This window comes from Pterocles gutturalis, unplaced genomic scaffold, assembly GCF_000699245.1.
Source record: "Pterocles gutturalis isolate BGI_N339 unplaced genomic scaffold, ASM69924v1 scaffold9685, whole genome shotgun sequence".
In the NCBI taxonomy this organism is placed as follows: Eukaryota; Metazoa; Chordata; class Aves; order Pterocliformes; family Pteroclidae; genus Pterocles; species Pterocles gutturalis.
Window position 1 is genome coordinate 52,569 of NW_010140933.1, and position 65,283 is coordinate 117,851.

The window sequence follows — 65,283 nt, forward strand, 5'->3', positions numbered from 1 at the left end:
AGCACAAACCACTGGGGACGCACGTGAAAACGCAACCCTGGGACAGAGGAGGGACATCCACACAAGGAGCTGTGAGGAGGGGTGGGCACCATGTCCCCTGCTGCTGCCCCAGCTGGGGGTCCTGCGAGGTGCCACCACCCCGGCACGCTGCGCCAGGATGAATGTGGGTGGGTGATGCAGATTTTGCCCTGTCCTCATGGCCGCCGCTGGGATGCCTAGATCTGTTTCACTGTGTTCAGGTGAGACGTCATTTTGTGAAGAACTCGTGCTTCTTTTTGTTGGGACTCCAGAGTTAAAGATATTGCTGTCTCTGCCTCTCTTCTTGGGTGATCCTCCCTGCAAATGAGTTATTTTGGACACTCCAGCCATTCTACCTTGTTCATTTGTCCTAAAACTGAGGCTCACAGGCTGGACTGGAAAGATTGACTTCAGCAGCAGAAGAGTTGGGGTCTCCAGGCAGGTGTCTCTGCGTGCGCTGAGATGTCAGAGACTCCTGACCATTCTTGTTGCAAATTGTAGCTAACCCCAGCCGACCCTCCCGCCAGGGAGGCCAAGTGAAGAAAGCTTTTGTCTTCAGACAGATTAGTCTCATCCAGCTTTGCAGCTTTGCTAACAAATGAAACCTCTGCTTTAAGAGTGAGGTGTCTGGCAGTGGGAGCACACCGTTTGAGCTGGGGAAAAGGACTGAGTCCAGCAGCACACAGTAAAACTCAAAAACATACACTAAGTAGAGAAATTATGCTCTTCAGATTCACTTACACATATGGTAAATCAACCTGGGTGTTTGGAGTATAAAAATGAGTCAAAATACAGATTGATTCTCAAATCAGGTGTTTGGGTTTTTTTTTTGGTTTTTTTTTTGTTTTTTAATCTTTATCTTTTAAAACCGTGAACAGGAATGTACAGCTCCACAAAAATGGCGGCCAAACATACCAACCCAAAACACTTCCTGGGATGCTGCCTGACACTTTTTCTAAGGTTGTTTCCTTCCAAGCAATTGTGGTACACATTCCACACTCCTTGAAACACAAGGCACTATGATTATTTTTTTCCTGTTTTTATTTCTACTTTTAGCAGTGAAAAAATAAACACAGTTGAAAATAAACACCTTTTCCCCCTTCTTCAATGTGTTTAAGTGGATATTCTCTCCAGCTATTTAGATGAATAAACTTTCAAGTTAGACCATTCATTTCCATGTTCTAAAAAAGTTTGTATGTATACCATTACATGTGTACATATATATATTATTCAGAAGCCCCAAATCCACCTCAAGTGTTTATCAGTGATTTTATTGACAGCATAACCAATTTTGTTGAAATCAAATAGTTGTCTTATTTCAGTGAATGGTTCAAGACTTTCAGCTGCTAAAAGAAGGTTTCACAAGACTCACCCTATGCATTGAGAATCTTAGACTTCATGTCCACATTAGGAGCTGTTTCATGCATATCTACAGACCAGTTTTAACGTAAACATAATTTTGTGTGATACGGAACAGATCTAGTGATCAATAAAGGAAAGCATGAAATCAGACATAACTCTACAATAAAAGTTCGTCTATTTAAATGAAGCCTGATTGACTCTACTTGGTAAGTGCTCATCAGAAATCCTGAAATAGTGGATTTGTGACCATTAAGACTAGTTCTGGGAACTAATCATTCCACTTTTATTTCTGGACATGTTAATGTCCTTGTCAACTAAATACCGAGGACTGAAAAACTATTTAACCAATAAATCAGGCACATGATTTGCAAAGGTAATTCTTCCCTTGCAGTAATTCCAACTGTCCCAGCTGGATATTCACAGGGAACAAACCATGTTTCCATCACCTTTGTTCCTTTTTAAGTGCTTTTAGTACCAGGATTTGCTCCAGGTTGTGATGGCAGCCAGTGAGGGAGAAGTGCAGGGCACTGCCTGGTCTTCTCTCAGCTAATTAAGGAAGACGGGCAAAGAGCTGCCACCCAGATCCTCCCCACAAGGATGGGAAGCTGCCTGTGAGCTATACTACCTTCCTAGAGCACAGGCATTTGAACAGTGATGTCTTCTCTTTATTCTCTGAAGCCACCTAGAGACAGCTTGAAATGAAAGTAAATGCAAAATTACTCTAGTACTTACTGGAGAAATCAAAATAAAAATCACAACTTTGCTGACAATCTATATGGGGTTACAGAGAAGCCTTGCTTTCAAGGACTGTGATCTTCAGGTTTTTTTTACAAGTGACCCTTTTGTCTCAATCCTGGGAGAGTTTTTCATTTTTAGCTTGGGAGGCCTGCCTTACTGTGAAAACCAGTGTCGACTCTTTGCCTGGGGAAGGGGCTGAGCCTGCAGGATGCTCCCTCCCAGCCCAGAGTGCTGCCTGCAAGGCTGAAGGAAAGACTGGTTAGCCCTGCTTGCCAGAAAGCGATGCAGGGCTTGGTGTGACACCCACACCTTCGGCAATTGGGGTGTCTCTGCCATCTGTTTAGTAGCAATGTCCATTAGTCAGCTGAAACTGAGGTGGAGGTTAAAGGAGAGTGGTACATGCTGTCCTGAGCCCTCTGAAAGCCCATCCTGAGATACTACAAGTCACTGACAATTTAAAACAGGCTACCAGTTTATATACATCACAGCCTGCAAACAAATGTGACCAAGCCATGCAGAGTAATTTTAGCATTACCAGTCCGTCTGAATACTAGTGGAACTAGCTGGAAAGGTTTTTGGTAATTAGCCCTTACTTATGCCCCTGTCCCCTTTGCAGAGAAGGCAGAACACATCTCTTGCCTTAGCTTTGCTTAATGTTTTAAGTGATTTTAGATACCTTGGCTTTGGAAAAAAGAAGGTTTCTTAGGAAGAAAGATAGACTAGATAAGCATGCACGCAGACAAAACCTGCTCAGAATAACCCTCCCCTGCCAGGGTATCACCTCCTCCTCTGAGGTCAGAAATTTTAAAGACTTCATCCCCTGAGCTGCTTTGGAGAAAACCCTACCATTGTTAGCTGAGACAAAAATGCAGACAAGCTGAATTTGCCTTCACTGCTTCTCTATACAACATACAGAGAAGCAGCGTAGAAAAGTATATTTAAAAGATCGCTTTGTTAAATGAAACTGATACCGTGAAAGATCAGTCTGGCAGCCGATCCATGCTTAGATCTGAATGCATACCTTTGCTGCAGAACAAGTATGGAGAGTTTTGCTTGTTCATACACATGATTTTGGACTGCAAGACCCAGCTCTGATTTGTAGAGCTAGAGGACCTGACACCACCATCAGAACTGGAGCTGAGTGATCACCACCAGTTACTCTGGCAAAGACAGATCAGTGATGACAACTTTAAGAAGACTTTGGAAGCAGCTTCACCTCTGCAGTAATCAAGAAGAAAATGCAATGAAGGGTAAAAATGAGGTTAGTTAGAATCAAACCGCTTTAATGCTCTTCTGACATTACCCTGATGGGCAGAGAGATTTCTGCTCAGATCGCTCCAGCTCAGGCAGTGGGGACTAATGGGTCAGGTCAAACCATGAGCCACAGCCTCAGGAACTACAAACCAGCACCACTGCTGGCACTCTGTATAACCTGAGAGCAACTGAGAATCAGTCCCGCTGGTTTTTAGTTTGTATGATTTCATTTTGATTTAATGAGAGGACCCTTCATTGAAGCCAGCGCTGACACCTGCCTTGTCGTACAGTCGCTGGCAGAGCAGCTGCAGACACCCTGGGGCTCAGAGCTTGGGAAAGGAGCACAGCTAGCACTGCAGAGGTGGAAACCTGGGCTTAATTCAGTCAGCTCAACTGCTGAGCCACCATAAATACCTTCATTGGGGAGCCTCATTCCCTTCACATTTCCTGTGCTTTCAGTGGAACAGCTGCCACTTGTACAACATCAGCCTCTGAGTCCATTCTTCCTCTGCAAATATGTTAGCTTTATTTACCTTTCCATGTAAAACCCAAAGTTGGCATTGATGTGCACAGAAATATCCAGCATTTTATGGGCGATCAGATACATAAAGGAACTAATTTGAACATGCTTCTCAGAGAAGGGTTAGAAGAGTTTGGGTTGGCAGGGACCTTTAAACATCATCTAGCCCAACCTCCCTGCAATGAGCAGGAACATCTTCAAGTGGATCAGGAAAGAAACATGAAACACAGGTTTTACCTATGTCCTATTATTGTGATGTAAATCTAAATACTTGTAATTTAGATTTGTAACATCTGATTTTTTAAAAAGTAGTTCACATAATACAAGCATTTCAAGTCAAGATAGTTTAAAAAAAGTCACAGAAGAAATTTTACTTTTTCTTTTTTTTTGAGAAGTCTCTTCCAAAATTCAAAGCTTTAAAGCATCCCAGAATTTGGAAATCACTAACTTAAAAAACAAACTAATGCTGATGACCACAGTTTCACTGACATGAGAGAGATCTGAGGAAGACATAAAAGTAAGGTAAATTTCTCACATTATATGACCTGGCCCAACTCAAAATTCACCTCTCCTCACCCATGGAAAAAGCTGTGCCATAGCCAGGAGAAGCTCCCTACCCTCTTCTCCAGAAGTAATTCACAGTGTACATCCTGATGTGGAGGGTGGATGGTAGTACTTCTACTAGCTGCTGTTTCCTCCACCAAGAACAATCAAAAATCTCAGCTATTTCTAGGACATTCAAGTTCAGCAGATGGCCCCAATCTCAGTATCAATTGGCAGATTTCTGAAAAAAAGTAATCAAGTATTCATACAGTGGGATAGTCATTTATTCTTTCCTGGAAGAGATCAGAGAAAATCTGAAGCAAATGAGTTTAACTCAGGTCAGAGAGCCGAAGTGAAACCTCTACCATGTTTCTATCTTGTTTAGGCTGAGGTATGCAATACTTGCCTCGGCTCTGTATAGCAGTAAGCTGTATGTTACGAAAGAAACGTCACCTTAATGAATTGTCAAGCAAGGGAAACTCTAAGCCTGCGTTCCTTAAAAAAAGGTCTTTGATGTATTACTGGCATGCCTTATACAATGGCCTCACTGAGTCTTCTTTCATTTCCCTGATGCGTCTCAATAACCTTCAGCTACTAGTGTTTATTTCAGAGAAAGCACGGAACTATATTTTTATTTTAAAATATTATTCATTGTATACTTTTCTATTCTTGTATTATTATTTGTATTTTTAGTTTCCAAATATTTACACAACTGAGAGCTCCCATTCTATATTCCTTCAAAGCAAGACATACATTAAAACAATAATATTTGCCATATAACTCTCAATTTTATGAACTTTGGCATTATTTATATTACATAATTTAACGCAATGCATGTTAGTGGTCTTAGCCTTTGGACATATTTTAGTATTAAGAGGCAGAAAGTCAATTCTGAAGCTGTAGCTCAGAACACTTCAGATGACTTCTGGTCTTTGGTACTCTGAAAGAAGTCAAGGGCTTCTGGGCTGGAATCTCACAGTACCTCCCTGTGCTGGGCAGGAGAACTCGAAGAGAGCAGCTGCCTCAGAGACTGGAAACACTGATACCGGCAGATATGAAGGAATGGCAAGAAAATGCCTTGCAGCACAGGCTGCATAAATCCTTCTTCAAGGGAAAGATTTCCCGTTAGGTCTACCCAAAGCAGACAACAGGAAGCATATAAAATTCTGAAATTTAGGCCTGAAATTTACTCAGGAGACATACCCAGTGTCCCAAACATTAGGCTGCAAACTATGCTCTTGATTTTGAGGGCAAGGTAAAAATGAACACGAATAAGGATGCTGACCCATTGCAAATTCCGTGATTTCAGTAAAACCAGAGCAGGCATAGGGCAGCACAGATGGGCCTTGCAATGCAAGCGCGAGGAATAAGGACAAGAGTACATCAATGCCCAGTCACTACAGGGATGTGGTAGAGACCATGGTCACTCTTAAGGAAAAAAGGATATAAATTGCATGTAGGTCTCCTCCTGATGGTGTTAGAGAATATATTACTAAAAGCTGCAGTAAAAATACAGGATTTCTGTGCCACTTACATATAGTTATATACTATGATTTATTTACATTCTTTAGTCATCAATAAACCTCTCTATATTATAGCTAGAAAATATTACAGTTCCTCATAGAAAAAAAAATGTTGTCTTGCTGCATTTTTACTTTTTTTATTTATCTGGAAAAAATTTCACAAGAATAGCCTTGTGGGGTACCAGGGAATGACTCCTTGTTTACAGGACTGTTGACCAAAGAGGAGACTGATAAATCTCTTCAAGAAAGTAAGGGTCAGTGCAGCTTGTTAGTGTCATGTGGTTGCCCTGTCTTTGCAGCAGACAGAGAAAATGGTGCTGTGATAATAAAGAATCAAAACACAACTACCTTTGTTCCAATGGACAGGATAAGCATTATGAATTTGGGAATTTCTGCCCCTTTTCCTTTTCTCAAATACTACCAACACGGCCATTAATAAATTCAGGTATTTTAACTTTTTGGCAGTTTCAACAGATAAACAACAGTATTAGGTTTTATTATTAAGATGAAAGCACTTTTACTCCCTGCAGCATACACTGTGGATGACTGTTTCTTCCTCTACTGCAGCTTTCTGCACTTCTGGGCTACAGCAGTGCCTTTCCACTGCCACTAATATATTCTGTGACTGTATTTCTTGCAAGAGACTACCAATTCCTATGGCCCAATCCTCTAATTGCCATGTAATAAAAATGGCACACGCCCCTCCTTTATTGATAAGTTTACTGCAGTTGTAGCTATTTCATTTATATGCCGTGTTTGAACTTTGCTATTTAAAATACAAAAATCCTGTTTGATATGATTATTTGGAAGTGCCAAGTCTAAAATCTGAAAACTGAGTGTCGCAGTTGTTTTCATGTGAGTAGACATCAAAACAAAGGGACATTGTCTGGCTATGAACTCACAGTAATAATGCATCAAAAAAAGAAAAAAAGTTTGCATCAGCTTATATTTTCAGCAAGATAAAGAACTATATTATTCTATGAATAATTTTTAATATAATTTAGATAGAATCTTGTTCTCTTTGAGGAAATCTAAGAGTCCAGCATCTAGACCACAAAAAGGGACAGAGACAGTCTTTAAGACTATGTGTCAGACAACACAGATAATGGGATCATTGACCTGTTGGGCTACTGAAATAAAATTAAAAAAAAAATTGCGAAAGCTGAAAAATCTATACTAAATATTTGCTTTTTCCCAATCTGCTTGAAGATGAGCATTTTAAATTCATGCCAAGATAATAAATCACTTCATAAGCTCATGGTTTTCCTATGTGTAAAACAGTTTACAGGGAAATTCCATTTTATTGAATGGTAATTGATATTAATGCCATTTTCAAAACCAGTTTTTATTTCAGGTCTGCTCCTTCAAGCTTTAATTTTATTTGCTGAAGCTAGGACTCTAAAAGAGTTCTTTGGTTTTCATTTTCATAATTTCACATAAGAGTAATAAATGGTCAAGTAACGTCCAAAATTAGACTAATGAAATCTGGGGATGAACTGGGAGGAAGAATCTGGATTTTCTCCCTTTTTACATGGGAAGTAGACATGAATTATCTGATTGAACATTTTGATTCAGGAGCATATCTAGCCCATGCCTGGTCATAAGCACATACCATTGTCTCATTGGTTTTTTTCCTAAATTTAAACCTCAAGCTCTCGGATTTTGATGAATAACATTGGAATTAGCCACATGGTGGGAAATGCATTGCTGTTAGAGCCTGGTCAGTGATACTCAGCCCTTGTAAAAGATAGGCTCGACAAACCAATCACTCGGCCAATGAACCTTGCAATATATTCCAGTGAGGTTGTTCACACACTGATATGAGTATGATTTTCAGAAGCAAAATGAAAGTAGGTCCATAAATCAGTGTAGAATTTCTTACATTCTCTGGTAGGCTACTAAATTTGGGACAGTACATTTCACACTGAGTAGAAGAGCTTTGGGATGTGATCCTCTATTAATATAAACTGCCATTACTGCATTGACTACACCAGTTGAGAGCGTGGCTGGGTGGCTAGACATCAAAGCCATTCTGAAGAGCTATTTTTCCATTGATGTGTTGGTTGATCTAAACGAGAACCTGCAAGAATTAGAACATTTCAGCTTTGGGTCATGAGTGTACTGAAGAGCTTTTCAGTGGTTAACGCTATGAAATGCGCCCATACTCACCCACATTTCCTATTTCAAATACTGGGATCATTCTCCTGGGTTTTTTTTTTAGGGTTATTTTGGATTGTTTTAAAGAAATTCTATAGAGTAGAAAAAAAAAAAAAGATAAGGATATACACCTCTCTCATAATTCTGCTCCACAGTATTATGATGAAGAGACACATGCTTTCTCTGTTCAGTTCAGAGAAAGGTCAATTTATTTAATTAGCTGTTCTCCCATTTTACTTCAGTGTAACGCTGCATGTGTGAATTTTCACACCAGACTACACTTGGAACTTCATAGGTCAGATATAATTTTTAATTATGTTACAGGTAAACGACTTAGTTCAGAGCCTCCTTTAGGGGGATTACAGACTGTTTCCAAGGCTGGGAACAGATGCAATTTTAGGAATGAACTGTACTTGCACTAACTTGCATCTCTTCTGATTCATTGAGTTCAATGGAACTGCAGGGGTCAGAAGTAAAGCAAAATTTGGACTACCATTTCATCTGTTTCTGTACAACTTTCTTTTATGTCCTCTACATAATTAATTGCCAGACGTCAGAGAAAAAGCTGTCTCATTCACTGTAAAATAGGGGGGTTCATGGAAGAAAATAGTTGTATTAGAGAAACACACAAATGACATTAAGGCTACCTAGTTTGATGTTTTCAAGCCTTTTTCTTTTCCTCTTCAAGCAAGGAGAGTTTCAACAGGATCTGAAGCAATACTCTTTAACAAATAATACACTAGTCTGTCAGATGGTTAATATTAACGTCTCTCTATTCAAACATGCTGAAAACTGAATAGAACAGTTAACATTTAACAGTCACACATCCTTTGCTGAGTACAAGATTGCATCTCTAACATGAACTGAAGATATCCTCACCATTTCAGATCTTCAGCTGTCATTCAATCAAACATTTAATTCTCTTAAATACATCACTTTTCCCCTCTTTCTGGGTCTTTTTGGAGGTGCTCAGTGAACACATTCTCTCCATAAAGGCATTGCTTATGATATGGTACTTTCTCTAACAGAAATCTTGCTGTGTGTTTCCAATATGTTGCCAAAGGTGAATTTGCAGTTTGGTAGATTTGAGGGCGAGAAGGCCTTACATCTGGTTTCAAAATTAAATATTTTGAAACATCTATTTTTGCAGGATTCTGCACTTTATTGGAAAGAGACCATCCCTTGATGAAATTAATGATGAACAATTAATTAATTGTGATTGCACTTCAAAAATTATTCAGAGTTTTATATAATAGCTAGATTTTGTATTACAGATATGTTCACAGGGCTTATGGGCAGAATCAAGCTCACTTTGCTCATGTCCTGAGCTGGTGGGATGTAAACAGTGTTGACAGAAAAATCACACAACTGGAGGGATGCAAAGCTGAGCCTCACCTAATTTACCTCATCTTTCAGAGGGTTTATTTGGTGTGGACTTGGGGCCATACTAACCACAGCTCAGCTCATGCACAGTGAGATTGTGCCTAGCCACAATGTATTGCAGAAACATGTCAAGGTGAGATCACTCCTCACCATGATCCCACCTTACTGCTACAACAAAAGCTCTGTGTCTTTAAAGAAGGGAGTCTGAACAAGGCATGCTCTGTCCTGGGGCATAAAGCATAGTTTGCCCACAAATATATTTATATTGAAAACACACAGCAAATATTACAGCCATAGAAAGTTCTGTAAACAAAACAATTTCATAAACTTTATCTCAAAAAAAAAACCCAAAACACAAAAGAAACCCAAAATAAGACTGAATGAAGACTGCGAAGAGTAATTTTTTTTACTGCCTTAACAAAAAAATTGACATACACCTTCAGCATTTCTTTTCCAAATTTACTTGACAGAGGTTAAAATATTGCTTTATTCCGACTCAACAAACAACAGCACTATGTGATTGATTGTGCTATTTTGGGAAGTCTTGACACCTGTGAACTGGAAAGTCTGGGGCACATTAATAAATTTAACAATTAATCTGCTGCAAAGGAATGTTTTAATACATTCTGTATATACTGTATTTTTTTAAAATCAATTTTCTGACATTAAACAGGGAAGGCTATTTAGCAATTATTTATTATAGTTAATTTTCGTTTTCCTCACGAATAAGCAGATACTTTAATACCAATAAAACCAGATGTGTGTGTCACTGAACTCAATTCATTGCATATAGTGTTACAAAAGAGGGACACAAAGGAAAGCAAATGCAAAAAATGTTTATAATGTGATTGGAATACAACAACAACCAGGAAATGACAGTTCTTCTCTAAGGCCTAGATTCCCCGCAGGGAGTGATCTGCTTTTATATATCCCCATTAGAATAAAATCTGTGCATGCTTGTGTGTCTGCCCATACTGAACCATTTGCAGGATTGAAGCTTTAAAGTTCACAAGCCTAAGCCATGATTAATTAAAGTGGCTGGAGAACTGAAAGCAGGAACAGATCAGGGCAGCGTGGACACCTCTTGGCTGGATTTTGATCATACTGGATCTCCCTGACTCTTCTTTGAACAACCCATAATGAAATACAAGTTTAAAAAATTACATACACACTCAGAAGTACTCCTTGAGAGCTTACAAATACCTTCAAAGTATAACAGTTTAGAAATCTTGAGGGGTCAGTAACAAACAATGGAGTTTATGTTCCCACTCAGAAAAACCCCAAAGCAAAACCCAAACCCAAACCTCTCATAATATACACTTTCGCACTTTCTCTTGTTCTACCTCACTCTCCACCAAGGCAGGCCTGATAGGCAAAGCTCAGAAGATGGAGCAGCCACAGGCTCCTGACCGCTGTGTCTCTACAGACCCCAATCCCACTCCACCCTTGGCCAAACCCAAAGCTCCTAACTGTTTCCATTAACTTTCTTGGGCTGACTTATACATTAAAGTAAGGTGGAGAATTAAGCATCTGGCTCAATTTAGGGATTTATTGTCACTTCGCAGTAGGTATTGAACCTCAGAAGTAGACGTCTCTGTGCCTGTTTCCATGGTATGAACCTGGAACCAAGAGGAGAGGTGGAGAGGGGACTGGGTCTGTGATGGGGTCACAGGACTTGCTCCCCAGGGTCTGAATCCCTGGCCAGCAGCTCACTGTAGGGCTGCCCTGAAACCAGAAATGAGTCTAAGAATGATCTTGGCCTTTACTGAAAAAAAGATGCATAGAATAAAGCCTTTGGACAGCCGAATGGGACTGCGGTACAATGCTCTGTAACTGAAACTGTATGTGTAATCCTGCCTAGAAAGCACCCGATGTACATTTCATCCCTCCTGGAACTTTTCCCTTAAAAAAATATTTTGTTAAAAAACACTATGATATGAGGGCGATTGACTATTTGGTTTCTTCTAAGTAGATGCTCTTAAATTAATGCATATAAATAATTTGTATTTAATTTCCTCCCTTCCTGTTTAGCAAAGCATTGAATGCAGAGATCTCATCTCCCCTCTCGCAAACCCCACACAAAGTCACTTGGTCAATACCGAGTCTCTTTGCGTTTCGCTTTTTAAGACAAATTGTGCCTCTCGCTCTGACTTGGCCGTGGGGCTCATGGGCAGAAAGGCTGTGTTTTCACCCGTGCTGCTCTCTGCTTCTACGCTCGCCAGCTCATAGTCCTCCGACCGCCTTGCGTCCGTCAGAATCCGAATCTGCTCCTGCACAGTTTCTAGCAATATTTTCACTTCGTGTTGTTCTGCTATAAGACAATTACTGACTGGGGAACTCACATTGACAAGTTCAGCTGAATAGGAGTTTTTGCACCATTTGATGCCTGTTACTTCAGAAACATTTTGCATTTGCATGCAGGCTTCGTCCAAGCCCACAGACGGGATGATGGGAACGGAGTTGGCCCTTGAAGATGAATAGCCGACCAAGTCCTTCTGATCCACGTTATTAAAATAAGGGGTTGTCTCTCTTGAAGGCAGTTGCATATTTATTGAAGTGTTCTGAGGAGTCTTTAAACCACTGGATGAATACCTGGAAAGAGTAAAAAGAAGTTTTTGTTGTACATCAAGCGATCGAATGCAACTGGCAGCAGGAACACTGTATGAGATTCAGTGAACTGTGCTGAAAAGACATATGTCATTTTTCCCTCACACTAGGAGCACTTGGTAATAGTGTGGCCCTGGGGAAAACAACAGACTCTGGAAAGCTGTTTTTGATTCTCAGATCTACTGGTGGCAAACCACTGCTTTTCACTCAGTCTCATTTTGCCCACCAGTATATCAGGATAACGACAATTCCTTTTTAAAAGATGTCAGAAGTATTATTAATTTTCTTAGAAATTAAATTTGAAATTCCATTCCTATGTTCCTAGCTGGTGAAATGGATTGATGTTTTCTTCAACATCAGAACTCTCAATGTCAAATGGCTATTTTAGGAAAGCACTTTAAAAAGGTGCAGGAAAAAAGTACTTTAAACAAAACATGGTTGTGTAGTCTATTTTACACATAAATGATTGTCTGTGTTCCCCTTCAAACAAGCGGAGTATCTAAGTGCAATGTACCTCTGGAAAACATGTATTTATTTCAATAGCCCATACTCCGAATGTTGGCCTGATTTGTTTTCTTAGATCTCATCTGCAATTAGAGCTAATATATTGGGCTTGAGCAAATGTCTGTGTTTTCCCGATATTGTAACCCTGTGTTTAAAAAAAAAAAAATTCTTTATCCTCCATTAATACATATCATAGCATGATTTCATTTATTGTGAGGCCACTTTGGTGAATTTTTATCAACATTTCCATTTTTTTTTCCAAAGACAAATTAAATATTTTGATCTGAAAGTGTTTTTGTTGAAAAACAGAAATGGAAAGTATACTAACTAGAAACTAAAGGAAACAATGACCAAAAAAAAAAAAGATGTTTCCCATCTGAGTAGTAGCATTAATAGAGAAATTTCGTGCTCTAAGAGTTTCTACTAGTCATGATTGCCAAGGACCACAGACATCATCACAGTACCGAAACATATTTTACTTATAATCAGCTTTGTGACCATATCACTGTTTAAAAAGGCACGCTAATGGTGAAATGTAATATGTTTTATCCATGGATGAGGAAAGCAACATTTAGACCTGCTGTGGAAGCAGGTACTTTGAGCTCTGAGTTGAAGGATATTTTTCTGAAATCTGCTTAAGCCTGCTGGACTTCACTAGGGATATCCTTCTACTCATATGTGCCTTGCTGCTTTTTGGCATTAGCAGAAAGAGAACTAAGGAAAAGAAAGTGAACTGCATGAAACAGCCATAGCCCAATATTAGGGCACAATCTAATTAAGTGGAAAGGATTCCTTTGGCCCTATCCTCCTGGCAAGCTGTCAGACAGGAGAGAGAGGAGGGGATATCTTCAGGCTCATTTCCAGCAGAGCATCTCTGACTTGTAATTAACTCGTCTACGGTGGCACTGTGTTTGTGCAACTGCTTGACACATTAACCTGTACATGCGTGCATGCGGTTCTGTGCAGCCCTGGTACAGAAACTCTCCAGGCATCCCCAAAAGACCAGAAAATGCAGCTGGGAGCTCTGTGATAAGGAGGAGGTGTTGTGGTCTTTGCTGTTATCTGATGGAAAGAGATGCTTTGGGAAGTGGGACTCAGGGCATAATATAGCAAACTTTTTTTTTTTTTTTTTGATATGTGCTAGGATTTCTTATACATGTTATACAGCTGCAGTTATGTTTTACATCTGAGACAGCTGAAATCAGCTTTTGGTTAATTACATTTTCACTATGCTTAGACACATTTGTAGCCATTACTGGAGGGCCTTTTTAGAACAGTTTTCAAGAATCACTTATGAATGAAATACTGATCTGGGATACTATTCCTGAGGGAGGACAATTAAAAAAAAATAAATGAAAACAAAACAGTGCAGACCTTTGGGTTGTGCCCATTCTTGTTTCCTTTGCTTATTATACAATTGTTCAAACGACTATAGCTGGAGAGATCGCATCAGTTGCATTATTCCCTTTTTTGGTAATTCAGGCCCTAAATATATTCTGGGCTGCACCCTGAAAACAAAGGGAGTGAATGTTTTTAATGAATTTCACATGCAATGAATGTATTATATGGATGATATATAAGCAAAAACAAGAAAAGAGTGAATTAAAATGGGTTTGGTGAGAAAACAGTAACATTTGCCAATTCCATAATAGAGATTCAATTATTCTTGGTATTTCAAAAACTAATTGTCAGCAACACTAACATGTAGCACAATGCCTTCCATATTTCCATAATATTTTTTGAAGTACAGATAGACACACCAATTTTATGCCAGAATTACATGTTTCTGCCGTGTGCTCACAGGGCTTTCAAAGGAGGACTGAGGTTGAATTAAAGCACATACACTGTGTGCGATACGCAAGGTATTATACTAGTAGGGATATTGCATCTAAACCATGTGAGACTCAGCTTTTGGATAACTACAAACTTATCCATGCTTCTACTTGTGACACCACACTGCTGCTGTTTTCACTAGACTGAGATTTAGACATATAACTGCAGAATCTTAATCACATTTTCTATAATTAAATTTCCCAGAACTAAGAAAGATATCTGGTTTTTATCTGAAAAATTAGTTTGTCTGAATAAATTAATTCATGTAGATGTATTTCACAGTGCAGCTCTCTCTCCACCCTCTTCCTAAAACCAAGCAAAAAAAGAAACTTAAACATTTATAAATATGCAACAGCAATTATATTATGGTCATACAGCATTTAAGAGTCTGAATTAAAGAATGAAACTGAAAGAAGCTTAATAATTTTACTGCCCCCTTAAAATTGATATTAAAGAGGGACAGAAGAGATTGGAACTTAAAATACAATATGTTTTTTTGTCTAGCATGGTATCAACAGTTTTGCTATAAGCTGTATTGCTATAGGTGTTCAGTATATGAGCCTGACGACAAGGTCCATTAAGATGAATGTGAGTCATTCCGGTGGCATTACCTGGCTTCTGTTCAGCCTTGTATATACCTATATATACACACCCATTTTCTACCTGCAGATAGGACTTATTAGGTTTTGTCTATGTAAGCACATTTCTATCTGTATATGTACACATTCACAGGCTATAAGGCACGACTTACTAACACTTCCCACCGTGTAACGCAAACCGCTGTCACTGAAAGCAGGCGATCAGACTACGGTCCACTTAACTGCATGTAAACTCGTGACACCCTCCGGGACTCAAACCAGTCTCCAGGATGTGACTGGCATGGAGATGGTTTGTTTTCTTTAAGCCTCTAATTTCAACCATGTTTTTCTACTCCTTCAAATAGCATACTGATTAAATAACTGATATTAGCTGTATTTGACTCAAACTCTGCAAGTATTAGATCTTGTTGTGTATAATGAGATCTGGTGTTTCTCAAAGGCAGCAAAAGCTTTCTTCTCAATGTGGGATGGGAAGAGGAGCACTTTTAAAGGACTAGGCAAAAAACTAATCAGATAAATTAGCCTATTTAATATCTAATATAAACATATAAAATTTGACTAAGCTTCAGGCAGAGTTGCTGATGGATGAATTTCAGAAAGCCCACAGAATTAGGGAGATAAACCACTTTGATTTGTGCATCCCTATAGACAAAGATGGAGGTAAAAAGGGAGAAGAAAGGAAGGAATGTAACTTCTGTAGGGGACAAGGGAACTTTTCATTTGGGCTGGAAATTTAATGAGAGTGAAACTAGCAGATATTTAGATGGTAAAAAGCCATCTGATTTTGGGGAAACTTCTTCCTAAGTTAGAAGAATTCCACATAAAGTAGAATTAGTGAACTATTTTTTTTTCTGTTGAGAGTTTAGATTAATACTTATATTTTGTTCATTGCTGCAACACAAACTAACTTGCAAAAAGTTTTGTTACACTCTTAAAAGACTTCATTTTCATAAAAAACATCATCAGTAAAACATTGTAATTTAACAAGATCACAGAATTGCTTTTGTTTTCATGCCTAACATTCACATTTTTAAAATTAATTCATGAGTACCAGTTGAAGACTTTTGGTACCATGTCTGTGATATACACAGACTGCTGTGACTCCCAGTCACAACACCACCTCTTGATGCACTCAGAGGACTCCTTCAGAGAAAGGTCCCACCACTAGAGTTGATATTAGGAAGGTCTAATTCTACAGACATACCTAGTGGACAAAATACAGATGACATGCTTTACTGGATTGAGGCCAGAAGGGGTCACAGGCTGGTCCAAACATCAACCTTTTGCAGAAATGCAAACATAAAATATAGGCCAATACAAGATGATACTTGTAGTATCACACACCAGTTTCCTAGAGAAGAGTAAATACAGCTACCCACAAGACAGCTTTGCTATCTTCTGCCTCACTTCTCAACCTCGGAAGATGCTGCAGCACCCTCCGGAGCCCGTATGGCAGGATGCTGCCACTGAAGAGGGAAAGCTGTGAGCCTGTGCCCATTACAGGAGGGGTTGCATTTGGAGTCACAATCTTCTTAAGGAATTATAAACACGTTATGATACAAATGAGCAATAATATATTTACTGCAAGAAGCAATAAACAAAATTTTCCTTAGAAGCAGCAAATAGTAACAATGAAAGAAGTACGACACGAATCTGTACTTGTGTGTGCACACATGCAAAGACACACACATGTAATGACACTTGTCTCAGTCGGCACTTGTGGATTTCATTTCCCAGGAGGTCAGTGTGGATAGTGATAATAACTCCGTTCTTCCCTGAGGAAAATTAAACACACAGTTGACCTCAGTTCTGCACTTCATAAAGCCAGTTCCAATACCAAGATGTACAGCTGCCTTTTCACAGTGTAGCTGTTCACTTTGCTGCACTTAATTGTGACTTGCACTGTCCAAATGAAACTGGTGGTGTTTTATTCTGTTCCAGACATTGCTCCCAGTTTTACACATAATCTGTTTATAGTGATTCTGGAGAGTCTTTGGAAATGTATAGGGATATGTAAATATTATGCAAAATATCTCAGCAATTGCAAAAGACTTCAAAGGCAGCTGTAGCTGCTGAGGAGCACTTCTGAAATTCAGACTTTATGTACAGCTGGAGCTCACATTCAATATTCTAATAAGACGAATTAAAAAAGGAAAAATATTGGATTCTTTGTGCATTTTCGAAGACAAACACATGTGAAGTGATCAGTCTTCACTGCAAACACACTTCACAATGTACATAGGTTTATTTAAAAAACATGAAAGTTGGACTGCTGAATTATTTTCTCTTATTTGTCCAGTGATGATGGAAGAAAAAAAAAATGCTATGCAAAAGTTACTAGAACTGCACCTCATAGCACTGCTAGAAAAAACATTAGTTATAAAGAGTAACGTTGCCAATCACTTACAGTTTGTTCTGATCTCTCCTTCTACAGCCTTTGAAAGGCTTAAAAAGAGCAGCCAGCCAAATAAAAACATATTACCTTCAAAGAGCTGGTATGCTGAAAACATTCTTCAGCTTTCAGTACTATCAACCCTGGATCCACAGTACACTATAACAGTTGGAAGGACTGTAATGGCAAAGCATATTAACCATGCAACAGCAGCTGCTCACAAATTGTCTCACTTCAGTTATGTTGTTACTTACCCATGACAAGGTACTGTGTCCTGGTCTGTGATCCTTGACTCTTCTAGCTGTTGATATGCGGGTCCTGTAATTCCATTGAACCTACCCCGAGGTAAGGGAGGAGTCCTCCGAAAGGCATTTCTATGTAGCATCCCACTTTTTTGTCCTGGGCTGCAGCATGAAGAGAGATTTCTAGAAACAACACCAAGAGTACAGTAAAAATTATCACAGCAGAAGTGTAAGCTTCAGCAAAGTAAAGATTCAGGATTAATAATGCATGGATTATTGTTTCTATAAACTTTGCTGTGGCAATCTATGACGTCAGTAGAAATTCCCTATGGAAATATATATAATCCACAGTTAGCTGCTGTTTATGCCATATGTAATACATCACCTCTCTGCTAGGAATGAAAATAATTGCCTGGAATATTAAATGTTTTCTTGTACTTGACGAAGGATGCTTCTTTTTTTCCATTATGCATACCAGAATCCTCCTATATGCAGTTGACTCCTCTGACAGTATAAATAAACTGCACAGCTCCATCATACCTATAGCTGAGCTCAAAATCAGATCTTAGATTTAGAGCCCATTGCATCATCTATCAGCCTAGGGGGTCCTGCTTTCTGATACCACAATATTAAATGCAAGTGAAGAATATAAGTGAAGTTTATGAACCACAGCTGGAAGAAATAATCTATGACACAAGTTTTCTACACATTGAACAAGATTTCTTTTCTATATAGTTTTATTCTTTGTTTACAGACATTGATTGTTTTCATCTTTATACATAGATAAATAATGTGTTGTTTCTTTTTGTGATATAATACACACTTGAATATGATAAAACCAAGTAATCGTTTTCTACTTATTCCAGAAAAGTGCTTTTGTAAACAACATTTTTGTACTGTTTCGGAAGAATAATTTTTTTCTATTTTTTGCAGGAATTAAAAGGTATCTAGAATCCACATAGTTTTGGTATATTAACCATAAATTCAGCTGTTGCTAATGCAGAAATAAGGAAACACAGAATTAAGGCAAGACACAACCTATTCCTACCGTAAACAGGTCACAGTACTGCACGGGATGACTGGCTATTCATTTTCCAGCTATTCCTATTTCTCTTGGCATCTCCTGGGTCTCAGAAATGCATATGTATTACCTAATATTCTGTCACAACCTTAATGATGTTTTAATGTAAGTTTTGTAGATGCATTTTAAGAATCATTAGTTTTGGTTATGTGAATAATTTCAACTTCTGATACATTTCATCTATTCAAAAGACTTTTGGTAAGTTTTATTCTCTTTTCCTATTATAATGTGACTTAAAAGCCATCTACATTTTACACCTAGTGGGAACTTTATTCATAGTTAAGGCCACATATACTCCAGAGGCAATTCTTGCTTGGACCAAATATGTTGGACAAACTGTCTTGGAGCATATATTTCCATCAAAACCAATTTTTTCTCCCCAAAGTCAAAACATAAGAAGGAAATTCAACAGTCTCTATCCTACTGCTCAGATTAGCAGTCTTTCATCATGGTCTCTGCTCCATTCTCTTCCACAATTTTACTTTTGTGGTGCTTTTTAATTGAAAAGATCAATAAACCATAGCCATAGCACTCCCTCAAGGATTTTTGATGGTTTCTTCAGTCGATTTTTCCTTAGCTATTAAGGAGGCTGCAAAATAACTATTTTAAAACTGAAGTACTGGCTTTTCAGTTCTGAAGGCTGAGTTCAAGTTGTGAGTTACAGTTCATATTCTGAAAAAAAAACCACTACCACATCACAAAAAAATTGAATATTTCTGCTCAGTAGAGTCCGAGATTATTACAGCAGGGGATCTTAAAGATGCAGCTGAATGAATAATTTGTGATGGACAATGAATTTTAGGTTTTTTTTGTTGATTGCAGTATATTCATCAACGTACTACAGAAGTCAATGAACTGATTAATTTAACAGACTTTAGACTGATTGCAAATATTTGAAACTAGAAAGACAATGTTTAATTGTGGTTGGTTTGATGCTCTTGTGCATCTTCCTTGCTGGATGAGAGCACATGGTCTCCCATCTAATACCATGCACATGCAAATTCACAAAAGCTCTGCATTTGTAATGGACATAACTGCAACACATACGGTATATATTGAGATACTGGGCATAAACTGCAGCAAAGATGTGTATAAATGCCCTATCTGTACTTCCTTCAATTCCCACTGAAACTCTCATTGGTACATCTAAAACCAGGCACTACACACTTCTAAAGGTGATGGGCTGGTTAGACTGCAGGGATCTGGCATATGCCAACATCTTCCTGCAACCACAGCAGCTCCAGCACCAACTGAGCTTAAGCAACTGATCTGTTGCTAACGTGGGGTTCTTATGCTTTCAACATTTCTGACCAAAGAAACAGAGGGGAAAATGAACAAAAATTGTTTGTGGTCATGGACAAGACAAATTCACTACGAAGGACCAGGATATGTTTACAGACAGTGTGGCTGCAAGCTGCAGGATAACGCTCATTTCTTGAAGCATCAAAGACAAGGTAGTAACAATTTTCATTAAAAGTTTTATGAAAAAGTAACTCTGGCATAATAAAGTTTTTCTTTTTTCACAAAACTGCTAGGAACATCAGCACACTCTTCCTCCAGAAAATAGAGTCCCTCTCAGGCTTTTGCTATTGCTCACGTAAAGTGTTCCTCTCTCTGAGGCAAACAATGACTTTTGGATTTCCTCAAGGAATTTATCTTCCTTTAGCCACCATTATGGTTTCTTCCTCCCTGTACTCAAGTCTAACTGGGTAAAAGAAACCAGCCCATCTAACTGAGCTGTTCAATAAAACAGACCAATAAGGAAAGCTGTAGCAGATACGTCTTTAAGATCCATTAAGCAATTACTATATTACAATAACAAAAATCAGAATCTGCTTGAACTGTTTCACAAGTAATGCACAAACTAGGTGGAAATACAGTTATGAAGAATTAGTGGTTTGAAAGAAAAAGTTCAACCATCCCTAAAGTTAATTAAGAACTTGGAATTAATTGATGCAAATTGTTTTGTGTGAAGATTTTCTTTATGTTGAGCAACTAAGTGAAAACAAAATCCGGCCCGGTAAGTGGAATACTCTCTTCTCAAGGCACATAAGCAGCTCCCAAGTGCAGTTAACTGTGTTCATGAAGACGAGAAGACTTGCAGTGAATTTACAGTAACCCTGGGAATCCCTCCGTATTACTTTTTAGTTAATTACTAAACAAATTTGATTATACATCACATTATGAACACATCCAGAAGTAACTCTGTCAGCAGCAACATGAAAGGCATTAACAAGAGGATGACAATTAAAGTGTTAAAACTTTAGACAGGTTTCCAACCTTTCTATTCTTGTTTAACAAGCATAACGGAGCTAAAGAAATAGTGCTTACAAACATGGTTGTATTTTACTTATCTATATAATCCATTATCTATGTTATCTATTTTACATATTCTTTCCCCTTTTTCACAATTGTAATTCGCAAAAGAAAGATGCAAAGTTGAGGGAGGAAGGATTACTCTAAAAATTATTGTAAATACTCTGTCTCTATATCTGCAAAAAATACAGAGAGGCATATTATATTACATACTATATTACCTACTAATCACAAGATGCAAACATTAGTGTTGAAGACATGGGTTTTTCCCCTGCAAGACAGAAACAATAAATACATACCACAACGACAGAGCTAGCTGCCAGATAGACAGTGTCTTCTGGTGTTCTCTAGGAGCCACATTTTTAGGCTAAGTTAGACAATCTACCGCTAACATTTGTACAGATCAACTATTTAGTTTTTTGACCAATCTTCAGGTTTAATAAAAAGGATCTGTTACACCTGACAACATAAGCATCTCACAATAAATACCATGCAATAATAATAACACTGTATCGCGAAGGACTGTTTACAAGAACGAGACCACACACAATGACCACGTCTCTTTTGGAGCCTGTGTTATAGATGGCTCCCCAAAGGGATAAAGTTAACATAATGTTTGGGACTTCAACAAAGCTGTATGTGATTAAAATAATACTAAGATTGTAAGGAGATTATTATGCCAAAAAAGCTGTGGCATAAGAGAACTGAACTTAATAGTTTTGTCCCTTTTTTCCTCTGTATCCCAAGCATCTAAACACCACTCCTTCCCGTACCTTTGCAAAGTAATCACGTACTGTCTCAGTGCATGATTACTGTCTAGGAAAACATCTCATCTCGAATGGCACAATGACCTGTGTTTGCTAGTTTGTTTTCATTAATTGTTACAGCTGGTCAGGTTCTCAGCCCAGGTGATGGACCGGGACTGCAACCTGCTGTTTACAAACCATCTTCTCCTTTCATATGTGTAGGAGAAACTTTCCAGCAGCCAGCCTATACCTACAAATCTACTCATGATTTCTGAAATAGGATCACTGTTGCTTTCATTATATAGTCATGTATTCAGGGATAGCATGTGCTGAGGCTGATCAGGGACTTTGCAACTCTACATAAATCCTTCAACACTACCTATACCACCTGATCACCATGCCAGTTCCACCAGGTAGATACATACAATAGGAAAAGGGAACAGAGCATTCAGAGGCACCTCAGTGACATCGAGTTTAATCACCTGCCATAACTTCATCGTATACTCCCTTTAGTGCATTGATCAGCTTCCATCCTAAAACTACAACTATATCCAGACTACTACTCCAGAAAGTTGGTCTATATTAAAAACTTTGAGGCTTCTTTTCAGTTTATATTTACTTATGATGAATATACATCTGTTTGTCATATGTGGCACCACACTCCTTCATTTTAAATAGGTCTTCATGTTATGCTTTCTCTGATGTATTTATAAGAGGCAGTCATATACTCTTTTCAGTCTTCTGAAATGAAGACTGAAACGAGACAGACTCTCTAACGCTTTCTGTGGAACACAGATTATTAATTCCTCATATTAGCTCATGAATGCAATTTGAGTCCATAGCAACCAGGAGTCCATTTTAACCAGGTGAGATAATATTGGTGTATTCTCATGTTATAATCAAATGACGTTACGACAGTGTCTCATGAAGAGGTTTTAGTGTTTCTGACTTTCTGACGGAAATGTCTTGATTAATACTTCCTTTCATCTCATTTATCTTTTGCACAGCTGCAAAACTTTGTGACTTGATTATCCTTTGACCAAGTAGTATATACTGAACCTTTTTCTTCCTCATTTGTTTCTTAAATTTCTTTATTAGTTCCTAAATGCCTGACCTTGTATTTAGTACTATTGAGCTTCAAACCACCTCTGTTATGCCACTCTTTAAAGTTATTCTATTCATTCTTTATATCTGGATCCTTGTGTACTGAGTGTATCTTTTAACTATTTTTTTCAGTATGTTTCAACTTTTTTGTGCCAAAGTTATGCACAAAAGCATTAAACACAATTGGTCCTCAAAGCTGAGTAATTCTTTCAGAGCTCCATTAGTGCTTCACTCATGAATGTCTTCAGCTAGCACTTACCTTCTCAACACAACTCCTTACTATCTCCCTTTTAACCACCTCTGTATATCTGCACTATCATTTTTCTGTCTCTCCCTACTTTCTCCCATTAAAGGCATTAGACAGATGTGACAACAAATCAAACATTGCCTGAAGCTGGGTAGAGATGTAGCTCACCTATATCAAATATAAAGTAAGTCATCAGTGTAGTATTGCAGGAAGTGCTGCGGGTAAACTTCATGATAATTTTTAGCCTTTTTTACATCTATCCAAAGAATATGCTTCCCCCACTTTGTCCTAAAGCCTTGACTAGTCTAATTCAACATAATAGGTCTTCAGTTCCTTCAATAAATTTTTCCTCTTCCTAAATATTTGACAGTTGCTATTTTATCATCACATGGCACAACTCCCATTTTGATAAATTTTGCTACCAGACTTGACATTTCATGAGCCAGTTCTCCTTTCAGACTTCTTTGTTCAAGATTAACCAGAACATCTTCACTTGAGGCCTTTGATTTCTGCATTTTACTTCCACTGTGACTGTAGCAATGTCTATTTTCATACATTTGATTCTATTCCCATTCTACCTTCCTCCTCAAAGAATCATCCTAACTGAAAAATGAAATATATCCATTCAGGATTGCCCTAACTGCTTCATATATTATCTGTGTCCCACCATCAGCTTTGCTTCTTCCTACATAGTACTCCACTTCTTTATATAGCATGAACAATTGATTGTTTTCAATATTACCAGTAATTCTTAACTGTCAACAATTCCTGGAAATGTTCATTTCAAGCATGAGTTCTTGCTCTCTGTGATATAGTTTGTTTCTTTACCTACACCCCGTTCCTTTTAGGCATTCTTTTTAGTAAATTTATCCAGAAAACTATGTTTTCTCCTTGGGAAAATAACAGATTCCTTATACTTTCTCCCTTTCGGGCTTCCTTTGCCTTTATTTTCTTAGTTACTTTAGATTATCAATACTTGTTCTTTGAAATTCAATAGCCTTATTTGCAGAATAAATTTAATTTACTCTTAATTTTAACTGGATCAATGATATTGGGAGCATAACGAGTAAAATGCTTACTAAATAAAAAAAAAAATTGTTTTTACTGTGGTTTTCGTGGTGTTAGAAGTTCACTAAAAATGCCAACACATTATTTTAAATCTTAGAGTAAGTTTATCCTATTTTGACATTTTTGTAAGACAATACAGCTGCTCTAGGCTGAAAGCCTCTGCATTTGGCTTTCATCATGGTATTCTCTGAAATTAATCCCTCTAAAATCAATGATGACTGAATCAATGAATGAAAGTCAGGATGACTAATAACCAAGAAAACTGCTATTCAAAAGGATGACAACTCAATCCCATAATGAACAGAACTCTATTTTGTTTCTATCTGTTAGGACAGTAAGGGTTTTCATCTTACTAAAATCAACAGATAATCCAAGATTAATTTTTGAGTGCATTGTATACTTTAGAGGAAGTCTAGTGATTAAGCACATTTGTTACTTTCCAGTTCTAACAGTGGTAAGAGTTGCTTTATTTATGGAAATAGATGATGTAAAATTCTTCTACTTTAATAACAGTGCATAACACAGGTGAAGTATTTTAGTAGTGAGATTCAGTGGACATTCCAATTTTCAGTTCAATCTCTGCAGTAATTCTTTGGATGCAGCTGAGGATGGCGGAGACAGGAAATTGCTATTATCTAGTAATCTGAGGAAAATAACTAGGTGTTCTCTGCCAGTCAAATTTTGGCAGCCCCAAATGATTCCCCACCTTGGTAGTCTTACTGTCAGGCCAAAATAATATTGGTTTTAGGAACTGGAAACAGATAGCTCCCGATTTTAAGAAAAAATCACCCATCATTAGTGCCCTTGAAAACACCAGCAGAGAAAACAGGTTTGGACCTGGAAAAAACCATTTCTGTAGCAAGCAGAAATAAACCAAAAATATAGTTTAACTACAGCATAAAACAGAGAACTTGCAGAGCTGCTGTAACTTTTTCAGGCTCCAGGTTTGGAATGGAATGAAGGATGTTTAGGACAAAATGTATCCCAGACAAAAAAAGAAGTTTCCTCATTTGACCATTTGGCCACACTGAACGCTATTGAGAAACTAAAGAAACTGAGTAAATCAGGAAGCTGTCACATGGTGCAGAAATTAAAGACAGCCTTATAAGTCTTAAATGTTCAAGTCTGTTGCATGTTTTATAAAGCAAGGGCCTTGTATAATAAATCTTAAATTATAAAACTACAAAAAGAATTCTTTATAAATTAAGCTAGTCATTCCACATCCTAAAACAGTCCTGAAGCAAAAACTCTTAAGATATTTGCAGATGTCAAGCACCAGACTAAGATGACTGTTGGGTTTTTCTGCTTTCTTTTTTCTCCCTGGGGAAGAGAGATTTGTGTGCAAAGGTGTTAAAATGAGTGATCAGGAATTCTGCATCAGTTCACCGTAAATTCAATGTGACTTACTCTGTAATTTCCCCATGGAAAACAGGAAGTCTAGAGAGTCTTTCAGCTTTTATTTTAAGTGACATTAATAAACAGAAGACTTTCAGTCTTTAATTTATTTCCACATTTTCAAGCTTAGGTAATGTCATGGTACAGCACCTAAAACATTTCTAACTTGGATATTGCAATCAGGTTATTAAAGGTAAGGGAATATCACCATGTTTTTCATGAACTTCACCTTTTGACCAAATGGAAACAAAATGCCACACAGATTTTCAGTGGAAAACACTCTACACAACAGCTCCATAGTTCATCTATGTCAGTAAAATTATTAAGCATATTTTGAAAATCTCTGTGTAATAAGGAATAAGCCCTAAGAAATTAATCTGACATGACAGTCGGCATTATTTTTTCATGCCAAATTAAAGATTTAAGTAAGGTAAAAGTACAAAGGACACAAATATCCCTTCCTGGCTCATATACTGCACTTTGATAGGTTAAGCAAAGCGTTCATTCAAAAGAGAAGGAACATGTAGCTGACTGGGGGCCAGCAATGAAAGTGCAGCAAATACTACAGAGCTAGATCACAGCCTCATGCAACCCCAGACTTTTTTTTTTAGCAATTTTAAAAAATTATCCTTTTAATAAATAAGTCTTCCCCTCCAGATAATATCTAGCTAAAAAAATCCTGAACTCATTTTTCACAGCCTCTTCTCTCTGTCTGTGTACTCTGGACCAGACATTACCACTGCCATTCCACCAACACTATTGCTTATATCAGATACAAGTCTGTTTTCTAGTCCCATAATGAAGCATCTTCATTATTTTTCATCCAAAAGGGCTATAAGCAGAATTTTAATCCAAATGCCATCCAGTGATGGTGACTTTCCTCTTTTTTTCCTCTGGGAAACAACCATCCAAACTTTTTAAAGACTATCTTTCAAAGGCCACCATATGTTCATAAATAGGTCATTATTCATTTCAAGTATTATTTGTTTAAAGAAACAGTGTGAAAGGCTGGAAGTTTGCAAGCATGTCTTTCTGCAACAAATGAGTCGTTAACTGCATGAACATCAATAAGGAAAGCCTTGTTCTTAATGGTTTCTCAAAGTACACTTATTTCATGCACTCCTCTACCTACAGCTTGGATGGTGTCTTTAAATGCCTCTTCTACGAGTTTTTACAAAATGCAGATGAAGTTGGTGAGCATTGTTATGGCCTTTTATGTCTGCAGCTAAGAAAATGCTTGGACATCTGCTTAATGAGTCAGCTGAGGCTTTGTTGGTACCATCCCATTCAGCACCTCTCCTCGACACAATGCACAATAAGCCTGTACATGTATCACCAGATCAACGACATCCCGCAGCAGCCTTCCAAATCTCCCGTCAGACAGCCGTTTGCTTACCTGTGTTGCTTGATGGGCTGGGTTCCTCTGTTGGGAGACAAGGCCTCTGGGAAAGACTGAGGGCCTGAAAAACTAGACTCCATAACTTTGTCCAGAACTGGCCCGGGATGCCTATCTGTTTTTGAATACTGTGGCACAGAGAACAGAATTAATACACAAAAGGCAAAGCACACTGTTAATGCTATTCAACTAGAACTCATACTGGAGCAGGGTAAGAAGTGCTCTAATGCATTTTTAAATTAAAATTAGGCATTGCAAGTAATACATTCATCCACTATTTTTTACATAGCAGAAAGTACTGGTACTCATTATCCCCTATTACCTTTGTTCACATCAAAATGCCAATATCTGCATGAGTAGCAAAATTACTGACTGATCTGCCCATAGTGACAGGAAACTGATCCCATCGACTAAAAGCCTGTTTTTGTGGCTGTCCATGCAGAGCCTGAGATCATGAAACACATCTCAGAGGACGGTCAGCACCTTCTTGGTTCCTTTGAAGAATTCAGCCAAACAGTGCTTTCATCAGAGTGCATAACTATGAAAACCAAACGGAAACATTTGTTTCATCAGATAAGTACGAAAAACACTTGAGTCCTATCCGTAGAGCCAGACATCCCTTCCGAACAAGTCTGAAACTTTTGACCTGGTGTATCTATGCTACTAAGAACAGTGTAAACATAATTATTTTTGTGACAGTTGTAGGCATAGGGCAGTCTCTGGGCACACAGTGAGACACAAAGGTCTGTAAAGCAGACGCTGGACATGAATAAGAACAGATTTTCTTATTCTTGTTTTGTGATTCAACTGAAAATTCAGCAAAAATCTTGTCTCTGATCCTGAACGGAGCCAAAAAGTCAGTGTAAAAGAAGCTGCATTTTGTCTTGGAATAAGAATCAATGTTGTTAGTGGTTACTGGGCAATATCTCAGAGATATGAGAGGTTAACCTACATTTCCACTCAGGTATGAAAAATACTGCAGTTTTCAGATTTTTTACATTTCATTACAACGACCTGCAGGAAAACTAATTGGTCTACTTTTCTTTAATCTACTTCTTTTTGTATTGAGTTTGTATTTTTAATACTAGATACATAGATATCCAGGTTATCTTTACAATAAACTGGTACTGTGGGAGCTATTAGATGATTAAATATTTTAGGAAAAAAAAAACAAACTAAAAGAATAATAATATAAAAAAATCACAGTGGTAAAAAAAAGCCATGCTATGATATAATAGCATAAAAATTAATGGAGAAGATAGTAAGACTTCTTTTGAAGTACAGTTCTTTGTAATTATTTTGTTGTCTAACAAAAGACCAATAACTCCTTAAAAATACAGAATTATTTTCTGATTCTCACTTCTCTATATTTCCCCAGACTTCAGCAAAATCAAAAAGGAAAGTCATACAAGGTTACTCCATCTATTCAGACTTATGACCGATTTCTATAGATGAAATAACAGATATTCAAATTTTTCTCCAATGCTCTTCTTCTTTCTGTTGTGTGAAATACCCACATAAACAGGGTCAAAATCACTCTTTATGTGCTTCTGAAGGCAAAGCTATGAGTGACAAGATACAAAGTGTTGCTGTATGCATGAAGTAAACACAACTGAAATAATAAAAAGAAACATATTCTACTCTTATTTCTTTCAGTTACCGTGATCTTGGTTGCCACTTGCAAATGTTGTAGATAAAATATTCAGACAGAAGTATGATTTTTAAGGTGCTCATGTTTGTGAAGGTTTTAAACTTTGTTATCCTCCCAGCTGCAGAAATGAAACTGTCTTTGATTTCTGACCCGAATAAATCAATTTGAGCTATGTAAAGAATGGGTTGTTAGTACCAGGAAGCTATTTCTGTCTTTTTTCCTGTTTGTTCATGATACTAAATTGAAGGTCCAAATGTCTTATAAGGCCATGCATATGGAATGAATTAAGGGTAACTAGATATAAGCTGCACCTTTTTATACATCCATGGTTAAGGTGGATGTAGGCTGGAGCGATGGTATACAGTCTTTCCTCATCACAACTGAGGAAAACCAAGACCCCCAGAAGCCGCTCTGATGCTGACTAGTAAAGTATATCAAAGGTCCAACACCCAGCACCACCCAGGCACACCCTGCAAAGGATATTTTTCCCCTTAACTGAACATTTTTATGCCATTTTTAGATGCACCACTTACTGATTACCATAACAGCCATAACATCAATTACAATGAAAATGTGAATCACAATTTAAATGGAGGGTATGAATATACAGAGGATTTGAACAATGCAATTGAACTTATTTGGATGTATCACATTATTCATACATTTTAATAAGTTTAAACACAGTTGAGTTTATTCTCCTTTAGCTTAACTGTAACTGCCACATTCCTTCTCTGAGATCATCTCTGGAGAAAAATATCTTCAGATTTCTGTGAGGCATTTACAGCAGCATCAGTCGGTGCCCCCAGAGGTATGGTGTAGGATTATTCCCCATCTGTACCCCAGCAGAGCCCATCCCACCTCTTCCACAGCCCAGTTCTCACCTGGGCTGGGCTTTGCGGAGCCCTCTGACTGTTGAGAGCTGCTGAATACTTAGCCATGACGGAGAATAAGCTGCGAAACACTTTTAAAGGGCTGTTCCAGTAGGTTGAAAGGATCACTGAAAGCTTATCTGTATTATTTGGTTTTTTTAAGGTTTTATTGGTTTTTTTTTGCTTAATTATTTGTGCTTGTTTGAGCAATTACTGAAAAACGCAGATGCATATGGCCAATTAAATTAAAGAATGACAGCATTTAAAAATAAACCATTCTGCAATTTTTCACGGTTTCATGGAGAAAATAATCTGTTCTGTACAATTACGCAACTCTTTGACAATAAAATTCCACCCCTCACTAGTTAATGCTGAGCAGACTGCAAAGGTAGCCTGCGCCAGGAAACAAGAAATCAGCCTCTGCCACTGACCTACCGCATGACTGTGAGCACGTAATTCCCCTGCTCCATGCCATGTATTCTTTATTCTAAAATGTAGGGGATCCATGGATAACAAATGCCACTCAAGTGCTACAGAATAGCTTGACACTGTTGTCCTAGTGTTATGCAAAACAAAACACCCATTGCTCCTCCTGGCTGTTCTTAGCTCTTCCCCCTCAATGATTTTCCCAAAACAGTAATAACAGAAAGTCCAGAAACACCTGTGGCATTGGGAGATGATGTGGAGATCTCATTTCAAAAAGGACTGAGAAGGCAAAGAGGCCAGTTTTAAATTACATTCAGAGGGGGTGCCTCAAGTGGGTAAAGAGCCAGTGGTTTTTCTGGACGGGCTGACTTTGCACAAAAGCCCATCAGGTGGCATATTGAACGTCCTTACAGCTGTTCTCATATGCTCCATATGTTTTGTTGCCAACACTAGCTCTAGACAGAGGCCAGTAGATTCATGTTTGTCAGTTCTTAAGTAGTCATGCAATATAGGAATGGGAAATTTGCTGTTGACCTTAGCTGATAAATCACATTGTAGCTCAGGCAAAACCACACAGTAATCTCTTAAAAGATTTAAGTGTATCTGTTGCTCAACATATATTAATTGCATTTTTATCACAGTGACTAAAACAAATTTATTTCCTACTACTATCAACAAAAGGCAACAAGACACAAAAAGAGCATTTTTTTTTCCTCTCATTACAAGAACATCAGAAACCTGGAGCTAGCGATTGCAAGCTATTAGAAACAAGTGTAGTGGAAAGTGAAACCACACACTACAGCATGAAAAGCATATTAACCACCTCAGAGGGAAAGTGATGGGGAATTAATAGATCCACTTAGTACCATGGGAGAAGGTATTAAAATCCACAAAGGTGAAAAAGACCACTTTCAACAACCATGACAACTCTCAAAATCACTAAAGGAATGCCAAGGCTTCAGCTGCTTTTTTTTGTTGTTGTTGCATGGCATATTTGTCAAGCTATGAGAATTTAAGGGAAACCTCCAGTCAAGGTAGAAAAAAAAGAGGAATCAGGAGCATGATTAAGACTCATGAGGAGTGGTGAACTACAGAAAAAAACAGGAGGGCCCCAACCCCTCCTCTCGCCCCTTGCATTGTGTATCAGGGGGCACAGAGCACTTGCCCTTCTAAGAGGGGCAGATGAAAATTACAATTTATTTCCTTTTGCCTATGAGGACATTGGACTGTTTGCTGCAGTCTTGTGGAGGACATTCATTAAGTATCTCTTAAAGATAATATAATCTCTTTGGGAAGGGGTATGCAATACTAGGAAGTCCTAAGTTACAGGCATTAGGAGAAATAAATCCAAATCTCCTGTGTACCTCAAAAATCCTGCATTAAAAACTAGCACATCTATCTCTTCCTGACTGAAGAATTATAGCAAGATTACCAGGGCATTAGTACCTAAATCCAAGATGCTAGAAAACCTCGGAAGAAATTCAGTGTATTCCTGCCAGAATATTTGGGAAAAGCAGTGGACTTGAAAGAGATTCATGAGAAATACTAGGAGCTGTGTCCAAACAGTTATTTATGAATCCTGCTTACAGTGTACAGTGTTTTTCATCTAATTAGTATCCTTAACAAAATAATGGAATCGATACTGAGAGAAACAGAGTCAGCACAGGTGAACACAATTACTGGCTATGAGCAGCAGGAGCTGAGACAGAACACAGCTATCCTGACAAAATCTAACCCCCCCCCCCCTTTTTTTTTTTTTTTTTTTTTTTTTTTTCTTCACAGAATCACAGCTGGACAGAGGAAGGAAGTGGAGGAGATGCAATGTATTTGAGTGTGGAAAGGAAAAGCAGATGATACTTGAAAATATTGTCAATGCAAACAAAATCTTTATTCCCTGCAATATAGCAAATGACAGGGAGGGATCCATGCACCCAGGCATTTAACTTTATGCCTAACTCTCTGCATTCTTCCCCACCCTTAGGGCTTGCCAAGGGAGGTGCTGGCATGTGGCCATTTACCCTGCTAATCAGTGAAGGCAAAAACCCCAAAGAAGGTGACTTCTTAAATGAAGGGAGTTCTAGAACGCCTCAATTTTTCAGTTAGCCAGCTCCGTTTTTTTCTGAATATCCTGTTGCTTAATTTGAAGACCCACATCCAAAAGAGCAACCCTGCCATATGGATGTTTAATGAACTTGTGGGAATGTCCAACACTTCAAATCTGTTTCTTAAACACTGCCTTTTGAAATAAGGATTACTGCAAGGTAACCCATAGTCTAGGATGCAGCAGGAGAATTCTGATACAAATGAAGAGTGTTTTGAAAGCAAACATGCAGAGCTTTTAACCTTGTATATGGTTCTCATAATCACACTACTGTAAACAAGTTTTAATTGGCATAGAGGTGGGATATCATGGGGACTGAGGTCTGAAGTCCTTTTCTTTTCCTTCTGCAGTAATGCAAACAGCTGCAAGTATAATAAGTCAGGCTAGAATAAAATGCAAATCTGTAATTCATTTTAATACTTGGTTCAAAAATTAAATGTGTGGTTTTTCTGTTAACAGCAATTTTGGTATATTCACATGGCTTCTCTCATTTTAAAAAAAGATTAGAAATTGACTTTGAAAATAAGTAATGAAAAATAATTAATTTCCTAAAGTCCAGTCAAGGGTAAAGAGGGGAAAAAAAGGAATGATAAGCAGAAAAATTACTTCATTGAGACTGGTCAAACTCTTTATAGCCACAAACCACTTGAAATGCTATCTGCTATATCCTACGTCCTGGGAAATTAGTAAAGCCTCTTTCTAGAGCAACACAGCATTTGGAAAGTTCTATGCATCCTTTACTAAATGTAGCAACCCCTGAGGCAAAATATGATGGCTCTTTCAGAGTAGATAGAATAGTCATCAAGAATAAGGAACCTTATGCATCTATTCTTGGGTTTACACTAATGTATTCTTCTCTATAGAAGAAGAAAAAGTGGGGTGAAAAATCTGAAAGCATCACCAGGTCCATTCAAAATATCCTGGAGAAAAACAGGGGAGAATCTTTTAGAAAAAATGACATACAAGCAAGACAGATTTCCCATGTAGGAGTGGGAAAAGAAATGGCTTCCAGGTTTACATAAGCCAAAACGCCAGACTGGAGGACTAATCTCCAGAAGATAACCACCTTAATTTCTTTCAGTTTCTTTACTGGCTCCTGGAAATGAACAGAACTAAGATTTCTCTCCAAACCCATGTGGTGGGAGCTGCAGGTGGGAATTGCAGAGAGATCACATCCTGGCAGCAACGGGCAGGAAGGGGGTAGCACAGCCGCAGGAGTGAGTGGCAGGAGCGTTCTCCTCCCCATGCTGCTGCCCAGCCCCTTGCCCACCCCACAGATATGCCTGGGACAGAGCTCTGGTCTCTGATAGGGAGCCACTCAGCCATTCCTATGAAATACCATTTCAAAGTTCTTTTCTGCTGCCTCGCCATACTCCCTGCCCTTTCTTTCCCCTCCAATCTATCAAGTTTTGTAAATATTTAATGAACTGCCTACATGCATTTCTGCACTAAAATCTTGCTAACAACAGAAATCATGATTACCCTGCACTGTTACGCTACACCCTGCACTGTTACGCTACATCCTGCACAAGGTCATTCTGTTTTTCTTCCTTAGTATCTTTGCTCCCAAAGGGAAAATGCATTAATGGCAAGGAGAAAACAGCTGCCTGCAAGCAGCCGCAGGAACAAGAAAATGGTGTGTTAATTACCAGCAGTGATAATGCCAGTCTGAACACCATTAAAAGCTGAAAAGAAAATTTGGATTAAAATAACAAAGAATAATAATGGTTTTCAACCTCTAATATCTGGAATGTACAAACTGCTACTTCAGCCATTATGCCTATTGTTATGGCAAAAAAAAAGACTTAACTAAGGCTTGTTGATGTGTCAGCTGCTCAGAGGACATCAAATAGTTCACTGTGATGAAGGGTTGACAAAATATTGCACTGAATTACAGTGAGAAAAAAGCAAGGAACATATTCTTAGTGTTAAACAAGACCTACTTTATACATTAGAACAAAAGGATCACAAATGCTCTTTACAGCTTTACCTTTTGTTGCCATAATTACAACCCAACAACACTCCCAAATGGCTTTTTTTAGGGGTTAGAAGTAATATATGACTGAATGAACTAAAAGTGAAACAAAAAAAATCGCACAAGGTTCCCTAAACTGTGATTATGTTGATTTAGCGGAGCTATCTTCCTTCTTGAAATAGGGCATTTTTCCTGAACCACAAAGCGTGTCATGACCGCAGTGATGCTCCTACAAAACAAAACTTTTATCAAACACAAGCAATGCTCTCACAACTCCTCAGTCATAGCATGGAGGCTCTGCTTACTCTGAATTGGTTAAAAGGGCTTAGACTTATTTCTGCATTAATTGTATATAAGCACAGGAGACATCTGTGGCTAACACGGCATGAGTGCTCACTTTTGCTAAAATCTCACTATTTTGGCAAATAAGGTAGTCAGCCTTTTAAGCAAAGCTAAGATAGTTTTTTTTTTTTTTTAGTTAAGCATTTAGAAAGGCTTCAATATATACTTTATGATTTCCTACTATATCGCTACCTAGATCCCTCTCAGCTGTTTCAAAGACTTTGTTCTAAATAAGACAGAACTAAATGTGCACGAACAGTGGGAAAATAAAACATGCATTGGAAAATACCTGGCATCCAAGGCTAAATAAATTGGTCATCTTCAAGTTCTTTATTTGAAATATGCTTTATGTATTTGTCCTAGGTTAAGCTGAGACAGAGTTAACTTTCTTCATAATAGCTATCAAGAGGCTGTGTTTTGGAAAGAAGAAGCTGATAAAAAGTGATGTTTATGAGGCTGCCAAGGTCTTTCAGCTTCTCTGGCTGTCCGCAGACCAGAGAAGCTGGGAGGGAGCACAGCCCCAGTTACTAGCCCAGGATTTGATCTTAGGTTTGGGACTGAGACCCAAAGTGGCCAATAATCTATTCCATAACATATGCGTCATGCCCAGTTGAGGGCCCTCCAGAAGATCGTCCCTTTTGGTTCCAGATCTCTTTTGCTCTGGGTCATCTCGCTCCAGGTCGTCGCTCTCCCAAGGCCTTTCCGACCCCAACAGCGGTCAGCTCTCGGTCTGGGATGCTGAGACTGTTATCTCCATTCCATGAGTGAGGTTTCGGGACTCTCCCTGCTCTGGGATCGTTAGCCAGGAACAGGCTGAGCCTTGGTCACCGGGTGTGGGGGGGGGGGGGCAGTATCACTGTGTATCACTCATTTGTATATTTGTATATAGTATTATTTTCAATGTTATTGTAGTTTAGTTATTAAATTGTTCTTATCTCAACCCACGAGTCCTTTACCCCTTTAATTCTCTCCCCTATCCTCGGGTTGGCGGAGGTGGGGATTGCATAAGTGGGTGTGTGTGAGTTGGCCCCCCAGCCAACGACAAACCCATCACAGTATTTCACAATTATGGGATTGTATTAACTTACATATAACTGTACACAGAAAATGCCTAAATAAATTTCAAAATTAGTTTGAATAAACTGATCTCTTTTGAGTATAAAAAAACCTGTTTAGCTTAAGACCCAGGAAAATGAGACCATCTGCAGAGTCTTCCCTTAGGCACTAGTTTACATGTGTAAATTTAGTTCAAGATTTTCAGTCTACTCTGAATTAACTGTGACAAATCCCTACGTTTTTTTCATGCAGGTTCATTAATTTTTGGAAGACTTGGAATCACTTAAGGTCAAGGATCCCCGCTTCACCTATAAACCATACATATGAGCTAAGGTATTGCCGGAAACTATAATAGTAATTTCCATTGCTGGATGTAGAGCTAGGGGGCTCAGTAAAGTCTATTACACGAACAAAATGTACCAGGATCCATTGAAATAACTTCAGAAAAATATCCCTGCTTGGTGTTTCCATTAACAGACCCAATAGAAAACATTTTATGAAAGAGGTGAGAATTCTTGTTCCCATTGCTCAGATGCTAATAGCAACATGGCGATGTGCTGCCATCAGCAGCAGGAACTCAGCCAGGCTATTAAGTGGTGTAGCTGTCAGGATTACTTACATTTTGCAGCTGGACTCGGCTTTGCGCCATACACTCTGATTTTGCCATCATGCTGGAAGCATTTAGGCTGTAGCTTTTCCTATTCAAGGTTTCTTTCAGCTGTTCATGAATTTGCTTTGTTTGTTTTCTGCAGAGAGAAATAAAACTCATGTAAGAAAGAGCTAGTTTGATCTTCTACTATAGCCATGATATTTTTATAGCCATGGTTCCCTTTGTTCAAAACTTCACTGTATTAGATTAATCAGCTGAGCTAATTCACTAGTGTCTAATACTTCAATGCAGCGGTCATTTTCTGTCGAGGCTTAAAGAAAGGAAAAAAAGAGCTCTTCTGTTTAAAATATCTTTTATTCTCAGATTACTGTAATAGCATTGCTAGTTGTTTTAGTGCAGAATTTTGTAAGATCATCTATTACATACTTAACAATGGCTTGCAAATGAAATGCAAAAAGCATTTTGCTCTGATTTGGAACAAAGATTTTGGCAAATACAATGAGCATTAGCCCCTGTTGGCTATTAAAAAGTGTTGAAGAATCAAAAGATTTCTGCTAGTAGCTGATTAGACTTGACCTGCAACCCAGTATCTTCCTGGAAAAAAACCCATCAGTACAATATCTGAGGCTGTGTTTTTTGGCATATGATATGTCAGAGCTAAGAATACCACTAGATGAATCACTTGCAATATTCAGGAGATAACTACACTATTAATAAAGGCTTTCTGCTTCTGAAACAATGTATTGGCAAACTGTGTTTTAAAGTTCTGTACATGATTGAGGATATGAGGCAGCAAAATTTATTTTAAATATTTCTTCTATCTTCTGCAAACATATCTCAGCTAGGGAAAAAATGTTAGCAAAATATATTTAAAATATTTTATCAGTCTTCATTCTTGTGATAAGGCACATTGTCTGAGACTACCAGTCTTAAATGATCACAAGAAATAACTCCACAATACTATTTTCCTTCCTTTCTTCCTTCCTTTTTCTCCCCAGCAGATGCATCTCCAGCAGGAAACCTACAAAGTCCCTGGAAACCGCCCAGCAAGCTCAAGGATTTGTCAGCAGAGGCAGCATTTTGTTACGCCACCAGCAGCTTTCAGACAGCAAGTGGTGTGGAGCCAAATTTCAGAAGGAAGTGATTTCAGGAAAGTGTCCGTAAGAAATAAAGGAAATATAGTCTTGCTATATGGAAATTTGAAATTTTAGCAAAGAAGCTTCAGCAACATTTTGAAGAATTTCTGGTGGTTTTGCTGCTGAAAGCCTTACGACGTCGTCAAGTTTAACAGCATTTTACTTTACACAAGGCCAATGAATTTGACACTAAATGAAATATAAAACTCATTTTAACTTCTTTCCGTGTAGTCTGTGTCTAGTGTAGGAAACTGTAGGAAACCACAGGAAAGTGACTTACTTAAGTGGTCAAAGGGGGAAACTGAAAAAGACCAAGTTCTCTTAATATGAAAGAAAGCAGTGAGAAGTAGCACAGTTCAGATATCCAATGTTAATACTATATTTTTCAATATATTGAAATAAATATATGGGATTTCCTCTGCCTTTGAGTCCCTTAGTTCTGATTCAACATTGCACAATTTAAGCACTTGCTTGAATTTAATAAAATGTAAGCACTTGCTTAGAAGCAGGTGTTTATTACAGCATGTTTCCTGAATACAGGTCATAAACTAAGAAATCTTGGACTCTATAAATATCTCTTATACTTTCTATTTATATCCTATTTTGAAACAGCATGGAAATGAAAAAGAAACGAATTTACACAGTAAGCATGTTACAAATATGAGTGGTATGTTCTGAATATAGCTAGGAGCTCATAATTAGTAAGATTTATGAGTATGGGTGGGTAAGGAAACAACTTCTCAAGCACAAAAAAAAAAAAAAAATTATTAAACTTTCCAAATCTTTCCTTAGCCAAAACAACCTGTAAAGCTAATATCAGAATAATCTGAATAGATATATCATCTGAAGGATTATTGTGTCAAATTAAATTAGTCAGTTGATTCTGAAACATCCATTTTAAAAATGTTTTTTGATATCTACTAATTTTTGATACTAATTACATTGTATAATTTAAATTGTAAAATGTGAAAATGAACCCTTCAGCTTCTCATAAAATTCCAGAAAGAATTCATAAAAGCAAGTCTGGAGTTTGTACGAATAATTATTTTCTGACCAGCTAAAGTACATACACTGAAGAAATAAGCATATATATCTGTATGTCCTACTGGAGAGTCAGCCCTCTGCTTGTTGGTCTCCATAACGGTTACGGAACATTCAGTTTTTTTGGATGACTGTTTTTGAGTGGAGACTTCATATAAAGTCTTTAGACAGTGAAACATGATCACAGCACCAGACTTTGGGAATCTCTCCTATACTTACAATGTTCTTAGAATTGAATCAGGAAAATAACAAAACAAATTACAATTTTTTTGGAACTCTAATTTGGACTTATTAAGAAAACCTGGGTTTAGAGTTGTTTCTACATCTATAAACACATGTAAGTAATTTGGAATATTCAACTTCACTGCTGCTATCTTTAACATTACTTTGAGATTCCCAAAGGTAATTTACTGAGAGAAACAAGCTAATAATTAATTTCCTTTTATGTTCATGCAACCTAACATTAATATTAGCTTTATGCATATTCATTTTGCCAAACTATGAGATGCACTGTTATAAAACTAGAAACTATTAATAATTCAAAGTTACTCACTGATTAATATATTTATTCTTTAATTTTTGTTTTCAAAACAAATGGGCCTTATGTGTTCTACTTTAGAGATATTCAGCAATAAAGTATTGTTACTTCAGCAAGAGATAGAGTCACTAGTCATCTATAAAAGTCTAAGCCATAAAGAGCAGCCCACTACTGTACTCTTCCCTGGTTGCTAACACTTAAAGCACTTTCTAGATTGCCCTAAAAGGAATAACTGGAAAGGCATAGTGTATAATTATAGTTCTAAACTTCCTCTGGTTGAATTTATCTTAAATAAGGACTTATAATTTAATGGTGCGTAGGGAAGTGTATATTTCTAGCAGCAGGTATTATGCAATTGTCAGACGAAGAAAATCAGGGTCAGTGTCTTCATGGAAACTTAAAGGGTGCACCATTCAGAGCTTCTGTAGCTGTTAGCAATATTTTAAATTTTTGATACATCAAATTAAACCCAAGGATTATCACCCCTGCAAGAGGAATGCTTTGATAACTCTAAGCATGATCAAGATACATCTGCCTGATGAAGAAGCTCCTGAAAATCTGTTGACTAAAAGCTAACATATGATAAGGGTTGAGGTACTTTAAATCTGTTGGTTTTTACACCCTTAAGACAATGGCCAATGTCACAGTTATGATGCTGTTTTATGTGGCCTCTAGGCAGCCCAGTCTAGACACTCTTATCTACTTTTTGGACAGTTTAACAGCTGGAGCCACAGCCAGGGAGTTAGGGATTGATTAGTATCTTACCATTACTGTGTTTCATGTATTTGATAAGAACTCTTGAATGAACAGGAGGTGCTCATTTTCTCATTACTCTTCAAACTTCTGTTCCCATAATTTGGCATAAGCACACTTCAACTCTTCCCAGTACATCTTAACTATCATTTTATAATGCAGATAGATTAAAAAAACCAAACCCAACACCAACCCCCACCTCCTGCTGAGGGATGAAGCACTATTGTCCTGTGAGTTCATCTTTGAAGCATTATTTGTCCTCATTATTTTTAGACATAGCTCTCCCCACCACCTCATCAAAGTCATAATATTTTGAAAACTGTTCCAACTCAGCTCCTTACCACTTTGTACAACAGCGCAAAATCAAGAGGGGCACAGCTGAATAACAGAGGGACATTTTATTCGCACTATGCTCAGTTGTTTACTGCATGTTCTTCCAACTGACAATCCCATTCTGCCTTCTCTGAATTAGCAAAACCCCCAAGCCTTTCCAGGAAGAACAGGAACACCTTATTCTCTCTTCCTTTCTTCTGCAGATCTAAAATGCATAATGACATTTCTAATGTAGTGGCAAGATGTCTGTCTCTGCTCACAATTTATACAACAACCAAGGAGTGTGCAGAAAGGAACTGTCCTGACCCAGCATCCTCCCAGCTAGCAACTGACATATTCTAGGCCCAAAGATCAATCAAACAAAAACTCTCCAGATATTAGAACAGGTAGGATTGTTTAGATGAAATATGAATGAACTCAAATCTTCACTCAAATCATACACAAACCACTCCTGAAGTTTGGGGGGATGAAAAAGAATTTAAAAAAATGTGGTGACTTCCTTTTTTTTTTCTTTCTGATAGAAATGTCAATTTTTTTTATTTTTTTTTTACATAAAAAGTAGTAGATTTTATACCCATTAAAATAAATTATTAAAAGAGGGATTCAGATAAGCATCCAAACATTTAAATAGTGCAAACCTCCACATTCTTGATGCTCAGCCACCACGACTAGCCTCACGCAGGTACTATTTATACTGCTATGTGCTTTCTCATTAGCTCCAGCAGGAACAGGAATGAGGGATGACAACCATACAGAACATATTTACAGATACTGTAGCACTGACAAGCATGTAATGTAATTGCTATAAGGTTTTGGCAATTCAAATTACAAAAGTAACGATAAATATTATAAAAAATGTTCAATTGGGAAGATAAAGCATAGACTGGAAAGTGTGTATTTAACTTGAAAATAGTTCTGTGCAAACAATTCCACCATACTCAGATAGTTCAATGCACTTGCGTGTTACAGCTACTCATTATGCAATGACCTCAGCAGTTTACAACTATCAGCTATAGGTTGCAGATATCTGTAGAGAACTTGTCTCTTTCTGCGTTTTTAACGTTACCTTTGTTCTCAGCATTTGGAAACAAAAGGGACATTCTGGGATATGAAATGAAATGCAAAAAGGCGATTATATGTTTAAACTTTTATTATCAAAAAAATAAAAGTGACTATTGCACTGGTAGTAAAAGACACAAAATTATTACTGTCAAAAAAAGAACTGCAAAGGACACAATCTCTTCTCTCCTAATATCAGAAAATGGAAACAAGAACACATATTACTCCTGTTTACATGTTTTTTGGACTTAGATAGCATAGCCATGGGGAAATTTTCTAGCCTGCCCAGAGATAACAACAACTTCAAAAGGAGGGGGGAAACTGCAGAATTGCAAAAGCATAGAAAGGACAGAAGCTAAATAACAAACACACTAGAAGAAGGCTCTTACTTTGTTTTGAAGTAGAATGCTGCACAAAGCATGCCCACTACGACTATGCCAAAGACGATACAGGAAATAGACAGCACCTGGCGCTGGTATACTTCTTCATTCTCTGTGAACAGCAAAATTGAGAATTATGAAAGAATCAGAAAACAATACTTGCAAAAAGTGGATTTCAGCAAATAATGGTTTTACTAATGATGGACAGATATGAGAGATTTGGATGTCTGGGCTGGCCAATTCTTCAACAGAATGGATGCTTCTCTGAACCTCTCATCTGGATTAGGTTCATAGAGTCATGGTCTCCTAGGAAAGTTTTAGAAAATGGTTCCAATACACACTGAGAGATAATAATAATAAAAATCAGGATAGTTTAATATTTTCTCTGCCCTACATGGTCTTTTTCAGTTTTTTTAAGAAAGCTTCTCTGTCAATAGGATAAAAATCCCTACAGCCATGGAGTTTTTCCGGCTTAATGCAAGACCCATCAGAGCTCTCACAAGGTCCCAAAAGATTCAGAGTTCCCTTTTTAGCTACCCCAAAATCTAAGTGTTTTTTTTTTTTAACTGAATGGTGATTACAATGCCTTGCCCCCATGTCCTTCCCAGTACTTGAAGCTTATGTACAACATACCACAGTAAAAAATTAACTAAATCAGCTTTGATGGATCCCAATAACCCAATGACTACTATGCTACGATGTACCAGATATTGCTTTCACAGGAGTCTATTTTTTAAAGTAAATTTCCTTAAGAAATCTCATAATCTTCTAACGAATTTTAAATCATGAACAGAATGAAAGTAAAAAAAAAAAAAAGGGAAAAAGCTAACAAAACAAGAGAAAACACTCATTCATGGCAGCAGGCAGCAGACAGAAGCTGATAGGCAACTGGACTTTCACACACTGAATTCAACAGCTCCTTAAGTCTTATATTTTATTTTTATTATTTCAACTACTTCTCTGGTCCATAGTACTAACATGCTAAACAGATTGTTATTTTTTTAAGATCTGTTTCTCTGAACATGCAACATGTGAAACAGTATTTTCATTCATATATTTTAAGTAGAAAACCAACATGTAGGATTATCAAAGCACAGTACAAGCACTGTACACCAACAAAGCTACATTTCTTTTCTACATTGGAGATCTTCAGTGCAGATGTTCCCAATCAATATGAATACCAGACACATATGTCAAGTAGGTGACAGTAACTCCAAGTTCCAGGTTCATAAGTCTCAGGATTATAAGAAGAAAATATTGTATGAGAACATCAAGGTGAATCTAGGCAAGTATTGAAAAACATCTACACCTAACTGGAACTTCAGTCCAATACTATCTGGTGTCATAATGACTGAAGGCTATGTACAGTATCCTTATCAATACTAATTATTAATTTATTGGGAATGAATATCACACTGCTGTTACTAAACATTTGGAATCTTAAATACACTGATTTTTCTCATGTAGAAGTCCTAGTCCCTTTTCTTAAGCTATTTCATATAAAATTACAAGTACCAAATCTTTATTTCTTATTTACTTCTTTAATTGCTTGCTCAAAGAACACCACAGTGATTCAGAAGCCATTTCTAAAACGCAAAATGTCCTCAGCTCCTGTTGATTTTTTTCCCTCATTTAATTTTGAAAATCTAAAATTTCTACTCTAAAATTATTGTCTTAATATAAAAAGAAGCACATATAGTAACTCACACTCATTGTTTTGTTTGTTTGTTTTTACTAGCCTGTATAAACACAATTACTCACCTTCCATTTTCACTGCAGTACACAAAGAACTAATCTTACAAATTTTGAATTCTTATGTTGAGGTGGCCCACACTGGAAATAGTTAAAGAATTGTTCATTTCATCAACTGTTAATCTATTCTGCCTGAATACCAATTTCAGCCCCTGCTGCCTAAGACCACAACTTAAACCTACATACTTACGAACACTGATTTCACTCAAACATTGCATATAATTTTAAAAAAACATTAAAATAAGCTGATTTAAGTAATGTGTGCAAACAGGCTTAATTTTGCTTTTCTTTTAACCTAAGTCTTCATTAAATATTTTCTTTTCATTCATTTTTTCTTTTTTTCTTTGTTTTTCAGAAATGGTGAGTTTAATGCAGCTATGGTCTTTTGTCAGTCCTGAATAGCTACCACTGTATTGTTAAAGTTGCTTTAGAATACGTCTTACCACGATAAGAACACTTCTGAAACTGGACAATATTATCTTGCTCACACAACTATGTGAAGATTTAAGTCTTTTATGTAGCCAGATTAATCCCCGTCACTAGCTTTCAACACAGGCTGATCAATGCTTTCTTTGCTCTTTGTTTATTTTGTACAGTGTGTATTTAAAGAACCACTTATTGATTAACTTTACTCTTTTTCTTAGACAACTTTGTTCATTTTTTTGATATCCTTTAAATCTTTCTTTCTGTATTGGACTCCACCATTTTTTCTCTCCAACATCTTAAAATATAGTCAGTTAAGCATTTTTCCATCCTCTAATCTTCCACACTGACTTTTAAAAGACTCCCAACTTCTTACTGATAGAAAAGTAATGTCTCTCTCTGTAAACTTAGAAGGCCTCATTGTTACCTTGATTTAACCTCATTATTGCTCTAAATACGTATAGCACAGCTGAGATCCTCTCTAGCCAAGGTGTACTGAATAGGGCCTTTAAATAAGGCACAAGGCTATAGCTAAGTACTGCAAAGCACTTTTGCTCTCACAGAACAGAAAGCTGTAGAAATGCAATGTGTAGAAAATAGAAGAACTGAAAATTCCTTCTCCTTGTCTGAATATGTGCATTGACTTGTGCATACACATATTTACATACTGAAACAAACTTCCCAAGGTAATCTAAAGTGTGACTGAATTTTATGATAAGTCTCTCTTTATATACATGTATTCATATATTCCTTGTGAAGTAAATCACCTTAATTACACTTTATTGAAATAAATACTCTAGGGAGAAGTTTTTTCATTTAATGAGCAGCCAAGAAAATATTTCATCTAAAAAAACCCAAATATAAACTGCCAAGGATATACCTGGATAATCCAGATGATTAAAATGACAGAACATGAATTCCACTAAGCATTCAAATTATATATACAAAATACACAACATACACCAACAGAAATACAACCACAGACCACAGTGCTGAAAAAGAACATACTAAACTGTTTAGACAAAGACTATTTTGCATAATGAAACTTATGGAAAGATCTTCTCAGAACATAAAGACAAGACAAACTCACATGGGACATGAAGCTTGTTGAAAGTCTGGGTTCCCATAGACAAGTCCCCATTCAACTGTGCGTGCTGTTACATGTTTAGCCCATTTTTGCTTATAGTATTGATTCTTTCTTATTTTCAGTCCTGCTATAAAATTATCTCTCTCCCCCTTCACCTCTGTCATGTCACCCCACTGAATGTAAACTTCTTGTGCCTTAAAGCTTATCTCACTCATTAGCTACCCTTATAAAACACAAAATGACCACTGGGGAACCAGGAACACAAGGTTTCTTCCAGCACTCACATCAGAATCAAATGTCATCTGTCTGTTACCAAAAAGAGTACATGCTATATTCCAGGTACTAGGATTTGGGGTTTTTTTCATTCTCTTGCTCTTTAAAATGTTCTCTTACAGGCTATCTTCTGTCTGCTTTATGTATGTGGGAAGACGCATTGAAGCATGCACATAAGTCTTTACAGGATTAAAAAGTGTAGGGTAGACACATTTTTCTCATGATATTTACTTCTAAAGGATATGGTAGTTTTGTTGTGTAAAAAAGCTAAAATTTGCCTCTTCTTTGTGACTTTATTATAAAAGGAAGACCACTGGTACAAGGTCCTTGAGAAACAACCACGTATGTTTCTAACCATATTACTGAGAAAAAATAATTTCGTTAATTAAAACAGATTATGTTAGGCTTTGTTAGCACCTAAATCCACAATATCATTACCAGACATAGTCACTGGATCCTCTAATTCTATTGTGTATTTTCTGAACTCATTGAAATATCTTTGAAAGTTATTTCAAATATGAAGAACAACATTGTGCATGCAGGCTAAGCAAAATGATTACAAGACAAAAACAGTAGCTTTCCCACTTGTGGTGCTTATTTCAATGGCTCTTGAATAAAATCTCAATATGGTAACAAGTACCACATAGAATAATTCTTGAATATTCAAACTGAGCCAACCGAGAAATTATGACATTTACCATACAAATTATTTAAGTATTGCTCTATAAAGAAAAAAATGTTAATAAATGTGCAGATTAATTTTTCTGTTGAAGTTTTTACTTCCAGCCCCAAAACCAGCACCATGAAGCCTAACACCACAAAACCTAACAGCATTCAGCATTCCCTTGCCTTCCTTGCTCCCCTCCCCTCCATGGACCTGCTCTGCATTGCTATGAGTAACAACATGCTATAGAATAAATATGGAAAGCCCAGTATCTTGCCATTGGTATGTATGACAAACAATTACCTTCCATGTGCTTTCTCCCACCAAAAAAAAGACAATGAAAACTTCATGAAAATAATTCTACGACTTATTTTTCACCAGAAAATTTAGACATGTTCTTCTTAACCTTTTTCTCAATCCCTGCTACTTATGAGTTAACAGAGGAAGCATGGCCTAATGGATAGAACATAAAAACAGCTTTTCCTCAATAAATTACAAGACAGCAGTAAGGCAGGCTTTCTGTTTGTCTCCATGCAAAAAATAAACCATGCAGGTGCAGCAAAGTAGGCACTGTCACTTCTGCTATAAGCTCACTGCCACATACTTTATTTCCCTTCATTCCCTGCCTGTGCATCATCTGACATACCTCGTAGCATTCCATATTGTATCGGAATGTCCTGCAGAGCCAGAACCTTGCTACTGAGGTGAACTTCAACAGTACCATTTGCCACTCACACTCTTATTGTTGTCCTGCATCCTCAAAGTCCCATATACAACAACAGAGGAGGAGGACTATGTGGAAACCCCACTCTCCACATCAAGATTTCTGATAAAATACGGATTCCCATAAGCTAAAAGGCAAGAGAGTAGTTAAAGTATATTTCTGAATCTACTTAGATTCATGTGTGGTAAAGTGCTGAACTATATATGGCATTCTAAATTTAATTCATGAAGAGAACAAAAAAAGCCTTCATGTTCCAAAAAATCTGTGATTGCCTCAGCATCAGACTTTCAACTCTCCCAAGAGTGTTCTCTGTTCTTCTACTCGCAAAAACCTACAGTACAGATTCACTGCCATATGCTGTAGCTTGTGCTAAAGCAGAATGATTTAACAGCTGAAATGCTACAAGCCACACTTCACAAATTTCTTCTTTGACCTCGGCTAAGACCCTTGCGCTTTCTGTAACGATGAGGATAACATTGCCTCCTCCATTTCAGTGATTGACATGACAAAATTTAATATAAACATATTAACCTCCAAAGGAATGAAGTCTATGCAAATATATGAAATAGATAAACCTACCCCAGATAATTCTGTTCCAAAATCTTAAGAACATACACATCACTTTGCATAAAATATCATGTTTTATTCTAATTCTCAGCTACCTTTATTAGACACTGAGTTTTCTTCCTTTAACTTTTATCCACCTGGGTAGAATTTCCCTTATAAAAGGACTTCAAAACACTTAGGTTCACAAATTAGGAGCGGAAGTTTGTATCTGCTGTCATTTACAGAAAGGGCAGTAGTAGAGTCACCATCCCTGGAGGTGTTCAAGAAACGTGTACACGTGGTGCTTAGGGACGTGGTTTAGTGAGTTAGTTGGTGTGGGCTGACAGTTGGACTTGATGATCCTTCAGGTCTTTTCCAACCTTAATGATTCTATGATTCTGAGATTAATTGCACAGATTCATATTTCAAAATGGAATCAGAGCAAGCTGCCTTCTGCTGGCAAAAGTTCATAAAGCACTTCATAGGTTCAACAGTGATTCTCTCTTGGAAAGAACCGTTCGATGATTCTGGTTGTAACACAGATTAACAAAATACATTTTCTTCTACTTGCAGAAAATGCACAGCAAAAGTATCTTAATGAGAGAAAAGTTAAATAGTTGTAGCCCATAATGTACTATAATTGCACGATATTACACATTGTTTGACCCTAGGTATTTAACACCAGTGAGATCATTTTCTGCACACACAGAAGGCAGAAGAGGGAGGCCTAAGTGTTCACCCTATTTGACGGACTTATTCTGACTACTTGATTCTACAATGTTAAAGTTTCATTAGCATTGGTTTTGCATGAGATATGAAAAATGATGCAATGAATTGCATATAATGTTATAGACTCATCATGAAAAGGGATGCCTGAGCTCTCAACCAGCTATTTTAGGTTGGCGAGTAAAAGGTGAAATCTCATTCAAAAACTATTGAACCAAAATCTCCTGAAAAATTATTTCCATCAAATCCATCCTTAAAAAAGCCCACAAAATAAAATGAGCCAAACAGTAGAGAGTTATCCACAAAAAATAAAAAAGAGTGGCTAACCTTACATAAGAATGTCTAGTGTTGTCTACGGACACAACAGGAGTGAAGGTGCCAATGTTCTTAGTAAGTGCTGCTTGCTATGAAGTGAAAATTTGGTAAGTACTTTTAAACAGCAAGATCATAATTCCGAAGGCAGATTAATCTTAACTCTGGATTCCTAAGAAGCAATAATTTCCTTTTACGTGCACGGAACTTGGGAATTTGTGTCAGCTATAACCAGAACTCAAATATAACAAACTTTCAAGGCCTTAGTTAAGTACATTCAGTGCAACATATTTATTAAATCTTAGGCTTGAAATAGCTCCATAGACAGCTAAGGGATGAGAGGCAGCTTTTTCCTTTTTAAGAAAAAGTCTGGTTAGGATTTTTTGTGTATTGACAATTTACAAGTAAGACCATACAATTCTATTACAAACTTTATTTTCATTCTATTTCTAAGATGGAAAAGGTAAGTCATCTATCCACAAAATTAATTACCTAACTCTCATCAGCGTCTGTGCGTGTGTGCGTATGTTTGTGTTAGTTTTCCTTTTTGAAAGATTCAGTTTTAGAACTTATTGTAGCAACACTGTTTCTCTAAGACCTTTCATTACTGCAGAAATACACCTAGTAACCTAACCTGTACTACATTATTGTTATATACTAATAAGAATGAAAATTACATATGAACCTTGTTTTTATCTTATTCATTTTTTATGCTAGCTGAATAAAGATGTTTTAACTTGAGTTTGCTAAGCATAAGAGAAAAACAAATACGAAGGCCTTTCTTCCTCCCTCCCTCAACTTCACTTCTGGTCTGGATATGGTGGGGGGGGGGAAGTTACCTGGTTAATAGAGATTGACAGCTAAAAATCTATGGCAATATTTTAGACAATGAGCATACTAAAAAAACCCTCTTATGATAAAAAGAGTAAAGCTGTCTGAAACTGTGATCCTGTGACAGTAATCTCCCTGCCTGATGGCTGCCTGCATTTTATCTGATGTGTGAAAGGGATGAGTGGCTATGGAGCAGCCCCGAAAGAGAACAGCAGTCCCGAAAGAGAGAAACTTGATATCTGGTGGAGAGAAAAAAAAAAAACCCACTAAAAGATTTGAAACATTTCATTTCTATTTCATATCAGACCACTGCTGAGGGTATTTCTACTAAAAATGCATCAGGTTGCTGAAGAAATAGTGTCATAGTAATGCGGTGTGAAATTTGGGGTAAACCAGGCAATAGGCACCGGATCAGATACATAATTACTGCACTTTAAATTGTTTTAGATGTAACTCCATAAAGACAGTTTCTGAGAGGTTTGTTACATAAAAATGTTATGGCTTTATAAAACAATAGCATTCTTTAATTCTTCCTGAAGAATTCTTTAGCTGACGAGGGTTGTTACTCCTAAGATCCTAAGCCTGGCCAAAATATCTAATATAATAATGTATTAATTTCCCAGCTGATATTTTATTTGATCTCAAAGCTTTCATTGCTATTATCAACAAAGCCCTGCCACTGGAATTTCTCCCACAGGTGGGGCTTATATATTCTATATCTTGCTCATTTGTTAGTACCGAATGTTCCACTCAAATCTCAAGCTAACATCTAAGCTGCCAAAGTATATTTGACAGTTATCGTTGATGGCTACATTGTCAGGAGCTCACAGTAAGGTAAGTAATATAATTAAGTGCCATCTCTGTTTTGACTGCTGTTGTTTTAACCAGGGTGTTTTATAGATTTTTTAAATGAAAATATGGTGTGAGCAGGGCAGGAAAACCATAGAAAATGATTGTTAATACCTTGAAATATTTTTTGCTTGTCTTCTTCATACACTGAAACAGAAATGTGGTGCTCCACCTGGGAAGGCTCTGGAGGGTGAGGGCATAGAGGATAAGTACAAGGGCTTAGTCAGCTGCAGAAAGATGTGACAAGGGACACTATTGCTACTGAAGTGGGACAAGTTTCTGAACAAGACTCTGCAGGCTCAGGACTACATATTTATGCCCTTCTTTCTTTTTGTTCCAAGCCCTAACTCTCTGACCTGGCTTCTCCTCATAAATCAGTGACCAGGGATGAATGTGCCGACAAGGAAAGAGACTGCCAGAGGGAGTCAGTGAAGTGTCCTTCACAGAGCATCGTGTCAATCTGCGTTCCCCTCAAAGCCATCCCCGCTCAAAGCTCCTGAATACATGGAGGATTCAAGGACTGTATACTTGTGCACCCATTGCTTGTTCCACTGATTTTCCCTTCCTACTCTGTGACTTAGTGGAAACTGGAGACAAGGATTTCACTTGGTGTGCCTTGTCCCTCACCTCTACAGGTGCACCAGCACCCACCTTGTCACAAAAGATCCCCATCACAGCAAGTGCATGTTTACTCACAATAATGACCATAACACTCAAGTCTACGCTGGATAAATTATCAGAGAGAAAACCAGACTATGTCGGCAGAGAGAAATGTAAATACGGTGATGGTAAGCAGTTATACCCTTCCTTTAATCCTCCAGAGGCTTTTTGCCAACATGAGGGATAATGCATCCAGTTGTTCCTACTGAGTAATAGCAGATGCTTAAAGTCTCCTAATTCGAGTATCAGTGTTAAGACACAATTAAGCCCTCAGCCCACAAAGCGTCTAGCAGAGCAGTCCCTGCACTCAACCACACTGAGGGATCTGCTTCGTGTACTTGGCATTGGCTGCAGGTAGGCAGCAAGCTGCCAAAGACAAGTTGCTCAAGTGCCAGCTTGTATGTGTATGCGACTGCTGGGGCTGTCGCAGTGTGAGCCTTATCACATTCCTTTTCTTCAGAAGGATTGAAAAAGGGGATTAAAATCTTCAGCAAATGACATACTGCATGACATCAATAATACCTCCTGTGTTCCTAGTTAAAATAAAGTTCTTAAAGTAGTTGAGAATACAGTTTTACTTATTCTTGTAATTCCTATTCCTGGCCTCCTGACAGATATAATCAAAAAGCAATATATAGCCCTATCTCTTCATACTAATACATTTAGGTGGGTTTTAAACACATGTGCAAATCATACCTCAAAAGGATGCAAACACATGCTTAAAGGTAAACATGTACATAAACACAAATATATTTTTTACTAATAGTTTTTTAAATTTCAAAATCCTTTATATATGCTGACTTTTTTTCAAGAGTGAAGCACAAAGTGTCACAAAAAAATCCATCAACTTGCTGCTTCAGAACGATGCACAATTACCCAAAACTATACTTTGCAACATAATTTCTTACAATCTATAGAAGAATAAGAAATTTAACTCAGCAATAGCAGAAGTATTTTCAAAATTACACATGCAATGAGTTTAGAGTTAAAAGTGACTTAAAAAAATAAATAACATAAACATCAAATTATCTCTGACCCTGAGGTTATTGAGAAGATGGAGCCAACAGTGCATGACAGGAGGACAAGACAAAACAGACAGTATTTGAAACATGAGAGTTTCCCACTGAATATGAGGAAAAAAATTTTCCCATGCAGACAACTGGGTGGTGGACCAGACTGCCCAGCGTGGCCATGCAGTGTCCATATGTGTAGGTTTTCGGAACCCAGCTAGTTGACTAGGAAGCTCCTGAGGTCCCTCCAAACCTGAATTTTTTTGTGACTTTACACAGTCACTGTGTGGCAAGCTGAAGGACATATTACACCAATGTCAAACATTTTCAAGTGAAGCCTGACTGGCGGTACCACTGATAAACATTTCTACACAGAGTGCCTGGGTGGGCATTACAAGCCAGGAGCTGTCATACATGATAGTGATGCTGGCAGCACAGGGCAGTTTTTGATGTGCTTTGTAACATCTCTGGTCATGATTTTTATCTAAAAATTGCAAATGGAAATACTATGCCAGAAGTAAGCACTATCACTGGTTCATCAAAACGTTTTAGCATAAAGCTCACTTTGCCAAGCAGTCACAGCAAAGTTTTCTGACTCATGTTTTTTTTCCTGACAGCCCTTTCTATACCCCTCAGCTTCATGTCTTTTAAAAATATTCACATTATTTTCCATGGCACTCATGACGGACAGCTTATGACTATAGGGCCAAATGGGTGCTGAACCTTGAACAAACCACTGAAACATCACAGCTCTGAGGATGGCTTAATGAAAAGAATACACAGGCTTGGAGAGGCTGTACAGAACAACCCAAACAAAGGCAGCTGAATAGCATGCAATGACTCAGCCTACTTGGGCACTCCTGTGACCCAGTTTTCTCTTCTCCCCGAGTGAGATGTCTTTTGAAGAGCTCGTATAGCGCTGAGCGACCAAGGGCGGGCTGACGGTCAGGCAGGAGGCAGCAGCTGCTGCATTGCCATGGCGTGAAAGCAAAAGGTGAAAGAACAGAAAAGAATAAACTGCAGAAGACTGCCATTTATAATCCCGACACCATGGAAGAGGTGTGAGGGTTCATGGAGACACCTTTATGATTGCAACTGAAATTCCACATAAAAAGTCTTCCTTGCTGGCCGACCTGCTGCCTGCAGCTCTCAGTCATTCTCTCCCCTCCATCTGTAGTTACTCATGTTTTAAAAGTATATGCCTTCGTATTTCCTAGCAGTTTTAAATAGTTATGATTAATTCTCCTGACATTAATTCAGGAAAAATACAGTTCACAATATTATCAAGAAGGCAGCTAGGTAAAACCTCTGCACATCTTAACTGTCTTTGAATTCTTCCTTTTCCATCAGGTGTTGCTAAAGCCAAAGAAAATGCATTGCCTTTCCATGGTGCTCTTCATACATCCTCTTTAACAACTCCTATCTCTTTGACTTCTCTGAGCAGGACCAGAGAGGAGATTCCTTCAGATGACCCTTCTTTACTCAATGTCTTAACAGTATACATCTTATACCTACTCTAAGAAACATTCAGAAAACATAATTCATCAAGTCACCAACATATCGTAAAAATAAAATAAAAATTCTGTCAAATACTCACTGCAAGTACTGAGGAAATAGTATACTAAATCAGTAGAAACCTTTCCACCTATTTGAAATAGGGGTTTTTAATTACTTATTGCATATTTTTAGTAACATAATTGCTTTAACTTGTTAAAACCAACAACCAACAGCTATTTATGGTAACCAAGGCCAAATCACTGAAAAAAAACCCCAGCATTTATTTTAGTAGCACAATTACATGAAGCTTCCTCTTTCCTTCAAAAAAGTCTGCAAACAGGATAGAGAGAAGCTATTCAGCGATTCTTCTCACTGAAGTCATTCTCACTGAAAAAAACAATGTTTTAAATGGTGGAGAAAGATGTGGGATTTTTTTCAGAAGAGTCCCTAAGTTTTATTCCTCAGGTAAAAATTAACCAAACTGCAATGAAGTCTGTCATCATTTCACTATTAGTCACAGAAGAATCACAACCCAGAAGTAGGAAAGAAACATTGCATATGCTTTTGAAAGAATTTATCTGCAAAATTCATTTCCAAAATTTTATAACTAACATCCAATATCACAAAGATATGTGAAACATGCTTCGATGTAAGGTCAAAATTTACCCTGGATCAAAGCCCATCCTTCTACTTTTTCTAGCTTAGTGCTGGTGCACTATCAGGAAACTGTTCCAGAGTGTCTGTGAAAGGAAAGAGAACTGCAAAATTATCCTCACAAATCAGCTGAAAGTCAGGTTGTTTTGAAAGTCTGTAAGTTCTGCTGAATCCTACTGCTACCTTGGCTTATCTTGTTTAAGTTCTTGTGGTCTATGTGTTGCAATTATGCACACATGCTAGGATTTTCCCCAAAGCTTCCTCAACAGTTAAAGAAAATTCAAATCCTGATAATTAATGTTTAATATGAAAAGGGTTAAAGTTGACAGAACAAATTTATGGCCAGCTTCATACAAGTGATATAAAGCCCTCTCCTATGAACAATGGAGCAGAAACATCTGAGACAAACAAAAGAAAACCTCTGGGTTTAAATTCCTGTCTAGAGGCATTTGGTTATGCTTTTTCTTTTTTCTTTTTTTTTTTTTTTTTAAATTACACTTTTACAGCCTAAGAAGAAAAATTTTCAAATAACCAATTAAGAGATGCATGTAAGCGTTCCTCTAATTCAGGGAATTAGCTAGCGCAGGGGTGAAATAACTAAAGACAAAGAGGAAGGGTTTGAAGAAAACAAGAAAAATTGATTTCTCAGTGCTTCCCACACACATATCAGTCATTTCTCACGATGCTGAAATGCAACAGACTCTTCTGCTTGCATGTTTTAGAGTCAGTAATCGTGTTGCTATCAATGAAGAGAGGTTGAATAACATGCACATGACATATATGATATGGACATAGATTAGCTTGTCTTTAAGAAAGGCTGGAGCTACTGAACACTGAGCTAAACACCAGGGGGGTTTAAAGTAGGCATTATTAGGTTTATATGTATATATTTATACATATATTTATATATATACACACAGACACACACACAGAGACCTCTCTATATGTCAGTCTTTCTCTTGTTCCTCTGCACTAAATCTCTTCTGGCAATATAACTCCATGACTAATAACTTGACCAAGTAGAGACGACTGAAGCAAGTGCCCACGATGAAAGCTCAACCCCAGTACAATCAAGTAAGTAGCATGTTTCCTCAGAAAAGTCAATAGTCTAAAAAAACCACTGATTTTTTTTCAGTGGAACAAAGTATTTCACTCCAAGTCTTGTTTTGCATGTTCAGTGAACTCATCTCATAAAATATTTTCTTCTAGAGGTTACTTTTAATTCTCTTACTTGAGTGAAGACAGGCTGAATAACCACTATAATTTATAAATCATAATGTTAGTTGAAGTATGAGTTGGCTTTTCTTTCCTGCTCTTCCTAATATGAAAATCATACATGTTTCTGCGAAACAAATCACATGGAAACAAATCACACATGGAAATCACATACGTTAAACAAAGATAATATTTCTGTGGCAAAAAAAGTTTCCTAGCTATACCTAGTACAGTGTTTTGCATACTTTTGGCACAGTACTGTAGTTCAATGCCTTGCTCTTAAACTCTGGACCATATTAATAGACTCTGTATTTAAGGAGAAAACCTGTAGCACTGCCTCACAAGTTGTCATTTGACAATCCAAAAAGAAGTAAAACATTTCTTGTAGCCTCCTATTTAATCTGCTATAATTACACCGTTCCATTGCTTATTCTTACAGTATGAGGAACTCAAACAGCAATGAGATCAACAGTGAATTTATGTAACACTTTCTTCCAACAATATGTTGGAAGACAAATCTGCTTAAACAAAAATCCTTTAACACCTTACAGTAAAAGCATTAGTTTCTCACTTTACCACCCTATACTAAGGAACAAAAAAAACCCCAAACTTTTACTGATTGTCTAAATTTTTACTTCTTCCCATCTGCTATGCTTCTTGCCACTCCAGTGCTATGTGGAAAGCCTCTTGGGTTTAGCAAAAACAAAATACCGGACAATGTCAGAAGCCTCTCTTCAGAAAAAAAAAAGCTCTTTCTTTCTTTTCGATTAACTCCAAAACATGGACTTTCTAACTATCTCCATGTACTTACGCATTTTATAACCAGGCATTGGTACAACATGGTACCCTAATGTATCTTACTCAGTTTGGGAAACATTACACTTGCTTTTTTCCTAAAGTCAATGAAGCATCAATAAAGTTCTGTAGGTACCCAGGAGGATATAACCTGACTAAACTCTTCCAAATCCCCTTATACTGAAATCTCACATCTACCTAGTTTACAAATCAAGACACCTTGCTTTAATATTGACTACTGTTCTCCAAGTAGCAATGCAACTCTCTCAGGAGTAATGCAACATTTCATATTGAAGTACTTTACAGGCTTATTTCAACCATTCTGTATAAGATCTTTGCATACTCTTAAAATTACCAAACATCTAATTGGACTTCTCCTAACCCTATCTGCTTTTTATTTGTACAGAGAAATAGGATGCTAACATTTTATAACAGCTCAACTAATTATAATGAATTATATAGATTTTATTTCTATTTCTGGCAGTATAACAAGAATTTTACCTATTAGACCACAAAGACACTGCTCTTAAGGGAAACATTAAAAAAAACTCATGGTTGAATCCATGTATATTTCTCTTTAATCCAAACCTCTGATTTCTGTGTAATAATCTATTGTCTTTAAAAAAATAATTAATAAACAACTGCAATAACTTCTAATACAAGAACTCGATTCTGAAGCTTACAGAAATCATTACTTGTTTAGCTTCCTATTTAAGAATTCAATTAAATGTTTTTGCAACAAAGCTGGATCATCTTGGTATAAAAGACTTCTCAGGACACAAGAACCTTACAAGAGCTATGAATTCAACATGGCTCAGAAACTTTTTTTTTGAGTTTAGGATTTGCTTTCTTTACTATAATTGATAACTTTTATTTACTATATATTTTTATTCAGTATCAACATTTTGGCCCTAAAGTAATGAGTTCATATTATGATTCCAGTGAAAAACTCTGGTGGCTGAAGAAATCTGTAATCTCATAAAACCTCTTTAAAGATAGGAAACAATACCCTGCTCTTCCCTAATAGGCACAAACTAGTCTTTTCATACCATAAAACTAGAGATTATAGAGACACCCAGCAATGCAACCGAATGCAATAATTTTTTTTTTTGTAAAACAGCATGAAATAAAGGCTCTTTACATATGCAAAAATATTCAGATATGAAAAGAGGCAAAAGCCTTTTTATTTTAACCAAATAGCCTAATGTCAGCAATAGCTCTCCTATTTAGCAGCTCATAGAAGCCGCAACCAAGAAAGATGAAAAGATATGTCTGAATAAATCCAATCCTAATAAATTTTACCTCCTCAGTCAAACTGTACTGCATTAAACTTTCTCTATAAAACATTTCAAGTCTAAGGGATACTATAAATAGCACCACTAAACATTTATATATATATACACACATATGTATATGTATATATATAAATATTGCCTAAGCACTGCTCACTGGACCACTGAATACTCTTACATGTTCCAGAAAAAAAATCCTCTGCAGAGAAAAACACAGCATTGAAAGAAACATTTCAGAAATTTATGGTCATGTGACATAAGACATACTACGAAGAAAACAATTTTTTACCTTAAATTGTAGCAAGTCTTATCAGGTAACAAAACACAGAGCTATTTAAGTGAACTGCCAGGGGAGGAGAACTTTAGATGAATGCTACACTAGGGACATCAGATTTTGTTGCTATTTCTGTGACATTAACATATCGATCACAGATTTTTTTCACTAATGAGCAGTAATTACCACTAATGAGCAAGTGAAGCTATTTGAGAGATGCAGATAATCAATTTACTTGGTTTACTATGCAATGCATGCAATGCATGGTAAACGACTTGGATTGTATTGAATAGCTTTTCTTTCTGTTAATTGAAAAAAATGAGCCCCCAATACCAACCTGTATACTAATTGAAGAGAGACAGAGTAAAAATTGAGTTAATCTATTTTACTGAAAATTGTACTTTACATATATTTATCTCACATCCTAATTACTTTTAACTTAACAGTTATTGCACTCCACTCTGGCAAGATGTGCACCTACTTCCTGTTCTTTTTAATGCAAAAGGTTCTTTCAAAATTGGTTATTAATTTGTATGATGTTTTCAATATTTTTGAAGAGCAGGTTGATCGTCTGTAAATATTTGACTAAAGGAAAAAGTGAATTAGCTTCAGTTGTATTAATCCCATTTTGTTTTCCTGGGAATATCTATTGCGTGCCTGCACAATTTCCTAGAACTGCAAGTATTTGAAGTAGATTTTAATTTGTTTTAATTTAAGTTCTTATGAGATGTATGTTTCACATGGTACATGACAGAACATGGTAAACATGCTGTTTCCAAAAAACAAAGCACAGAGATCCTTCAGGATCCCTTCTGGGAAGCTGAAAAGCCACTGAGTGAACCACAGGAAACCCATTCATTGAAGAGGAATCCACATTCCCAGCCACGGGGTTTTGGGATACTGAAAAGGAAGCAGTGCCCATATAAAACCCCATGGCTAACAAAGAAATGAGTTAGAAAGAATCCATCCTGCTACATACCCGCCTCTCTCCCACCCAGTCTGTCTCAACGTCTCTTCCTGTAATAGGTTTCCATATCTGCCAAGTGCAAGACTTGGTTTACTCCCCATGTAGGTGAATGCTTTAATGGCACGGGAGGAATTCCCTTGAACAGCATCCCAGGGATGAATGCCACTATCTCCCTTTGGCCCCAGGGCATGTGTCCTGCCTGTGATTCCCATCATCATGCTGCTACTCCATCTGAACACAGTTAGGAAGAACTCAGTTGGTGAGCAGAGAAATTTCAGTTCATAATTTAGGGAGCACTGCTTTATACTGAGGATTTCAGTTAAGCAGTACTTCTGACATTATTCAGGTAAGTTCAGTTAAGAAATCATTCTGGCAGCATGACCAGTGGCATCCAATCGACCCAGTTCAGATATTTTAAACAAAACTCACAGATTTTTTTCTAAGAGCTAACTGTTTGTAACAATGGCAATACAACAGAGGAAGTGAGGAGCTGAGATTAAAAACAGAAAACACACCAAAAAAAGGTAATTATGTTCTACAAAATGTTTTCTCAACTGTTGTTAACATTAGGAGCAAGTTGCACATAGTCAGTAAACACCGACCGCAGCTTGGATTATCTCTTCAACTGAACGGTGCGTGTTCATACCTCTGATATGGGGAAAGGACTCAAGCTAAATGATAAGGGAAAAGCATGCACTCTCTGGTTTACAGTACTTTTCAGTACTCCTGGGCTAGTGGAATCTATACTAATTCACACAAAAACATGTTTGATAAAGATCACAAAAATATTTGAAGTTCTGTGGAAGGAACACGAGTTAAAAAGGCAGAACTAATAGTTACATAAGTTATTCTCCCAAGCTGGGACACTGTATTTTCAGTAAAATATTGTGAGGCAAACACTCTACCTCTCCTCCCCAGAAAATTTAAGATCTCAAACTTCATCAAGGCTTCAGAATTAACTAATGAAAAAAAAGACTGTTGAAAGTATTTAGCCTAAACATTTAAGATGAAATTTTAAAGGAGCCTAGTGAATATTTTCAGCTGCATTTTGGTTTAAATTAAGTGGCTATTTTATGTCAAGCTTTTTTGTTAACTGCTGCTGATGGGCAGGCACAGCAGTGTGGATGCAGAACAGCAGTAACAGATTTTGTGTGATGTGACTATTCACCAGTAAATGAGCCTGCGGACAGACAAATACTGTCTTCACTTACAGCTGTATTAAAGTGCCTGGCATGGGCATTTTTAGTGAACACTGAGATGGTAGCTCCCAGAGTGTGTGGTTATGAATGGCACAATTCAAACCAAAGGAGCTGGACTCAGCAGCAGAAACTCCAAATTCTGCCAGCTGGCTTTTAAAAAAATAACTCATCAATTTCCTTTCAAATAATTAAATCCTCTCAGATGTTATTGGGGTTCACTTCTTCCTTCACAAAGCAAACTGTTTTCCTTACTGTTTGCAAGACATAGTAAAAGTAGCCTGCGTATGTGTGTCAAAGCCACCGAGCATTTTCACAGACACATTGTTCCCAGTTATGGCTCACACTCTTCCACACTGAATAAAAAGAATAAATTATAGGAAATAAAATATGAAAGTGAACTGCAGGCACTGTTCTGGTTCCTGGTTAATCAGATGAACAGATTCCTATGTAAAAATAACAAGCCCGAGAGGAAAATATTGCACCCCTGCTATTACTGGATCAGTCCTGATCTTTTCTTTTAGCTTGAAGTTGAGAAAAATATACATCTGTATGTCTGCAGTGTCAAAACCACATTGTCTGAATAACACCTAACGATTTGCACAATGAACTCTGTGGGGCATTGAACACAGATGTATTGTGCTTTATGTCCTGAACTCTCACTCTGGCTCCTACACACTACATAAAACAAATAAACAATTACAAAGATCTAAAACATTTGAGGAAAAGCAGCAATAAATTAGTCTCTCCACATCAAGGTCAGTGGATATTTGCTGGGATGTACTTTGCATAGATAGGGCTTCAAGTTCAGAGGATGCTGACTAGAAGATAAAAGGTCCTGATAGCCTTCAAAGCTCTACTCTCTCACTGAAAAATGTAAGTTTCCCACATAGGTCTCCAATGGATTAGCAACTTCGTTGTGTGCAAGTCCTCCCCAGGGCTTCTCATTGTATTTCATAATCACTTAAGCCTTTTCCTAATAAAAAGACAATGCCAAGGGTGAGATTATGAAGTATTCCAAATTTAAGTTCATAACAGTTTAATTACAAACTTAAGTTGATAACAGTTTAATTAAATGTTGCTCACTAACAAGATTTCTGGCATGATTCAGACAATAAAAGGGAAAAATTAATGCTGTCATTGCTTCTTTTGCTGTCTTTACACAATGTTCCAGGATGCTCTTTCTATGAAATTGCCTTTCAGAGCATGCTGCAGAAGATCTGGTTACATGACACGGTTGCTCAATTCAGTTTCACACTGAGCATGAAGGTTTCATTCTGACTCTGGGTTTGGTATGGAGCAGGGTCTGCGCGATCAGACGTTGCTGCATTTTAATTAAAATAAGAGGGGCAAGTCCTCAAAGGGAGCAAGTGAGCATAGTTCTGTTGAAGCAAGTATTTACCAAACCTTCTCCCAATGTCAATAGCAAAATCTTCTTGTTAAATTCAAGCTGTACTTTTTATGGTGACACACATCTCTGTACAAAGAAGGTTCATGGCACTTCTTTAAGCAAGATTCATTTAATAAAGACATTTAATAAATGCATTCTTCTTTTCTGTATTTGTTTAATTGGATTTTACTTCATTCCTTCATGCTGCAAGTACTGCATAGTTTGTGGTGTATGCGCCATGTAGCACTCTTTCACCCCACAAGTCACCTGTGATGGATAAGGGGATAAACGGTTTCTCTAGTGTCTCCTCTATTATAACTTCTACAGCGTTATGCTTATACGCTACATTCTTTCCATCTGTAAACCAACTCTGATTCAAAATTTTACTTTGATAAGTAGTTTGGGGTCAGTGCCTGATCATCTGCTGTTGTTGAAACAGGCAAGTTAGTGACATTTTCAAAAATGTGCATAATGAACATCAACTATTTTCTGTCATGGAAAGGAGTGATTAAGTTTACATTTCCCCTTAAAACTGGACTGGTCTTATGGCTTTGAGTTAGATAACACAATAATCTTGTATGTTAAAAAAACTACATAGCCTTCTAGATGATGTTCAGCATAATTATCCATTGATAAAGCCCAGTAAATAATGATGATATACCTACCTTGTGTCAAAAGTGTAATACAAGGGAACATATCAGGGACTGTAGTGGCAGGACAAGGGGTAAGGGTTTTAAGATGAAAGAGGGTAGGTTTAGATTAGATATTAGGTAGAAATCATTTACGTGAGGGTGGTGAGACACTGGAACACACTGCCCAGAGAAGCTGTGGATGCCCCATCCCTGGAGGTGTTCAAGGCCAGGCTGGATGAGGCTTTTAGCAACCTGGTCTACTGGGAGGTGTCCCTGCCCATGGCAGCGGGGTTGGAAGCAGATGATGCTTAAGGTCCCTTCCAACCCAAATCATTCTATGATTCTATAAGTTTTACTTGGGCAAACTGGAAATCTAAATAAAAAAATGCAGAACGTCAGGGAAATTAAATAAGGAAAAAAAATGAGTTCTTTTTCAGTAACAGAAATGTGTATAAAAATATGCACAAGTAAGAAATACTATCACATGAAAAGCAAAATTAACTAAATCCCAATATGAATCTTAGCAACGGTACATTTACTTGGTAGCATACAAAGCCATGAACTGCTCTGAATCAGATGCTGCTATGTCACCTACAGAACAGCCAGAAAAAAGCATTCCTTGTGTCTGCAAAAGCAGAAACTTGCAGAAGTAGATAGGTCACCACCACCCACACTAGAACTACCTTCACTTCTCCCCTGGTCATTCACATAAAAGGCACATTTATTGATGCTTTTCACCAGATCGACACTGATTTTCTGACTCGGAAGCAGACTGGCTGCAACACTGATTTTTTTCCTCAGCAAAACTCCTGGCTTCACTTTTGCCATGAAAGCCTTCATTCCTGGACTTTGCTCTAGGGTAACAACAAGAAATAAACTCTTTTCCTTCACAACAACAGAATCACAGCGTTTTACAGGATAACTGCTGCCTGCTCCAGCCAAGTACACTGCCTCCTAACCAACACTGAACTGGTTTCTCTTTGTTTTCTTGAAGAGGTGCTGGACTTTCCACTCTGTTTTTAACTTTACCTTTCCTGCCTACATCAGCAGGATGTCTTAATCGATCTGGAGTACAAACATGGGTCAACAGGAGGGATTACAGCATTTTACGACTCCTATGCATCGTGCTTCACGCTGAGCAAACAATCCTGGGAAGTAATCCAGCAGACGAGGGTGTTTTTCAGACACTACTTGTCTCCTCCCTAAAAAGCAGCAATTTAGCAGTGGCTGCAGAAAGGCACAGCAGCAAAAAGAAGGGCACCAGCCATCATACACAGTATTTGAGATGACAAAACATTATTTCTTCACTGTGCTCGTAACAAACTCTCTTGAAAACACCAAGCGTAACACTAACAGTGTAAACCAAATGCAATTTGCTTATTTTATAAAAGTACCTCTGTGGTTTTGGACACGGCTTCAACTGTTTCTTTATCCCTACCTAAGACAAACTAGGCAGATACCGGGGGACATACGGCTGTAAAGGAGTGATTGGTGCATATTCCCTAGCAGGCAGTTATGCAGATGTGTTATGCTGAGCCAAAAAGTATCTATCAGCAGTTTCACATAAAGGCTGGCAGCTCTACCTGTGAGTGCGGAACCTACTACAGCCATTAAAATCACAAGGGTACTGACCCTCGGAGGTATGTGTGGAGATACCCTGGCACGTGTGGCAAGTGGGTGAGCAGCTAAGCTACTCTGGACAGCACTTTTGCCCCTTTAGGGAGGTGGAGGAATCCAAGCACAGCTGCTGAAGCCGATCTTATACCACAGACTGCGTGTGGCGAGAGCTTCATTTGGCAGGGGAAATCCAGAAAGCTGCTGAACATATGCATGCTTTGCTTCACGGAAGGATGAGGGTGCATAAAAGGCACGTAGCAGATAGGTACCAAGTAACTGCAAACCCTTCTACAAAGTCCTCTAAAAATCAAAAGGCATCCCTGTATCAGTAGGGATATCAGCCCCCTCCATCTGCAGAGAGGGAAGTAAATTTTAAGTTACAGTTATCACACCAAGGCTGAACCTCACGGGCAGTGGAAGAATCAGACTTGCTCTAGTGATGGACCTCCTCAATCTTGAGAGCTGAGGGCTTCTAATTCAACAACAGTAAAATAAGGAGCTGTATAACCTCTTATCTGTGTGGTACTTTAAATTTTTAGAGTAATAACAAACTTATTAGCCAAGAATGATTAAATTTAGAGTAAGAAACCATTTTCCTTTGTAATATTTCCTAGTAGTAGATGACCTGAAATGCTTCCTTTCTGCTTTCTGTTCAGAGAACAGAAACAAAACAACATCCACAACATGATGGTCCATATTAATAGCATTCTTAAGGGCAGGAAAAATGTACTTTAATAAATTGATAACATTGTGCCCGGACAAAATGTTCTTTTTCAGTAACAGAAATTTGTATAAAAATATGCACAAGTAAGAAATACTATCACATGAAAAGCAAAATTAACTAAATCCCAATACGAATTAGATGATGCATGATTAGATCAGTAGGTTAGATTAGAATGACAGTATACAGATTTTTCTGTGTGTTTGTTGTAACACAAATAAAAAAAAAAAAGGGGGCCTTTAATTAAATGTGTGTGTGGATGCTTTAGCAAAAAAAAGCAGTCAGAAAAGGAAAAGAGAAAACCAGGAAGAATTCCAGAAAATAGAAGAGGAATCTATACACTAGATATCTGCTTTAGGTATTTCCACAGACAAAAAACCCTGATCAATTCAGTAATTTTCCATTAACAACTTAATTTCATTTTAGTGAGTCATATTTTAGTTCATGAAACTTTTGATTTTAGAATTCATTCCTCAGAGATTTTCTGCCACGAATTAAGATTTATTTCATCTAATAACAATGTATTTATACATTTAGCCACTTAACAAATTTTTATTAAATATAGGTGCACATGCAAGTTATATCTTTCAGTCCCCCACCAGCGTAAAAGGAAGCTTTCATAACAGGTGCAATGATAAAAGATGTGAATGCCATTTTACCTAAACAAATCACAATTACATTACTTCTTGGAAATTATTCTTTTTAGCAGTGTGTTAGAATTTATTATGGTGCCTGGGATACAAAAAAAGTTTAGATTTTTTAAAATTATTTATTCATTTATTAATTTCAGAGACAATTAAGTCAACTTGTAAATCAGAGCACATGTTACCTAAAATTACTTTTGTTCACTAACTATATAAAAAGTTTCAAAACAGTTTGCAACCATACATTTTATCTTACTGCACAACAGAAATCTCATTTATATGCAGAAACACAGTAGAACCAAATTCTTCAAAAAGAGATTGATCTCCTCCTGGTTAAGAAAGCAGAACTGTGGTCAAAATTCTTCATCTGTTTCTTGCCATCACTATTCCCATGAATTTATACCTGCCTGCAATTCTGTTTCTGTTCTCATCTGTGCCACTGCACCAGCTCACCTTTTCATTAAACCTAATGGAAATGCTGGCTTCAGGCTGGCAGCCCTCTGCTGTGTGGGGGATGACTCTGGCCTCTTGACATATAGCTCTGTGCTATTCCCATCTAAATGGGACAGGTCAGATATGACCAAAGATGGCAGAGTTTTTTTACCATAAAATATCTTTTAAGAACTGCAGGACAGAATTTAAAACAAAACAAAACAAAACAAAAAAACCAAACAAACCAAACCCAACATACAATTATAGTCATTAAAAGCATAACAGGTTGCCTTCAGTTTCCAAAATGGAAAGATCTTCTGTGATTATTTTTTTTGGTGGCTAACTAAAAAAGTTTACACAGTTGCATTCAGACTGCTTAGTGAATAAAAGATCTTAATGCGTGATCACTTGCTGAAGAAAATGAACCATAACATTAGTGAAATTTACTATATTCCTTTACATTCAAGTTAAATGAGATGGAAAAAAAATGACGTATACAAGACAAAAAGGGACAAAAAAGAGGAAAACTTATATTACTTTCTGCCTTTTAACCAGCTATCACAGTTAAGGAGAAAATACATTCTTTTAAATTCAGATTTCTAATCTGCAAAAGTCTCTCCCTTTAAGCAGGGTCCTGGTTTCAGCTGAGACAGAGTTAACTGGAACAGATTTCACAAGTTCTTATCCTCCATTTACAAAATGTAAAAAGTGTAAAAGGAGGGTCTACAGGTCATGGAAGGAGGGGCTGGCCACTCCTGAGGAATATAAGAATGTTTGTTGTCAGAGAGTGTAGGGAGGCAAC

General features: G+C 37.5%; 1 protein-coding gene across 1 annotated transcript; it reads right to left on the bottom strand.

Annotated features, from left to right (window-relative positions):
- Nucleotides 1-11,582: 11,582 nt before the first annotated feature.
- On the bottom strand, nt 11,583-42,656 carry NRG3 (neuregulin 3; the record flags this gene model as incomplete). The annotated part of the gene is made up of 6 exons (XM_010083856.1): nt 11,583-12,090; nt 17,688-17,858; nt 27,029-27,156; nt 36,068-36,194; nt 41,308-41,410; nt 42,608-42,656. Coding segments are annotated over 6 exons (1,086 nt in total), but the record flags the coding sequence as incomplete, so codon positions are not given.
- Nucleotides 42,657-65,283: the final 22,627 nt, after the last annotated feature.